General features: G+C 37.9%; 2 protein-coding genes across 2 annotated transcripts; one reads left to right on the top strand and one right to left on the bottom strand.

Moving 5' to 3' along the window:
* Window positions 1-2,303: 2,303 nt before the first annotated feature.
* On the bottom strand, window positions 2,304-8,098 carry LOC149011967 (zinc ion binding protein). The gene is made up of 6 exons (XM_089164015.1): window positions 7,809-8,098; window positions 7,637-7,711; window positions 6,754-6,884; window positions 5,983-6,463; window positions 3,244-3,357; window positions 2,304-3,160 (listed from the first exon to the last, which is right to left on the bottom strand). Exons 1-6 carry the CDS (start codon window positions 7,893-7,895, stop codon window positions 3,098-3,100), a joined length of 951 nt encoding a protein of 316 aa, XP_089020141.1. The 5' UTR covers window positions 7,896-8,098; the 3' UTR covers window positions 2,304-3,097.
* Window positions 8,099-8,229: 131 nt separating this feature from the next.
* On the top strand, window positions 8,230-51,185 carry RECQL3 (DEAD/DEAH box RNA helicase family protein). Its single transcript, XM_089164016.1, has 19 exons — window positions 8,230-8,650; window positions 9,148-9,255; window positions 9,398-9,405; window positions 9,526-9,609; window positions 20,458-20,598; window positions 20,703-20,737; window positions 21,223-21,306; window positions 21,983-22,071; window positions 23,346-23,498; window positions 23,593-23,689; window positions 25,030-25,033; window positions 25,154-25,303; window positions 25,384-25,476; window positions 25,561-25,626; window positions 25,743-25,873; window positions 26,970-27,064; window positions 39,628-39,755; window positions 49,851-49,954; window positions 50,371-51,185. The coding sequence occupies exons 1-19, from the start codon at window positions 8,500-8,502 to the stop codon at window positions 50,924-50,926; spliced, it is 2,277 nt and encodes a 758-aa protein (XP_089020142.1). The 5' UTR covers window positions 8,230-8,499; the 3' UTR covers window positions 50,927-51,185.
* The last annotated feature ends 10,506 nt before the right edge of the window (window positions 51,186-61,691 follow it).

Below are 61,691 nucleotides of genomic sequence, written 5' to 3'. Positions count from 1 at the left end.
ATCCCCTTGTTCACTGCCCTTCCTCTGCAACCAAACCCGGATCTCTCCCTTGGAAGTTGGTTGTTATCGGCCAATTCCTTGGTCCTTGTCCCCCCATCAATGTCATCAAAGCTTCCCTCTCCAAGCAATGGTTCACTCAAGGCTCTTTAGAAAATTTTGCCATCGACTCTAGTATTTTTTTGTTTAAGGTTCCCTCTTCCGCCTGCAAAGCCAAAGCTCTTGAAGGTTCTCATTTGTTTGTTAGTAAGGCCCCTGTCTTCACCAAGTCCTGGGAGCCTTCAATGCCTTTTCGTCGAGACTCTTTTAGCTCCCTTCCCTTGTGGATTATTCTCCCTAGGCTCCCTCTTGAATTCTGGAGCCCTAATTGCCTTAGCCATATTGGCTCAGCCCTCGGTCACCCCCTTCGTGCTGACCCTAAAACTCTCAATTTGCAATGTCTTTCTTATGCCTGAATTTGCGTGGATGTTCTTGCTGACAAACCCCTACCCCCTTGCATCTCCATTGAAGATGATTTTGGCCTCCACTACGACCAAATTATTGTCTATGCCTGGATCCCTAATAGGTGCTCTGCCTATGCTTCATTTGGACACGACGATGTGCTCTGTCTTACCGCCTCAAACTTTCAGGCAAACTCATGCTTGAAGATCTCGTGCCTTCTGTCCAATTGGGTTTTCACTTGCTCGTGTGCCATCGTCGATTGATGAAAAGATGTCAACCCCTGCAATTTCTTCTGCTCCCTTTTGTCTAATTATAGATAGACTAGAAAAATGCTCCATTGATGTTGTTGCTGGAGCCACTATCGGCGATGTTCAAGTAGACCTGTAAATGGATAGCCGAAATCCGCCTCCGAATTCGCATTCATATTATTTTCTAACCAGAAAATATCCGTATTCATCCGCTAAGCAACTGGATTCGAATTCGGATAATTGCTTATCGGATCGGATAATATCCGGATAAATTTTATCTAGATAGAGTAAAGTATTTAACATTGTTTCTTTAAAAATAGATGATAATCGGATTCGGATAGCAGTATTCGGTAATCGGAAATTAGAAATTTATAATAAAAAATGTAAAAAAGTGACAATTATCAATCAATAATCGGATATTTTATCGGATATCCGATAAAGTTTTGGATTCGGATGCCTTCTCTAAATTTTTGCAGGATTCGGATTCGGATAGCGGATTTGCTAATCGGATTCGGATTCGGATACTGGTGTATCCGAGCTGAATCCGGTCCGTTTACAGGCCTATGTTCAAGCCCTTGCAAGTTCTGCTACTGCCTTCACCCACGTTGATGCCACATCCGTCACTGCTGCAACTTGCCCTCTTCCCTCTTCGGGTTGTCTGGATTCTGCCTATGACTCATTCAGGAATCCCTCCTCTGATAAGCCCTCTGAATCTCCAACACACTCACCATTTCCTCTAGCTTCCCATCTCACCACCGGCATCATTCAAACCACTCCACTTTCTACCCTGCCTGAATCTTGTTCGGTGCCGGTAGGCACTTATCGGAGGCGTAGATCTAGGCAAAAGCCTACTCAAATTGCTGCTTCTGTGAACCCCTTCTATGAATCTCTGCCATCCCTCGACTACCGAGAGCTCTACTAGCCCTGCCGCTGCCTAGAATCCAGCCTCTTCCACTGTCATCGAAAGCGCTTCTCCCAACCTCCTTGAGTTGTCGATCCTCTCCCCTGATCCTTGTCCCGAAGCTTTCCTCTTCCATGAAAAATCTGCAGCCGAAACCCCTGACCCCTCTTCTCCGACCTTGCTTCTTTCCACTTCGGCTAAAATCATTTGGAAGACACGTTCACCAAAATCCCTATTTCCCCTCTCTCCTCTGCCTCCCACAATCAGACTAACTTGACCACTTTGCCCCTCTCTACGCCCCCCTCTTTGGGCCCCTTGACCCATGGGCCTCAACCTTCCCTCAATCCCAACTTTGTTCTAATTTCACCGTTGTGCCCCTTATTGGGCCCCTCAGCCCATGGGCCTTCTCCTCCCATTCCCTGCTCTAATCATAACTCTCCCTTCTAGAACCGCTCATCCCAATCTCCAGCTTTTGCTTGCTCTCCCAACCCTCAGGCTTGTGGCTCAATCCCTACCAAAAGCGATCCGGATCCTACTCTCTCTCCCCCTTTGCATGTCCTTGACCACGTTGAGCATCGTAGAAGCAATCGCCCTACTAAAGAGCACAACCCTTTTGGAGACGACTTCTTGGTGGATATCAAGTCCTCCGAGAAAAAGAAAAATAAGAAGAAATCCGCAATTTAGTCTCTTTGGCGCTGTTCGACCCTTTTTTCTTTGGGCTCCGCCCTTGTTGCATTGTATTTGTTTTTAGCCTTTGCTCTTTATTTATTCACCAAAAAAAAAAGTCTCACTTTTGAATTATATTATCATGTTTCAAGAGCACAGCCATCTAAAGAAACTGTGGTAATTGACACTGTAAAATAGCTCCTTCGAATGTAAAAAGACAGTTTGTACTCAAACCACACTTTCCCTCAAGGACTGCAGTCTGCAGAAAACTATTCAGGGTTGCCACATCAAACCAACATGTACATAAAGACAAGCAGAGGAAACATCAACAGCAGAAGGAACAACCATAGCTGAAATAAGAAATGGTAGCAGAAATCACCCCAATTCCTCTGGGTCACGTTAAAGGATGCAATTCCAAGTTTGACAGATAAAATAAAGAAAACCATTTCACTGCCAAATTCAAACGTAACTCAACTTCCTAATGCCAATTCCCCATGAATTTTACAAACCAAATACAAGACAGCTTTCAAAAACAAGGGTGAAAGGATGAACTGAATATGGATTCAACAACAGTATCTCCGAAAACTTTCCAATGCTTAGAAAGACTGGAGAAAACAAAAATAAGAGACACCATCTAAATCATAGTGCCTGCGTATAATCCATAATAAGTATGCTGCAAACTAGATCTCAATCAACCTGGTTCCTAGAGCATGGATATAAATTCACACGACAAGCTAACTGATTCGTGCAAAAATGAACAAGAAATCTCTGGAGCCCGTAAACAGCATCCTCCTACTTGCCGCAGTTGCCAGATTCTGTTTTGGCACTGCCAGAAGGATCAGCTTCAACTGTTTGACACCAAATGAACATGTTTGTCCTGGAGCATGAATCTTGAACTTGAATTTATCTGCAACAAAGAGGAAGCTACTAATGTATCCTCATAACTTGCAAAGGAAGTGGAAACAGTGTACCAGGGTCCTTGTTTTTTACCTTATGCACAAGCATGCTTTTTGTTTCATCTTCTTCTTCAGTGGCACCAGACTCTTTTAGGGCTTTGTATACTAGTTTTTGCAGCTTTTTCAGCTTCAGTTTTCCATCAGGATTCTAGTTTACAAACAGAGCAAATTAAATGAATATATTGATAAGAAAAGTCCACAGAGCTTAGTATTACTATTCAAAGGCTAGTTTAATATGGGAATCCTTATTCTCTCACTAATTCAAACAAGTACAAGTTTAACCATATATAAGCATGTTTTATTTCACTTTTTTTTTTTTTTTTTGGGGGGGGGGGGGGGTGGTGTTCTTCCTTAAAGATAGATGATAGGATTTATTGATGAAAAAAATGGTTGAGGTGTTCTTTTCATGTTGATTGAGTTAATTAGGAGCTAAGTTCTACAAGAAGTAAACTATTTTCTCTTACTCTACCATGTTGGATTAGGAAAAGGATTTATTGAAGAAAAAAATGGTTGAGGTGTGCTTTTCATGTTGATTGAGTTAATTAGAAGCTAAGTTCTTCAACAAGTAAACAATTACTTTACCATGTTGGATTAGGAGGATACACTGGTCCAGTAAAACTTTCAGAATTAATGTAATTTCACAGTATAATTTAGTTTATCGGATTGAAGATCGTTCGCTTCTAATAATGGCTTAACAGTCAGGCCCTAACATTGTCATGGTGGATCGTACCCTATCTCTTCCTTTTCCTTTGTAAGTTCCTTGCTATACACAAGTACAGATAATGGGAATTTTTCTTTCATTCCCCTGTACTACACTCTGTTACTAAACCCCCCCCACTCGAATTTCACACCAGAATCTCCTCCCCACCCTCCAAAAATAGCACCAAACTCTTACCCTGAAACTATTAAAACCTAAGTTACCCCTTTATTTTTCCTAACCCAGCTGGATTACCCCTTTATTTTTCCTAATCAAGTTGCTTTCTCTCTATCAAGTTTATTCAGCTCACATCATTTATTTCAAACTTATAACTTGAAGCAGGAAGTGGAATACATGGGACTATCCTATAGCTCCTTCAATCTACCTTTTCCAATCATCTCGAAGTGGGAAACTTTCCTGTATAATCAAATGAATTATCTCTTACTCAATTCATTTTTACCATTCTGTTATTTACTTATTTGGTTTTTGTTCTTTTTTCCCCAGATCCATCTTCACTGTTGTTTGATCTGATTCGCTGTCCCAAATCAAATACAGTTCTGTTTTTTTCTTTTTTCAACCGTGCTTGTTTAAACTGAATTTGTTCTTGATTCTATTTACCATTGTTTTTTATTTTCCCGCTGTTTCATTTTCCCCAAGTGTGCGTTTTGCCATTGTTTGCTATGCTTTTTTCTTCCTATATATTTGTTTTTACTGTTCCAGCCAGCCATTGATGCAAAGTACTGGATACATTTTTAGCACCCAAGGCTATTATTACCAGCAGCAACATGTCAATTCTTTGTTTTTGCTGCTGTAACCTGACTAGCAGTTAAAACTTGTATTTATATTTTTGAGAACAGTTAATGAAACTTGGATCAGCAGTCTGTTTCCATAATGTTAAACTCAGTAGTGACCATTTAGCCGCTGATGCACATTTCATGTTCTTGCAATATCCACATAGAAAATTGGACCAAATGACACAAGCTGGAAAAAAATGCAGAATGACAAATTGATCTGAGAGAGACTCTGGCAACATAAGAAAGAGGACACAATGAGGATAGAAAAGAAAGAATAGTAAAACGAATAGAATGAGAAATTCAGAACAAACAAAAGAAACAAAAGAGATACCGTTGGAAAAAAATGGTAAAACAGATTGAAAGTGTAAAGGCACTGCTGCAGATTTTGGGGGTGGGGGGTTGGTAAATTAGATCAAGAGAGAATCAGATCAAATGACAGCCAGAAAACAGCATTTGATTTGATTTGAGAGAGAGAATACACACCCCTCCCTCCCTTTCCCCAAAACAAACCACACATAAAATGAATTGTAAAACAAAGAGATAATATCTTTGACTGAACGGCAAGTTTCCCTCTTCACAAAGATCAGAAAAAGTAAGTCCTCAAGGAAGTATAGGATAGTTCCATTTATTTCATTTCCTGGTTCAGGGTTTAGGTTATAACCTATTCAATATGAAAGAGAGAAACTGGCTGGATTAGAAAAATAGAGGGGTAACTTAGGCATTTGACAGTACCCCCCCCTCTGGAGGGATAAAAGTTTGGTTTTTTGGGGGAATCAAATGCAAGAGTTTGAGTCAGGGTGTGTTACTAAATTAAGTATGTCAAAGCAGACTAACAAAAAATTTCCCATATATGATATATCAGGTACTTCTTCAACTTCTAGTTTTTGTGATTTGCTGATTCCCTGGGATTTATCACTGGGTGTTTGTTTGTGCTATCCTATGTCATAGTGGCTGCTAAAACAGTGAATAAGCAATAACAATCACATTATCACATTGGAGAGCTGATGACATCCCTAATACAGGTCTGCTCAAAACTCACTCTTTACAAAAATGTTGACAAATTCATATGATTAGAATGATGCATTCATCAATAACTTTGTTTAAATTACATGCCCAAAGATATTAAATATCCAGAGGTCTCCCAGTGATTTCCTTCTCTCATTGCTGATTAATAATTTCTTCTTTCCTTCCCCTTCCTCTCTATTATTATTCTTTTAAATGTAAGAATGCAGGACATTAGACAGTTCAATAACAAAAGAGGTTTAGATAACCATAAACTTACTGATTTTAATGCTGAAGTAATCAGCTTCTTCCACTTTATCTTCTTCTTAGCTTCCGCAGTACAGCCACCAGCATCCACCTTATCATCCTCAAGCAAAACTGAAGCTCTCTTTTTCTTTGATTTGCTCTCAGATTCTTCTCCAGATATTTTAGCTTGAATAACTTCCCCATTGTTCAAATCTCCTGGAATGTCAGAATCATCAAGTTTTCTTTTTCTCTTTGATGATGGATTTTCATCAGAGATGTCAACTAAAACACCATCTTTTGGTGGATCTTGCATTTTTTGTTGCTTGACATCTTTCATTGCAAGCACTTCTTCCTTCTGGGGATCATTGATCGGTTCCTTCAGAGTAGGAGCAGAATCTTCCGTCTGTGTTGTTTGTTGCTTGCTATTGTGGAAAGCGCGGGCTTTTGCCCTGTGTTTCTTTCCGTCTGCATGCAGTAGTAAAGTTTGCTTACTTGTAGCACTGGCGTTACACAGGCTGCAAAGGTTCATTTTAAGGAGAAAAAACTTAAGACACTATCAAATGTCAAAACAAAAAACTTACCCTGAGAATGAAATTTAACAAAACCATGAGTTAATTATGTGCGCATTTTATTGGATCTAATGATTACTCTTGGGGAAAAGAAACAGAAGCTTGACCAATGCATGCTATATCATGTTATCAGGCAGATAATGGACCACATGGTTCTTTAGTAATCAATATATTGATTTAAGTGTTTTGCCACTCATATCCACACACAAGTAAAATCAGCATTAGGTGGAACTCACCTACAAAACCAGGGAGGACGGGAAGATAACCCAACATTTACATCAAAATCAGGTTTTGGCTTTGAGTCACTGGTTGGCTTAGCCGGTGTATTAGATGAAGCTTTTATTTGCCCTTTTGGACCATATTTCTCCTGAAAAAAGAAAAGAACAACAATTTCAGTTAACTCCCTCTAGCAAATAAAAAAACTATGGTACGCAAAGCAAAAACCATTTCAAATTGGATTCTTGAAGTCTCTCTACCCCAAGATAGTAGGCAATTAACAATAAGCCAGCGCTACCACAAAGTGGCACCAATTAATCAAACAAGCTATTCAATAGAAGCTACCTTTACGTTGATGAAGAAATCAATCCACTAAATATGAATTGGCTTTGAGACTTTTGAAAAAGTTCTAATAAAACGAATAGCTACCAAGATGACCCATTTTTATTTTTTTCAAGTAAAAATAAACAAGATATTCACTCAGTTTGACTTTAACAATGGGAATAATTTATCACAACATATAAGAAATGCAGTCATGAGTACTTTCTGGTTGTTGTTACCCTATGATCAAACCCGGCGTCCTTTAGTTTTTGTGGCATTGATCAAGCATAAAACAGTTGGTAAGACACTAGAGTTTCCAGTCTACCATGTCAAACGGTCAAAATCATAGTGATGCTACTGCTGGGAGGACTTTTGCGCATTAATCAGGTAAAACACAATTGCAAGGGGCTATCATTAGGACGTCAAATAAATGGAAGCTAAATACTACAAGTTGGAACCAGAGAAACATCAAATAAAAATGAAGATATAAGAAGTTCCAATTTAATGACAAAGCATGTGACACGGTTAATGAAATACTGAATAGAAACAGTGAGATAAGATAAACCAATACGGTGCACGAACCGCTTCTGTAATGCACTGATTGTGACCTTGAACACTCTGTTGCCCAAATGTCTCTCCGCAATCTATGCAGGATAACTACAATATCATAACGATTCCCAAACAGAGAAGAACTCAATCAGTATGATAACACGGGACATGAGACGGCTGAGACAAGAGAAAACAAGTTAAGTACCTTGTAAGCAGAGCAGATCCTGAAATGGTTCGCTAACTTCGGCTTTTTCAGGTTCTCGCCGCAGTCCTCGCACTGGAACCAAACCATTCTTGCTTTGCTCTGCGAATCTAATGGACGCGGTAGTCTCTTACAACTCTGCAACTTCCAGTTTCGATACAGACAATAGCTCAGGCTACGAGTCGGGGTTTTGCCTTGCTAGGGCTTTGAGAGAAAGAAACAGGGTTTTGTTGATCTTATTCCGTTTCGGATCGGTCAGTATCCATCGTTCTGTGTTTCGGCTTTTGCGGTGAAAAGTTAAGACGAGTATCCGGTACAAAATCGGCTGATACAACCTCTTACAACAAGAAGGACACGGTTAAATGGTTCTAAAAAGCGCCTTTGTACCGAAAACAAGAATCAGAATTGGATAAATGTGCCGCACTGAGGTCGAGCCCAGTAGATGAGGGTCTATATGTAATTTACTTAGCGACGCATGTTTCATTGTTTTGCACCGGGCGTCGAATGAAGCACCAAATACTTAAACAAAAATTTAAGTATTCGTTCATGGACGGACTAGAGAACTTCATCTTTGCATAGGTTCTTTCTTTTTCCCCCTTCCCCTCTGCTGTTCTTTTTCATCAACAATTTATTTGCTAGCTTTTGATTTGGTTTCGTTTCAGATTGGTGGGTATTTGGGGTTCAAGCATTCGCGATGAAGAAATCATTGTTGCCATTGAAAAATATGTTTGGTTCCGAGAAACAAGTATGTGAAAAGGAGAGTCTTGTCAAGCTTTTAAGGTGGCATTTTGGCTATCCTGAATTCAGAGGGAATCAGCTGGTGGCCATTGAAGCTATCATGTCAGGTTTTTGTTATCATCCATGAAATCCCAATTAATTTGAGTCTCTGGCTAGTGTTGAAGCTATATCCCTTCTACCTTAACCAGTAAGCTAATTGAAGCTTAGAAATAGAAAAAAGGGAAGGGGGGGGGGGGGGGATGAAGAAACAGACAGTGGATTAATACACTTACAGAGCATGAATGAAACATTATTCGCCTGTGTAATTACATATGAGAGCATGCCGTGGGTTACTCATCTTGACACTCTTTACCACATAAGCTCTATTATCTCCCAAACAATTTTCGTTGGGGGAACCTGGAATGCTTCCTTTCAATCTTTCACTCTCTCCCCTCCGGCCATCTCCCAAACCACCCCCACAACCAAAAAAAATAAAATAAAAATGCAGCATATAAGTTTATGAGTTACTGAGATCATTACTTTTTGGCCTTCAGGAAGGCAGTTTAGTGGAATTTATTTCTAAACAATCATTGGCTTCTAGTGAGATTAATGCTTTATTTTGTAGGAAGAGATTGCTTTTGTCTAATGCCTACTGGAGGTGGAAAATCAATGTGCTACCAGATCCCTGCATTGGCAAAACCTGGAATTGTGCTAGTTGTCTCTCCTTTAATAGGTGCATGCTATTGTATTTATTTTGTCTAAATCATTTTTTGAGGAGGTCAAGGCATATAACGCATGATGCTTCTCTCTCTCTCTCTCTTTTTCATGGGAACGTGGTTCTAACTTTTGTCAAATGGCTCTCTGAGTTCTTTCAGCATTGATGGTAAGGCATAAAGAACTTTTCCTAATTTTAAATTTCAGTTGCCTTCCTATCATTTTTCATCTGGAACAAATTGTTGAAGCATTGATATACTGAGTTTTGGCAAATCTCCATTCTGAAAAGGAAAACCAAGTAATGGCATTAAAGGGGAAAGGGATTGCTGCAGAATATTTGTCATCTACTCAGAATACAGTTTCCAGAGAAAAGGTAAACTTTTTAGTTTTTATCTACATAAAAAGGTGAACAATATTAAAGTGCTGGCTATCTCGTGCTTGAGATGGTTGCTGATGTAAAGTTTAGGAGATACAAAGACCATGCATGAAGAAATTCAAATATATATACTTGTTTATAGATTGACTATGTATTCTAATCAGTAGTAAAAGGTTTGTTAGTTATGTTCTAAATTCCCAATCAGGTGGCTGTAGTCTTTATAATATTAGGCTACCTTGGCACAATGGGCGGTGAAACACAGTTGTAGCATGAGCCCAAGGCATTGAAATAGCCTCTCAGGAAAAACCACGTGCCTCTCACCCCTGAGGGACTTTCTTGTGCGGAAGCTTTCAACGCAGGGTTGGTCCTTTTATCGGATACTTGTTACCAAAGTGAAACAGAATACATGGGGTCTCAAAAGGGAAAGAAGCAGAGAAAGACAACTAAAAACAAAGTATGGTGAAAATGGTTTGAGATCTCGTTCTCAAGACTCTTGACACAAATCTCAGCCAGCTAAAAAATGGAGGTCTCTTGTGATCTTGGCTGATATCTGTAAAAAAATCTTGCTCAACACTAGTGAACTCGAGGGCCCATCGCAGTGGTTGGGTTGTGGTGAAATTTGTTTTTTAGCCTATTTTAAGCTTTCTAAACACTAGTAATGACGCACGTGCATATGCACGTGTGATGTGCCTCTTTTTATAGACTATGTGATGTGTGTAATTTTAAATTTTAAAATTTTCATTTGAATTAAGCTTCAGTGTACAACCTATATGTTTCTTCGTAAACATAACTTTGCATATAGGTCTACATCATTATAAGGAACTGTCTAGAATAGCTTCAAATTAATGATTAGAATTCAAGTTGCTTTTTTAATATGATCAAAATACCCTTATGTTTGTCAATGCAGGGTTGGTTGAGTGATAAAGATCCATACTTCTCAGTGAAGAGGTCTTGGGTTCGACCCTTGCGGACGGCATTACATTTCCAGTATTAAAAAAATGCCCCTTAACTTAAACTATATTTTTATAGTTGAGCCTCCAAACAAGGAAGATTAGAGACATCATGTATTATGACTTTCTAACCTTGAAAACCATGGAAAACAGAAAAACGACCATACATTCACTAACATTTTTTGAATCTCAAATTAGTCTACTACATGTATTTTCTACTTTTGCGTGTTGGTGTTTTTCTCCCTTTTCTTATTTTCTTTGCGATGGAGATTGGAGTGGGATGTGGGTGGCAGGGGTAGGGGAGGGGAAGGGGAGGAGGCACAATTGAACAAGAAAGGCAGGAAATATTTACAATGAGCAGATGTAGTATCATAAACAACGTCATCTTTTAGTAACTCTTTAGGGCTGAGGAAGCTGGTGTCAATCTCTTTAATATGCTGCTGCATTCCAAGGTAAGCCTGAATTGGATCAATGAAACCTTCCATGATTACTAAGGGTAGAGATGATAAATGGCAGGTTTTGAGGTACTGTAGGTGTAGAGGCATATTCATTAGCATTAGAATTGGAAATTTCAGGACCACCTGTGGAATAAGGAGCCACTGGATTTGCTTCATTTTTTCTGCCTGGTTTTCATTTCAAAGTATTTAGGGTAGATGAGAAAAATGAAAACAGAGCATTTGAGATTTAAGGGTAGATGTTAACTTTGCTTCTGTGTTCTCTGATATACTCGTTGGCCCTTTTGAAAATGAGCTTTCGATTTTCTTTAGTTCTCTGTTTCTTTTGTCCCAATTGTTCTGTCCTTCTTATTGCCCACTCTTCATTATTTTTCCTCTTCTTCAATATAGTCTCCTGTACATATAGGAGGGACTTCTGTTCTTCATCAGCCATGATCAGGGGCGGACTCAGGATTCAACATTTGGGGGGGGGGCGAAGAATAAAAGTCCAGATAACCTTTTCATTGGGGAAACACTAATGCTTTCTATTACATATATTGTGTGGGCCCTTATAAAACCCATTGGGGGTCCCACCTTTGAATTATTTAATTATATTAAAGAATAAGCCCACATATATTTTGTAGGGTCCGCATATTTGAAAAAATAGGTAAATTATTGATAATAATATTTTTTTGGGACAAAATATAGATAAATTAAAGCAAAAAAAGAAAGAAAAAGAATGCAACCCTAGAAAGTTATACGCAAACCAAAATTTTCCTTGCCAGCAGATGCAAACCAATTTTATTTTTAAAAAATTAAGAGATGCAAACCAATGGTAGTTTTACCTTACTAACTATAGACATTTTATTCACAATATAAAATCAAATAACAAAAATTGCAGAAGAAATAAAGAAACAGACAATATAAAATCAAATAAAAATATAAGAAAAAGATAAACGATAAATAATTGAGAAAGAGAAAGAGTACCTAATTGTGGAGAAGATTTTTTTTCTAATTTTTCCTTAACCCACACTTACAGAAAGGGAAGAGAATAAATAGGAAGAAAATAGGAGAGAGGAGAGAGACGAGAGAATAAATAGGGATTGAGGAGTTAGTTTCTAATTAGGAATGACATTTTAAAATACCTAATAAGATTTTTTTTTTCAAAAATTTCCTTTAACTCACATTTATAGAAAGAGAAGAGAATAAATAGGAAGAAAACATGAGAGAGAAGAGAGGGGAGAATAAATAGGGATTGAGGAGTTAGTTTTTAATTAGAAATGATATTTATACCCATTATATTACCTTCAAAACTTGTTCTCAAAATTTGGGGGGGGGGGCAAATAGTGACATTTCACATGTGGGAAGAGAAAAAATTGAAGAAAAGTAAAGAAATTAGTATAAAAACGAGAAAAATTAACACATTAATAAAAAAATTTTAAAAAAATTTAAAAGAAATTAAGGCATCATGGCAGGGGCCCCATTGCAAGTCCCGCCTCTGGCCATGATGCGCTAAGCTCTTGCCAAGGTCTCGTGAGAAAGTTTAACAAAGAAAAGCCAACAATTACCTGAACACAAACAAGATAGAAGTTAAACGACTACGCTAGGTCTTCAAAATCTTGAAAGCAAAACTAAAAAGGAAACATGCTACTATATCCCTTTACACCATCACCCAAAGGAGAAGTACAACAAAGAAAACCATAAAAAAAAATCACTAGTCTATGTACGCATCTCAGAATTATCAAAAGATGATCATCAATTTAAAGATAGGTTTATTTGGAGAGTTTTTGTTTAACTACTTCTTGGATATAATAGAGATTTGATTATAATTGAGTGAGCTTTTCACCTTCTAAGTAACCAGAGCAACCTTCCAGAGTTAGGCCCCGCTGAAGCTCGTCAGTTTATTCACTGAGATAGGGTTTGTTATAGATAACGAAGATGCAAAAAACTAAGACATGGGATAACATAGTGTAGTTGGCCCTAAAATCTTTTTGAGCCAAATCTTGAATGAACTGTATTGATAGCAGTCGCATGATTATATGTAATCTAGTCACCACAAAATCCAAAAAGAATGAAGCCTCTCATTCATCTAAATGACTTCTCTAAAAGCTACTAATCAATCTCATTGAATAAATTCAATATATTGACTCTAGTTTTAGTTCATACACTGTGATCTTACCAAACAGTAATGAAAAGCAAAGAAGTATGAAGATTTTCAAGATCTGTTTAGCAGGCAGAGGTGATTGAACCTCAAAGCCAAGTAAATGTAAAGACCAAGGTTGCAAATTAGAAACCTACCCACAGACGATGCTGAGGGAAACTCCTCCTTCTCCCCTCTCTTCTCTTCTACAAGGATAATCAGGTTAAGCAGCAGAAGATGCGAGTAAGGCTCTCTTTGGTATGGCTTTCATTTTTTATTCTTACTTCTTTCAAAAAGCAGTAGTAAACATAATTTTGGGTCAAAAAAAATGCAAAAATCATTTGTAACCAATATTAGAATAGATTTTGCACTAAAAGTATGTTTGGCATATCTTTCTGCAAAATGAATTTTTATAGGTTTAAAAACTTTTACCAAAAAGAAAAAGTATAAATAAACAAAAAAGGATCACTCAAATCTTATAAACATCAAGCTCCATCAAGTACGAGGTCAATCAAATCTTACGAACAGAAAAGGATAAAAAAACTAGTAAAAATAGCCTCACGCATAACCTTCAAAGCAGAGATAGAAAGCAGATGGAAGCTATATGTGAAATGCACTGGAAGAAAACAAAAGCCTAGGTAGAATATCTGAATCTGTCGGACCAGCAACCTCTCAGGGCATTAGGCATATTTGACTACAAACGGTAGTAGTCAACAGCAACTTGCAAGCAGAATTGCTTTGTAGAACTAAGATTGAATTGCTCTCGTGAAACTAACAGTCTAATTTAACTATTAACAGGTAAAGTAAGGACATACAGAGAAGTTGAGAACTCACCTTGGCAGCTGTTGGAAGTGTAATTACAATTAACAGGAGCTGAATAGCAGCAAAAGAAGTTCAAAATATGGTGACAATCCTAAAGGGGAAACTCTATCCATTGGACCATAGCTATGATAAGTGACAGTTACTTCTCACCATCAACATTGAAACAAACACCAAAATCTTATTAGCATCACTGTTCAAGATCAAGAAATGAAAAAACAAACAATTCTGTGTCTATTCTCCACCTCTCTAATTTATAGACAGAAACAATCAGCCCAAAGAGTAAATGGCACCATTTATCGTACACTTCTCCAGTGGTCGATAATTTGAAACTTTAACCGCACATCACAAATTGAAACGAACAATTAAGTTCCACAAATAACTTTAAGAAGTTGTAACAGCGTCTAATTGGTTATGGACTAATAGGAGACTTGACTAAGGAGCAGAGCTCAAAGCCTTATACAAGCAGAGGCTTTTGCTTGTTTCTTTGTTTCTATTGTACCCAAAAACAAGATTGAATGTTCTCAGGAATAAGGATTCAATTGATTAAAACAAACATAGATATATAGAAGAACTCTCTGTAAGAAGAAAAAACATATGACCAATTTCAGGGAAAGACGAACAAGAAGAATTACGTGAACATAGATGAATCCTAATGAAAAATTTGAATTATTTCACTGACCTTAATGGCTCAGCTTCTCACGATCCCACCACCACGAAATGCCAAGATGAATAAGACGGAGAAGAGATAAACTGCTGCAACAAGATGACTCAGATGGACTGGGTCACTGGAGATACAGATGCCTTCCGAATGGACGGCAGTTGGGTTCAAGCTTTGTTTGAGATGACTCAGATGGACTGAATCTTTTTTTTCTTTTTCTTTTTTTTTTGGGCAAATATAAAAAGTTGAATCTTATGAAACAATAGACTCAATGAACTCCATAAAAGAACCTAAGGATTGTTCCTGTATCAGGGTTGGAACAGATACTTGTATGGATTACAATTGCTCTAGCTCAGAGATGCTTAGCTCCCCTCGATCATACCCTATGCAGAATCAACGAACTCCATAAACAAACTTGAAAATTGTTCTTGTATCAGGGCTGGAACAGATACTTGTATGGATTCCAATTGCTCTAGCTCAGAGATGCTTACGTCCCCTCCATCATACTCTATGCCTCCTTCTACACCATTATATGGGAAATGGTTTTTCATTCAAGAGAAAGGCCAAGGATTGAGATAGAACAGAGATAGATAGCCTTAGGAGAGGAATGTTTGATGTTGAGGTTGCAGATGTGTGATCTTAAAGAGGGAGAGAAGATGACGGCAGTTGCAGTTTCATGTTTCCTTAATTTTCACTTTATTTCATCCATGGTTCCTCATTTAACCTTCTTCCCTTTTGTCTGTTCATCTTCTTTATTTCCCATTTCTTGATTTCCACCTTCTTCTCTTCATTCTAATTAGGGATTTGCGTTTATGGTAATTTCTACATAAGGGATCACATTTATGGTAGTTTGTATATATTCCCCAAGCGCACGTTCATTCCTCCCATTATTATCTTGTAGAGATAAATTGGGAAGTGAACAGTTACATTGAGAATAGGAGAGAAATTAGTCATTATGATTGCACTAATTAATAAAATTACAAATTTGGATATCATTTTATTAGTGATTTAATTGTATAATCAATTGAATAAATAAGGGTATTTAGGGAAATCGAAACTTATTAATAAAATTACAAATTTGGATATCATTTAATAGTGATTTAACTGTATAATCAATTGAATAAATAAGGGTATTTAGGGAAACCGAAATGTAGCCGTGTCCCTTGAGTTCATGCTTTTATAATAGTAGTATGATAGTGGTGGCCTTAGATTTGTGAGAAAACAAGTTTATGTATGATTTCCAACTTGATCCTGACTTTGAAACCAAAATGTTGAAGGAATGAACATGCATGAAATGTGAAATACACAACCATTATTTGCTATAAATGAAAACATAAAGGTCTAAGGTGAATTTTTTTTTTGGGTGCAGGTTTAAGGTGAAATGATACATCAAACATGTTCAGTTGTTCATAATTCAACATTATAACATTACATCATCTGTTTACTTAAATAAAGTCATATAAGTTACACCATGAGAGTACAAGAGTGAAATGAAATCAATGACTAAGTCATTATGGAGTCTAACATATTTTTTGGGTAAATATTCAATCATTTTTAAAACATAAGTATTATTTCATTATTTTTAAATTTTAATTTCTTACAAAACATAATTTTTTAATTTAAAAATAAATTAATAACAAAAAAATATTTTTTGGTCCATGAAATTGTAGATCGGGCAAAGATATTCAACATACATATAATCCATAGTCCACACTCAAAATCCTAATGTAGAACATATTGTTTGAAAAAATAATAATTTAAAATTAGGGAAGAAAACTAACCTTCCTTGAAGAATGGCTTCAAAATAACTTGATTCTTGTTGATTACTTCTTGTAGACATAGTTCAAATTTGACTAAAATGTGCAAAATTTCGGTTTTGGAAGAAACTGAAACGAAATGTAGGGGGACCAATATGACATCCCCAATTTCAACTGAAATGGTCGAAATTTCATTGAAACTGCAGACTTTTTCTTGCAAGTTTCGGAGGGTTTTAGTGGATATTTTGAAGTGAGACTTTGCATATAAGCTAACTAAAGCATAAATAACACATTGACACATGTTTTGTGCAAAAAAAAAAAAAAGAACAAAAGCCAATGTAGATATGTCATTCAAAGTTATAATATACATACAAAGATGTTTCTGATAAATACAATATAAACTATAAACATAAATTTTATTGTATAACTTAAAGAAATGCCTTAAAAACACCTAAAATCACCTAAGAAGTGTCAAAATCCAAGAGGAAATTTTGTTTAGAATGGTGGGTTTCCGCCTTCCTTTCAGTCAAAACTCTACGGAATGCATTTGAATTTTTGAACTTTGAAGTTATATAATGAAAGTTATGTTTACAATTTATATTGTATTTGTCAAAAACCTCTCTCTGTATGCTGTGACTTTGAATGACATATCATGTCTACATTGATTTTTTTTAGCAAAATGCATGTGTCAATGTGTTTTTTATGCTTTAATTAGACTTGTGAACGGATCGGATTTGGTTTGGATACACTAGTTTCCGAATCCGAATAGCAAAACCGCTATCTAAATTTGAATCCGAATCCGCCAGAAATTTAGAGAAGGCATCCGAATTTGAATCCGGAACTTTATCGGATATCCGATAATAATCCGATCCGATAAACTATCCGATTATTGATTGGTGATTGTCCTTTTTTTATTTTTTTATTTCTGATTTCTGATTTCGATTTCCAATTTCCGAATATCCGATTACCGATTACCGATTACCGGTTTCCGAATCCGATTATTAGCCCATTTTGTAGAGAAAAGTATTTAATATTTTACTCTAATCGGATAATTTCCAATTATTTGATTACTGATTACCGGTTTCCGAATCCGATTATCGTCCCTTTTCAAAGAAAAAAATGTTGAATACTTTATCCGAATAAATTTTTATCTGAATATTATCCGATTTGATAAGCAATTATCCGAATCCGAATTTGGTTGCTTAGCGGACGGATACAGAAAAATTTCCGATACGGACACCCTTAGATAAATACGAATGCGAATTCGGAGGCGGATTTCGGTTATCCATTTACAAGTCTAGCTTTAATTAGCTTATACGCATGGTCCTGCTTCAAAATACCCCCTAAAACCCTTAAAAACTTGCTGACAACATGTAGAAAAAAGTCCTTTATTTTCAATGAAATTTCAACCACAATTTCAGTTTTTCGAACATTTTTCTATGGTTGTAGATGAGCTAAGTAGAGTATTAATGCAGTGTAAGGGAAGATTCAGCTGTTTTCTGACAAAAAAATCCAATAAAAAATGGAAGATCTGCAAGCAGGGTCTAGAGGAGGTCGAGAGGAGCTAAGACAAGACTAGATATGCTGTCTCAACTCAACAAGAGGGGGGATAAAAGGGGCTAACTTGAGCCGAGATCTTGGTCAAGTCGAGATCTTAATTCAGGATCTTCGCCGAGATTTGGAATTCTCTAGGTTTCACAAGATATCTCGACTTGGTATTTGAAAATATTGAGAGTCGAGATCTCAGGAGACCTTCAACGATGGAGTGGAAGATCTCGATTTCAATGTTTCAAACTGCTGCAAATTGCATGTCCTTGTACCTCTTTATGTCATGAATATTCAGTACTTCGTTTTGCAACTTTACAAACTCTACTTAGGCTAAAACTTGATGCTCGGCATACAAATTTGTTTGCTGGCAAAGCTGTCAGCTGGTACATATAGGATGGGTTTTGTAGAGAAGGACGATGATACAGCCTTTCTCAAATAAGGGCTCAGTCTTCCAAGATCTCTAAGCCTGGACTAGTTTCCAGGCCCAAATAATGAATTTGGGTGTTGTCTATGGAATGTCTTTCTGATGGGTTTCCTAGTTGGGTTTGAACACGTGGCCTTTGACATCCCTGGATGGTGGAATGTGGAGATATTAGAATCTTGATTTTGGAGAGAGAAGGGTGATGAAAATAAGAATGGGCAGATCTGGAGAATGGCTGGCTTCTTTGGGCTGAAAATGAAATTAGGATTGAAGGTAAGAGGTGAGGTGCAGATTAAGGGCTGAAATATGAGATGAAAGTGATGGCTAGTTCTGTAGTTATGGCAGTTTTTGATTTTGGATGGAAGAGAAGGGCTCGAACAGGGAAACGGATGGGGAGATAAGCAACTGATGAAGGCTACTTACCTGAAATTTTATTCTTGAACATTAAACACTTGGTCGATTTGAAATTATACCAACCCTAACAACCACATTTGGACAAATCCAAATAGGAAATTGCTAGACCTAGAGAAAGACAAATCCTATAACAAAATCTTACACTTTGAAGGGTACATCGAACTTGGATTGATAAAATCTAAGTTTGATACTTTGCTTGAATGGCAAACAAACAACTATAAAGAGATTTTTTTTTTTTGGTAACAAAAAAGAGAAAAGCCAGAACCATTCATATTAAATCCTAAACATAATCTCTAAATAGCTAAAAGCCAAAAGCCAAAAGCCAAAAGCATTAGAGAAAGAGAAAAGGCCTTAGAAAAACTAAAGAGAAGTGTCTTTGTAAAGTGAGAGATTGGAAGGGTATTTATAAAAAGATGGTAGGGAGAGAGAAAATATAGAAAGAAAAAAATAGAATAAGAGAGTTAATGAGAGAAGAAGAAAGTAAAATAAATAAATAAAAAATGAAAAAGAGTACATGGAAGAGAAAAGAGGGGAGAGAAAGTGGAAAGAAAGAGAAGAATAAGGAAGGACAGTGAAGGAGAAATAAATAATAATAATAAAAGAAGATATGTAATTGAAATCTTGTGAGAGAAAGAGAGGGAAAGGTTGAGAGAGATCACAAAGAGAAAAAGGATGGAAAGAGAAAGAGTACGGTAAAAATGAAAAATAGATAATTGGAAATTGGATTTGTGAGAAAAAGACAGGGAAGAAGTGAAGGTGGTGGTGAGAAATTAAAAAAAAGATAAAAAGAAAAAGAAAAAAAAGGAAGAATAGAAAAAAATGGAAGGTGGAAAGAGAGAAGGAAGATAGAAATACCTAAGATAGTGTGATCAAATCAAATAGAATACAATAAAATAGATGGTTAACCAAATTGTGGGATAATGTGGAAGAAGTGGAAGGTCAACTCATATGAGGAGGGAGTATGAAACATAGCTTGTGGGTCCCATTTGTACACTTGGCACTTCCTCTCTTTTTCAAAAATAAAAATCACAGATGAATCTAAGCCCTTGATCATAAATAGCTCTCTTGATGTTGAGAATATGCTTAAAAAATTTATCTGGTCTAGGCTTGCGTTTTGGTCCACTTCCAGTCTATTACTGTTTTTCAGCCCAAAATAAATACTTACATTTCAGGTGCCAAAACAAATTCTACTTCAATGTACCACATCCACCTTGGTTAGAATTGAGCTCTCACCACAATTACAAGAAGAAACTGGACCTCTTTGCATGTAAATTTGTAGATATCGCATCCGATGGTCCAGAATATCCTTTGAGTTCCATAAAAGCCCAAAATCTGTAATTAACAACAAAAAACCCAAGGTAACTCTATTCGAAAAGTTTGTAACATGCGTGCTTTATGCCCAAAGATTTCACACATAAAAGTGCTCTTCACTTAGTGTTGTCTAAGAATCCATATAGTGATGGAAATCCTACTCATCTACTGTTTGATACTTTATATTTGCAAAGGTCTGTAGGCATTGCCCTATGAACTTCACATCTTCGTTTAATTGTATATTTGTGCAGATAAAGTGGTCTTGTCTTATATAAAGGACTAAACTTGCTTCTTCTCATTTCTCAATTGTGCTTTGGAAACTGTAAGCTTAGGTATTCTGGCAAGTTCTTTCTTCAAGCATGACCATCAAAATTTCTGTTTTTGTTGTAGATCAATAAGGATCTTGACTCTGGAAAGCCTTCTTTAAGGTTGCTCTATGTGACTCCAGAATTGATTGCAACAACTGGTTTTATGTCAAAGCTAAAGAAACTTCATGCTAGAGGCTTGTTGAATTTACTAGCCATAGATGAGGTGTGCATTTGTACCCTATATTAGCAAAAATGATGCTTTATAGTTTTCACTGTTAGATCCTGTTAAGGTGCAATACCACATTTCCTCTTTTGTTTGCTTTTCAGGCTCATTGCATTTCATCATGGGGCCATGACTTCAGGTTCGTGACATGACAGTCTTGAAAATTACTTGGCTATTCTCTTTTATTTTTGGTGGGCTGTTGCTGAGATTCAAGACAAGTTGGTGATTGGTTGTTGTATAATGCATATACTTTGATTTCCATCAGGACTGCTAAATGATCTATTGTACACTATCCACATGGCCATTATACCAATACCTTGGTTAATATGCCTACATCTATCTTCATATGTCTTTAATTGATAGACGTGTGTACTGATTCTTATGCTGTATTCCTGACATTAATATTTATCTGAACTTTACTGTCATTATATAATTATTTTGCTACGTTTGACTTCATTTGGTTGGTACTAACTGACACTGAGTTGTGTGTGATGGGTTGGTGATTAGCTGGTATCTGTGTTCAACAACTGATATTCTTATTCATGCTTAATCACATCAGTTTTGTAATACTGTGAAATGGTTTATTTGTTCTATTTCCCATTTCGTATTCTTGCTCGTGCACAGGCCTAGCTACCGAAAGCTTTCATCTCTAAGGAATCACCTTCCAGATGTGCCAATATTGGCCCTGACAGCAACAGCTGCTCTTAAGTGAGTCTCAGGCTTTACTCTATTTGTAATTTATTATTATATATACCAAGCAGGGATTAGTTTGTTTTATTAGTATTAGAAATTAGTTTCCTTAATGGACCCTCTTTGAGATCAATCTCCATATTGTATGACTTGTACGGTTGTACATATTCCCTATTAATGTGAATGGTAAGCAGTTGGGTGGTGACACATTGGCAACCCATAAAAAGAATGGATTGAGGAGGATAATATAAATGCTTTCATGTTTGCCCCATCTTACTTAGCCAGGAAACATGATTGGACATGCTGATAAATGCCAAAGAATGTTTCTTCAATTGGCAAGATGTGATAAAGCCAGTTAAGAACTAAAAGCATGGTGGATAAAGTATGTTTTTTTATTGTTAGACCCATTATGCTACTAATTGTTCCCACTTCATTGCCTAGACTTGATTAACTCAAAAAGTAAGTTTCATGTCACTGCAAGGCTGTCATTTAAGAAATGATACTTTATAGGATGACATCTAATATATTTTGTATCTATATACCGAGATTTGTGATATGATGTGTATTTTTGCCCCACCTTATTTTCTTTATGATTGATTAGTTTCTGATTTTAACTTAAAGTAGTTTCAGTTTCCCTGGTCAATTTAAAATGGTGAAGCATTTCAGCAAATACCTTACCATCTTTGTGATGCAGAGTTCAGAAGGATGTGATGGAGACATTGTGCTTGCGAGACCCTTTAGTCCTGAGATCATCATTCAATCGTCCTAATATATTTTATGAAGGTGAGTTGTTTTCAGTGCCTTGAATTTTCATATATTTTTTTTTATTTTCGAATTTTATTCTGTGATACAGCTTGCAGGTTTGCTGAATCCTTGGCTCAAAAGTTGCTTTATCATTTATCTCCCACTACTCTACTTCCAAGTTTCTACTATCTACTTATTTCTTTTATTAAAATTTTCTTGTAGTTGAGTAGTGATTATCTGGGTTGAGATATTCTTGGGTCAACTTCTTATGAATGATTGTATTCTAGTCTACCCTAAATTAGTCTCTAAATATAACTGGGATGAGAGCCTCCTACAAACTTTCTCTCGTATTTCATCTCTGTTTCCTTCCCTTGTCATCCTCTCTTCTCTAAGTTGTTGGTTTCTTCTTCCTTTTAACTTGGGTTGAGTTCACTGTGAGATCTTCCTTTTAACTGGAGGACAGAGCTGAAGCTGATGTCACCCTGCTGTACGGCTGACATTAGCAGCTGTATGAACATGATTCTTCAAATCTAAAGGTAGAATATCATTTGATATCCTCAGTTGGGTTTCAGAAACCCGAGTTCAACTTTTTATTGTTTGATTTAGTAGTGAATTTCTACTTTTGCGATAGTGGTTTCACTCCATTTGGTCTAGGTTGGAGTCAATGGTGGGTTCATACAATTTGTACTGCTCATTACTTTGAGCTTAGGGTGGTCTCAGTGGATGCTGAGTTGATGTGATGAGAGTTTTGAAAGTTATTTATATTTGTTCAAAGAGCTACTGTGATTTTGGTTCAAGTCTTGGATTTGAGTGTACTAATTACTTTTCAGCTTCTGTAGCTTATAATGTGCAGCAATATGGTAAATGATGTGTCTGCATGTTAGGTACTTGGATTTTTATAATTGCTGGAGCTTGTTCAAGTGTATTTTAGACTTTTAGTAGTTACTGTTGATTGATTTTGGTCAATGTATCTGTGGTAGATTTGTGATACTTATTGATTGGTAAATAGAAGATTGTAGGTCATTATTAATTTTTTGAAGTTCCTTTTTGTCAATTGATTTTGATTTGGTAACTTGATTCGCAGGCTTGCAGCACCATAGGGCTGCTGGTTGTGTTAATTTGCAAAGAATTTACTTGTTTATGGTGACTGAGACCTTTGTCATAGACTTCTTAGTTGTAATGTGTTTAACGAATGCATTGCTTATTTGGTTGTAATAATTATTTATTGGCTTATTTGGGGCTATAATTTCTGAGTTAATGGTACATGTCTTTTGGGGCATTTAGATATCTGACTTGATGGCAGTGAGGTGCAGTTCGATATAAAGATTTGCTCGATGATGTTTATGAGGATCTGTCCAATCTACTCAAATCGAGTGGAGATGTTTGCTCAATTGTGTACTGTCTTGAACGTGCAACTTGTGATTATTTATCTGCTCATCTTTCAAAGAATGGCTTTTCTTGTGCTGGTAAGCCAAGAAACATTTATTTTCTTATGTATACTATTGCATTACCATTCATAGCTTCAGTAAGCGTGTTCTTATCCTGGTCTTTTTCCCGCAGCTTATCATGCAGGTCTGAACAGTAAACAGCGAAGTTCTGTTTTGGATGACTGGGTTTCTTCGAAAATCCAAGTTGTCGTAGCAACAGTTGCTTTTGGGTATTCTCCTAGAAAACTTGCAAGAGACATTTCTTTTAGTGAGATAACTAATGGTTATTTATTCATGCAAAGGAAATGTTACTGGATAGAAGTATGTAGAGATGCGATGATAATAAGGGAGACCAAACTCTGGACCCCTTCAAAAACACCATTACTGTTTGTAAGGGAATTCCTAAACAGTGTAGGTCTCACAAGCCCTTGCTTTGCCCATTTTCCTACTGGTTCAATGGCATTTTTTGGCTTCCATTTGGAAGGAGTTGTTGGGTCATACTGCCAACTCGCTACTCCCTAATGACCCTAATCTGCAGGGCATTTTGCCATACATTTTCATAGAACTGATGCATAACTGAAGCACTTTCAGCAGCAGTATGATTCCCTCTGTTTGTAATCAGCAGTTTGTGCTTTGTTCACATACCTTCAGCTCAGCATGTATAGAATCTCCCTCACCAACCGGCCCAGAGAAAGACCCTACTACTCTTCCATCCTACAATCTGATTACACCCTTTGTTACTTGAATCCCTGGGTTTGTACCGTTAAGATATGCATGGGTTACCACTTGAATGGTACTGGTAACCACACCATGTGAGGTCCACCCCAGATTTGCTTGGATCTGGTTTTATTTATTTTTTGTTTCTTTGTCGTTTCTATTATTAGATTAGAAGATTTCTTTCTATTTTGTGCTGGATATGTATGAACATGGGGGTGAGGGTTGCAGTTCTAATGCAGCCTGGTTCTCTCCACTTATTCTCTTTCTTCTCCTTGTGTTTCTCGTGAGACTTTGAACCATGCTTGGAAGGGCCTCGGCAGGCACCTCGTCGTCTCACCAACTCAACTGGTCTAAACCGCCTTGCATTGCCTCATTGCCTTGAGACCTAGTCTACTGCATATGTCTTTGGTGGACCTGTATTTATCTATGTCGAAGATGCAATTCATAAGCAAAACTTGGTCAGCTTAACATTATTTCAATGCTCTGGAGTCAATGACTAAAATCCTGTTCTTCTATTCTGCTCCATCTACTTTTTTTTTAATTAAACTGTTATTGCAATAGTCAATACTATTTCACTACCTCAATCATGACATTGTTGGTTTTCCCTTGATTTTTGATCCCTCTGATTGCACCATGTTCCTACTTGTCAATGTCTGTGGAATGGTTTTTGTTGCATTAGTTATCCATGGTTCTTAAATCCTTGAAAGAATATATTGTTAAGTTCTATCCTAGCACTTAAAATTCATCATTGGCTTCTGATCTAATCATCTTAATCACTTTGCTTGCTGGTACTTTTACTGGAGCTCATCTGATGCATGCATAGCTAATTGAGAGATAACTGACGTTGCTTCAGGATGGTATGCTACTGAATACTTAGGTTTGAAAAAATTGTACTATTTATTCTTTCAAGATTCTTGTCAGATGATTTTTTTAAACTTGAAATATAGCTAAAATGAAAAAAATAAAATAAAATGCAGGGGATAGATAAAAAGGATGTCCGGATTGTTTTTCATTTTAATATTCCAAAGTCAATGGAAGCCTTCTATCAAGAATCTGGAAGGGCTGGGCGTGATCAGCTGCCCTCAAAAAGTTTTCTGTACTATGGAATGGATGATAGCAAACGAATGGTATTAGTTTCTGGTTTCTCTACTCTTGAATTTGTTAAGTTGTTACTATAAATCTTAAGCACTGAGAAGATTTGTGGCAGGAGTTTATTCTGAGCAATGCTGAAACCAGAAAGTCACAATCATCAGCTTCTGAGGATGGCTTGAGAAAGAAATCTATATCAGATTTTAAGCTGGTGCATTTCTCAGTACTGTTAATAAATTTTGTAGGAAGTTCACCATTGTAATACTATCAGATCCTGAGTATATGCTGCTTGCAGATGGTTGAGTATTGTGAAGGGTCTGGTTGCCGTAGGAGAAAAATTCTTGAGAGTTTTGGAGAAAAGGTACAGAGAGGCTAACCTTTGAATGTCTGACATCATTCTGCCTCTGCACGTTCAATTCCATCTACTGTACTGTTACTTTCTGCTGGGCGCACCTATTCATTTATTATTTTAAGCAGGTGCCTGCATCATTGTGTGGAAAATCATGTGATGCCTGTAAAAATCCGGATCTAGTTTCAAAATACGTGAACGAACTTTCATGTACAAGTGCCTTACGAAGGAATGCATTCACGAACGTCATTATCAGCAGGTACTTTATACCTTTATTTGGGTAGTCATTGTAGTTCAACCATTTGTTAGTTTGTGACTTTGCTTTTGTTGGATTCTTGGCTTGTTTGCTTATGTTGGTGTCCTACACCTGCATCAGATATATGAGTTTTGAGCACATGCATGCGAGTATGCTTCACACAGCTATCATAAATTTTAAACCGTTGGACAAGTGGTTAGAGTCTTGGTTGGACCTTTGTTCTGCAAGCATCACCTGTTTGCTCTTGGACTACAGTACAGTTTAGGAACTACGAGAAATTAGGAAAGGAAGTGCTTTTTTATGTATTTTCCTAAGAATTTATTTTTCTTAAAGTCAGCAATGAATACTATTGATATCAGGAGAATGTTAAAGAATCCCATTGATCATAACATGGTGACGTCTGAGACATTGAACAACTCACTCTGTACTCTGAAAATGGAATAGAGTAATCCTCACACTGCCTATTCCTAGGGGCCTGATGACTACCCTTTGTTTCCCTTATGGTTGTTTTGGCTATCCTCTTAAGTCCAAATACAAGTTATTCTCTTGTTCAGTTGTTCCAATCCATTGGAGTCTCCCTCAAAATCCTAATTCCCTTGCTTAACCACATTATCTTAAATACGCCAATGGCCTCTCCATTTAATCTCTACCACCTTAGTTTTGGGGCCAAATGCCCCCTCATCCTCAATGTTATATAATTTAGCTTTCATTACACCTGCTTAGCTTCATCATTTGGAATTCTTGTTCCACATGTCCTACCTGTGTGGGGCAGATGCCCTCTATTTCGTTTGTACTCATTATGGGTGATATTGAGTTCCTGGATGCATAATGGGAGGTAACTCTTCACCATATAGCATCATAAAATTACCTGAGGAGTTTCGAGTTGAACTCGTCAGTGGTGGGAATTCCTGATGGTTAGTAGCATACTCATGTCCCAAAACTTGTTGGGGTTGTTTTGCAAGGTTTTTTTTTTTGCAGCGTGTGTTCTTGATAACATGCATGGTTACATTATTTAGAAATGAAGTGTGGAGTATCTTTTGAATAATGCCAAATCTTACTTTGCTTTATATTATTCACTATCCAATTTGATATTTTTCAGCTCCTCAAATATGGCCGATGGCGACGATTACACTGAGTTCTGGAATCGTGATGATGAAGCTAGTGGCTCAGAGGAGGATATCTCCGATTGTGATGGTATTTCTTGGGTTTGTCTGAAAATTTCATGTAGTGTTGAAGCTTTATGAGTGCTTCTATGAACAACAATATTTCCATCCTTACCAGGTTTTAAAAGTGGACTGGAATGAGCTACAGCAAAATTTTCCTACTTTAACACGGGATCTACCTGGGCTGATTCTAATTAAACCCTATTCTACCCATACTGTCCAACTGATTCCTGGCCAATTCCTGGACGATTGGTGCCAGGATCAATAGGGACTGATCCTGTACCTGTTTCTGAGTTTTTAATCTTGTTCCTCCCCTCCCCTTCAAACCCCACCTCCCCCAAAAAAGAATTCCCTTGTGCTAACAAAAATCGCACTGGAAGTTTGGAAGTAGCCCATAATAATGTACCTTTGTACACTATATAGCCAAATGCCAAGTTTTTTAATAGGGATATATGTTCTATTTTTGGGTATGCGGTTTAATGCTTTTATGCATCTACTGTCTGCATTATAGTATTGAGCTTTTAATACATTTTTAGGAAATCTGGGTGAAAAAGTTTTGAAGGGAAAAGGAAAAAGAACTTTGTCCCGTTGTGTGGATCCTGCACAGAGACATAGGAACAAAATTTACTAGCCCACTCCCCCCAAGAAATAAAGAATCCCATCCAGGTAGATTCCATGCATTCACTCACATTGCCGGACACTAGTCTCCATGATCAGGCAGTGATTTATTGCCCTTAATAGAAAATAGAGGACTATGTTGCTGTTCATGATTATTTTACTCAGTATTCGATATAGTATCTACTTTATCCTTGAAACCTGCAACTTGGTTCTCTTAATCGTGGTCATTTTTGCCAACCTGTTGAAGTCGAGGACCATGTTTAACTGGCATTAATGACTGTGGGATTAATTTTTAAATGAAAGGGAAAGATTAGCTGTCGTGTTAATTAGTTTGACAAAATTAGCTGTAACAAATCAAAATCCAAGAAGAGAAGATGAAGACAATGACCAAGTGGTGTAGATTCAGTACCAAAGGCACCTTCTTTTATTAGGAAAGAACATATGGTTGGCATATGCATGGATTGGGCCTTCACTGGATGGGTTTCCATTGGGGTTGACCAACTTGATGGACCTAAAAACGGCCACATGAGTTGAGTATGAAATCCCCCATACTAGTATTTTAAATCTTCAAGTCAAGTTAATTAAACCAATGGTTCAGTTCTGGTTCAATTGCTTTATTTCTTAGTCCAATTTAAGTTAGGGTACCTAGGTCATTTTATGCCACTGCTAGCTTTTAAACTTAAGTAGATTGTATTAAGATCCACACTCCCAACCCAAGCAAGAGCTGAAGTTGAGTTTTGTCTGAAGTCCTTGTAGGTTCTTAGCTAGGTTTTAGGAGTTAGTTCCCTAGGTTTTAGCAATTAGTTTCCTGTTTTATTTACATTATTTTTAATTGGGTGATTAAGCCCTCTCTTTACACCCCTATGATGGGATGAGTAGGGAAGACGGATTATTTGAAATTTGATTAGTTTTTTAAGCTGCTGCTGGAGCTGGGAACACTAAGGTTCGGAACCTCTCTTCCTGTTTGGCTGTTGGGCAGCCATCCTCGTCGATCCACCACGCAGGTTGAAGACTTAGGAAGCCCTCAACCTAAGCAGGAGATCAAGCCCTTCCCCTCTTCTCTTCCCCTTAGATATGTTTTCTGGAGCTTCATCGAGCCCCTTTGACTCCCTCTTCTGCCCTTAAACCTGCAAGGCTGCAACTACATTCCAGGCTTCCAGCCATTGAAACTTCATTCCGGCAGGAATATCAGTTTAGTCACTGTTTCATCTACCCATCCCCCTCACAGCAGCCCTATTCGATCCCCACTTTGGCTCTTCTTCCACAGAACTGTAACCCATTAAAATCCATAACTGCCATTAAACCTCCAACTGGTGCTTCTTACCTGCTGTCCATCAGAATCCCTTCTCTTTCATAGGGAACTAATTCCCCTTTGAGACAACAATTCAATCCAAGTTGCAGCCCCATAACTGCCTCTCTAACCCCTTTGACCTAGGACTCCTAAGTTCTCTGAACTTCCCTAAATTTAGGAATTCACATCTAGCCATCAAAATTCATTCCAGATCTTCCCCTAGATCTGCATATCATTTGCTTGAAGCCGCTTCCCACCTGGTTACTGTAATCCCTAACATTGTGCTATTATATGGAAACCCAAAACCCTAATTGGTTGTGAATTTTGCTAAGAAGTTGCAAATTGGCCCTTGGTTGAATCCTTCAATCCAAGGCTACATCACCAAGAGAGAAATTTCAATTGGGGAGCTAAAAGGAGACTGACAAGTTTATGTGTGGTCAATCAAACCGTGAGCGTTCTAGTGATTACTAGGAGTCATGGCTAAATTACAACAAAATCCAAATGACTCCCAGTGGTAGAGCACTACTTTAAATTAGATATCACCAAAACTAACAAAGGCCACTGTGACTAGTACAATAACAAACTCTACAACAGATTATAATATGTCACCTTGAGTAACTTAAAACATCATCCCAACTTAAACACTTTCCCCCTCAGGTGGAGCATATATACTCCAGGTTCCAGCTTGTAAAAACAGGGACAGACACAACCAGTACTCAATTTGAAGAGAGAAACCAAAGAAGCCAGTGTCAGCAATAGCACTGCAGGAAAAACATCATCCAGTCATAGAACCATCACAAGCACACCAATTACCAACAACAACAGTAGTAAAAAAAAAAATTCTATTGGTGAAATCCAGGCAGCAATGAATAAAACAATAAGCAAAGAATGCTCACTGCAAGTCAGAATGCAATAGCAGCAACAAAAACATTGACGTTAAGGAAAGCATGTAGTAGTAATCTTAAAGAAGTCAAATAGAAGATTGGCATAGGTTGCTGCAAACTGCAAGTAACAACAGAATGTTGCTTTGAATCAGAAGTAACAACCTAAGGTAGCTATGAACCCCAAATGATAGCATGAGGTAGATCTGAACCACAGACAGAACCAGAAGGTAGCTACAGACCAAACAAAACACAAATACCAATCTAGTTATAAACCACAGCTAACCATCTTTGTAAGAAAACATGATGCTGACGAGAGCAAACCTATTTCCCCAAGTCATGTTTGCACTGGAGAACAACCAATAGATCTGTCTACAAAGACTTGGGGAACATTATGAGTTGCATATATTGGTAACAAGTTAGCATGATTTATGTATATGCTCCAACTTGAGGGGGAGTATTAAATATGGTAGTAGAAGAAAAATGGTCAAAAGAGGGAAGATGGTTACTTGTTAGTTGTTACTGCTTCTTTCTCCTCCACCTTTTCTCTGGTTTTTCCTTCTTAATTTGCATGCCTATTTAAGTTGCTTCTCATGAGCAAAATGATAATCAGCTTCATTGTGCTTTTTATAGTCATGAATCATAGGGTTTGGGGGGATCTCGTTAGCAGTCTGATTATCATACTAAAAGGTATTGTGATGCAGATCCAAGTATCCAACACTGAATGGACCTATTTCCTTTGAAGTCAATGTATGGTTGATATTTATGGGTGTTGGGCCTTTGTTTAAAATGTTTGTGTGGTCACGGGCATTCTATGGGCCCAAAAGCTTATTGCCTAGGCTAAGCATGAAAGTAGTTTAATTAATGTTAATTCTGCCTAACTTATGTTGTAAGGGTAGAATAGTCATTTATTATGTTTACTTCATTTTTAAGTGTATAAGTTAGTCTAGACGAGTTAATTTCTATTTTCTAGTTTAAATCAGTTTCTAGGTCCTAATTTTAGTAGGACTTCTTATGTAAGGATAAAATTACAGTTTCTAAGTCCTAATTTTTAGTAGGACTTCTTATGTCCCATTGATTGGATTAGGGAACATAGTCGAATATTGAATGAAAGCTTCGCTTTGGGTGCTTTGTGTGTTTTCATATTGGTTCTATCAATTGGTTTGAATATCAAAGCATTAGCAGTTCTAGTTCTATCAATTAGTTTGAAGGTTCAAACCTAGGGAGGTTTTGAAGTGAAATCAAGCTTAGACTGTTGACAGTCGCTGTATAGGAAACAGCGTTCGAAGTCCATCTTCAGGTGAATTCCATCCTCAAGGTTCCATCCATGTATCTGCCAATGTACACTTCATTCCCCTTCTCATACCACCCTCTTATTTATTTATTTTTTTCTTGGATTTTCTTAAATTTTCAGACTTTTCTAGGGACCCAAAATTCAAGGTCAAATCTACACCAACCTAGCCATTAGATCTATCCCAAAATTTAGGAACATCATCCCCCCAACTAATGACCTTTGATCCCAATTTCGGCCCTAGCAAACCAACCAAACCCTGGATCTATTCATTTATCACCCTATTTTCCCTCCAAAGCCAAGAAACCCGATATCTCCCAATCCACCTTGCCAAAATCATTGACACTTGAAGAGATTATTCTAACCAACAAAATATGAATTCCTTCTAGGTTTTATCCCATTCCCCTAAGTTTTCATCCCATCTTAACTCTTAAGGAACTTATCAACCTCCCATGGGATGGGCTAAGTATCCTTGATTCCCTAAATATCCTTCCATCTTTAACCACAAAGCCTTAAGTTAACCTTTTTCCCTAAAATCATTCCACCACAGCCCATATCACTAAGAACCTCCCATACTCCATTTAAAGAAACTCTTTCTTGGTCCCATATGAGTTGTTTCTATTAAAAGGATCTTGGAAGTTGGAAGAAGTAGTGCTCATTGAATATGGGCTGCCTCAAGTTCGTTGCCCTCCACAAATACAAGTTTGCCCAAAAATTGCCTCACCCATATTATTTCACAAGTCAAGGAACAAATTTTGGTCCAAATTTTGACCTTGCAAAAGGCCTAAATTCCCATGTTTCGGTCGAAACTAGACACTTTTTTTCAGACACTTGGAACCTCAATTTCGGGCCTCATATGGACTCAAATTGATTTGGATTCTTGCATACTACCTATTTCAAGCATAATAAACACTATAGAACTACTAGTTTTCTAAAAAAAACCATTGAAAATGTAACATCCAACTTTTCAAGTATATACTACATATGAGAAGAAGCGAAAATGTTACAAATTACAAGTCTACTCTATTCAATGTCCTCCTCTTTCATTTGCACCCCATACAAATGACAATACAAGTCCCATGATGTTTGCCCCATATAGTTGTCGACGTAGTCAGCAACTGCAGCTTTGTACATGGCCTCATCCACATGCCTAAGATTTCTTGACGGTGGGAAGTTGTGAATCTCCAAATAAGGAACTAGCTCGACTGCATATGGAAAGGCTGGTGTTGGGTTTGGTGGCTGTGGAATAAAGTGAAAGATCTGCTCAACAAATGAAGGAGCACCCTAGCTGTCATCAGAAGGATAAGGTCCATACTGACAATAAGGTCCCAGTGGCCAACTCCGATAGGTGACAGTGGGAGGGACACCATAAGCTCCATAGGTTGCTCCATCCATAAAGCTCCACTAGTGGCTGACCGGCCTGACCCTGGATTTGATAGCCAGGAGGGACACCATATGGTCCATAACCATAAGCTCCATAAGTCGACCCAGTAGAACCAATACTCTCCACAGTAGTATCATATGAGGACTCTGTAGGTCTATGCCATTTGGATCCTTTAGAGGTGGAGGAGTCTCTAGAATCATTAATGCTCATCGATCTCATAGATCCCACCAAGCTCTTAGCATTAGCTGGACGGTAAGACCCATATGATGGCGTGTCCTTTGTGCTATAGCCGTGCTATCTCCCCTTCCCCTTCCTCGAACATGTAGAGGAAACATTTCGGCCTCGAGATGCAGCTCCAGTATGGTTTGAATCCTGTGTCACGTGGGTGAATTGACTCTCGCCTGTGAATCTCGGTGGTCGTCCTCCCCCCTTGACTTTCACATACTGCTGATGTTGGTGGTCGTGGTCTCTCCCTAGGATCAGTTGAATCCTGATCACGAGGTCCAACACCCTCCTCATCCCCTCCATCATCATCGTCATCGTCATCGTCATCATCACCACCATTGTCGTCATCGTCGGAGGCCTGAGTCACATCATCTTTAGTGTTGGACTAGACAATCAAATCCCCACTCTGGGTGGATGCACTAGGGTGTGGCACGAACGGGCGGGCGTTGCATGTGCACTCCCCTCCTGGGCCATGAAGTCCTCCACATCAGCCCCCATCTCCTTTGCAATCTGTTTACTGGGACGACCTCCCTCCTCATCCAACAATGGCTCTCCATTGTCCCTGATCCAGTCAACTATTGGGTTATCATCATCATCCATCTCAAATATATCGGCCAACTCAATATTGTTACTCTCTCTATCCATCCCTTGTCTAATATGATCCTCCCTGTCTCATATTATAGTGTATGTAGACAAGGTCCTCTAGACGTTTCACACCCAATCGGTGGCGCCTCTTCGAGTGAATGAGGTTGAAGGTGTTCCAATTTCGCTCACAAACAGTGGCAGAACATGTTTGGGAGAGCACTTTGCTTGCAATCACACTCGAGTGGGGTGAGTCACGTCCAAATTGCAACCACCACTTAGCTGCAACAAACATAGACTCAAAGTCATATTAATACTTAAATAACTTAATTAAAGATAGAATATAATAATTAAATATATAATGAAATAAATGAATGAACTTACCCCCAGGGGCGGATTCCCGTCCCGATACGGTCACTGAACGACCGAAGCTCCCAGTGGCATCCCTAGATGCTTTTATCTTATCTATAAAGAGAAAAAACAATAACTAATTACTAGGTTAATGACTTAGTAAAATGATTCAAATCACTATCTCACCTTCATAAGGATGATTACTTGTTTAGATGGATCCAGTTCCAACTTCTCCACTACAGTTTGGACGGCATCCATCAAATCTTGCCTCATCCCAAGATTGTCCTTGTAACTAATGGTACTTGGGATTTAAATAGTATGCTATGTAAGAAAAGTATGTCATAAAAGGGAATACTTAATGCTTAATAGTGTGATAACATAATGAAAATTAAATTGAATACTAGACTTAACAACTCACCAGCCTTATGCAGTGGATGCTGCAACATATTCTGCCATCTAAGTTGGATGATTTCGAGGACTTTCTTGTTGCTGTGTGGGTGGACTTGAGCAACTTGTTGCTTCATTCTCTCTATTGCAACAAATGTGTGTGGTAAAGTAGGTTTTCTTTGCTGATCTACCATCCTTAACATATGCACCACAGGCTCAAGCATCTTCACCACTATCCTCACATTATGCCAGAAAGTCTTATTGAGTATGGTCAACTGTGTTCTCCTTCCTCCCACGGATAAAGAACCCTCCCGGCTAAACCATTGCCCTGATGCAAACATGCTCCTAAGGCCAGTCTTCCCACTCTCAAAGCTTTGCAGTGCTATCCAATTTGTAGCAAATTTGGTTATGCCTGGCCTCACTAACTCACCTTGACACTTGTCCCTCATCATCTTTAATGCATATTTGTGGTTATAAATTAAGGTGCTAACTTGTCGGGCTTGCTCCACTGTCTTCTTCATAAGCTTGACCTTTCCGATGTCCTTCAGCTTTAAGTCAATGTAGTGAGCAGCACATAGAGTCCAAAAGAGCTTATATCTGTCCATCATAAAGTGTACATGTAATGTAAATATATATATTTAAAAATGAAAATTAATACTATATGTTTAGATTACCTAGAGTTCTCCTGCATCTTCAACCCAGCTTTCTTGTAGTTGGAGCCATTATCAGTCACAATTTGGACCACATTTTCCACTCCAAATCTCCTTCACCACTTGCTTTAATAAATTATAAATATATTTTGCATCCTTATCACCAGATGCATCTACTGACTTAAGGAACACTGTCCTCCCATCACAATTCAACATGAAATTGATGATGGACTGTCTAGTGGGACTAGTCCAACCATTAGTCATCGCAGTCACTCCATAATGAGCCCACATGGGCTTTAATCCCTTAATATACTCATTTAAGTCCTCTTTATGCTTTGGCAAATAGACATTATGTATCTCATATGGAGTGGGTCCCTGTACACCACTCCTAGCCTTGCCTATTTCCTCAATCATATCTCTATAGTAGGGCTATTAGGCTGTATGTGCTAGAATAATATGGTAATAAGCCCATTTGGAGAAAGCCATCCCCACTTTTTCTTTCACACTCCCCCATAAGTGCTTCAACTTTCTCTACTTATGCTTAGGCCTTGCAAATAGGGCTGGATCATTGCAAAGAATCTTCAGATCCAGATCTGTAGGATGTGCTGACGAAGCTTGACCCCTTGTAGGGGCCCGTGGGATAGGAACCTCCTGCCTCACACTCTGACTCCTCCTCATAGGGACTTGGGAGCCACCTGTGCCTCCCATACCTATTGGCTCTCTAGAGGACCCACAACCTAGAGACCTCTATTGCTCCTCATGTCATCAACCCTCTGTTGCTCCCTACTCATCATCATCGCCCTCCTAATCTGTTCGGCCTCTGGTTCAAGGTCACATCCATACTCTCCTGGCTCATTTAGACCATAATCCTCGGGATCTGGAAGGTCATTTAAGCATGCATCCTCGAACTCCTCCCTCTGTGTTCTCTTCTCTTTCCTCTTTTGCTTTCCCTCACTAATATATGAGGCCATTGCCTTCTTGATCTCTACGGACACCTTTTGGCAACCTACTACATCCCTGTTTCCACCAGCTAGATGCACCTTCAGTCTAGTGGCCCCACATCCTCCTATTTGTTTCTTGCAGTAATTACACTCGCTCCTCCTTCTATCAGCTGTCAGTGGCCTTCCGTGTTGTCAAGCTATGTTTGACATCTTTAAAAGAGAGTGTGCCTGATACAAGAAATACACACTAAGTATCTTGAAAAGCTCCACAATATGCTCTAAAAATGACATACATGCTTCTAATAATAACCTCCTATTTATAAATATAAAATAAATAAATAAAAAAATATATATAATTTAAAAATATACAAAATACACACTATCTTAAAAAGCTCCACAACATGCTCCAAAAATTGCATACATGCTTCCACTAATACTCTCCTATTTTTAAATTTAAAACAGAAATTGATTACTTTTTTTAATATTTAAATATTTTTTTAATTATTTAAACATATATTAAATACAGTAAAATTGCATAATTAACAGAAAAAAAAATTGATTCAACACCGTCACAGCAATATGGTGTCTCATCTCTCACATACATTAATTTGAAGCTCATACGTCTACTATACATATACATTTTTAGCAATATACTTAATTTACTAAATAATTTTTAATAACAGAAAAATAAAAAAATAGTATGAAGAATCAAAAATTAATTTTGACACTACAAATTCATAGGTCAACACTCTAAAGTAAACATACTTGAATTTGGAAGCAATCTAAGATGATTTAAGGCACAAACAAAACAAAAATAAAAAAATGAGGAAGTTGGTTACTCACCTTGCAAGATTTGAGAAAATGCACAAATGGAGGAGAAAATCTAGTGTTTGAATGAATGTAGTTGTAGAAATTAGGTGAAAAGAGGGATGAAAGCAAGAGAAATAAATAAAAAAAAAATTAAAAAAGGGGTTGAAATGTCGCTGGCGATAGGGCTTGAAATGCCTGAAATCACCGAAATGTCGAAAAAGAGCTCGAAAATGGACACTTTATAAGCTGCGTTGGTGTCGTTTCGGCTCGATATGGTATCGGGCCGAAATATCGTGTACATGACACTTTTCGTGCCTGTCCTTGTATTTCGTTTCGATTTCAAAAAACACAGGCATTTCGACCGAAATGTCAACCATATCGGTCGAATTTTGTTCCATGTCACAAGTGACGTGTTCCATGGCCTAGTACTAAAACTCTATACTTGATTGAGCTGCCATTCTTTGTTCCTTACTGTTCCAATATATAAGGTTCCTGATAACATACAATAACTAGAGGGTGATTTTCTGTCAACCTATGATCCTATTTAATCTGCATCAGAAAAGCTTTCTAACTGTCCATGGCCATGATCAATATAAAGTAATTCACATTGAGGGGCCTTTTTGAGATGCCCTAAAGCTTATACATCAACATCCCCATGAGATGTCCGAGGAGCGAACAGAAGTTGACTCATGACATTCATTAAGTATGTGTTTGGTAACGGTCTTTCCTGAGAACAGCGTTAACAACACCACGTCCCACAGGCTTTCGATTTCTTAAGTATCTTTGTTGTCTTGCTTAACAACAGCCCCACATACTCCCCTTATCCCACATGAATGAATTAATAATGATCTAGTAATTTCTAAATTTGTTTTCGATCTTGAGTGCTTGACTACTTAATGTTTATTGTATTTTTTACTTTTTTACTGGTGGCCCACTTAAGTGAGGGGTGAAACTCTAGGCTCCCCACTTATGTTGAAAAAATTGTTGGTGACCCACTTTCAACAAAACCCAATATTACTGATTGCCGACTGTTAGTTTTTAACCCTGATTTTGTTAGTGAATTCAAATTTTGAAATTTAAATGACATTTTGCCCTTAAGGGGGTGTTATGACTATATTATCCTCCCATACCCAACCTTTAGGTGGGTGAAGGGATTCCCCTGTCACCCACTTCTTCCTATACCTCACCTTCTGGAAACTACCCCCCACTGTCGGAAACCACTACTGCCCCAAGCTTCCCCATGCCGGAAGTCACCCACCTTCCCTTAGTTTCTGCTGGAAATCGCCCAGGAGTTCCTCCACCACCACCAACACTCCTCTCTTTGTCGTGGACCCCTTCTAAACCCTAGACTTAGTTCTGAACCACCTAAAATTTCTCTCTCCATAGTCTCAGGAGACGAAGACAAGCAGTCGGAGAGGAAGAGGAAAAGCATGGAGATGAAGAACAAGAGAAGCAGAAGCAGCAGTGATGGCAATTTCTGAAATGGAACAATTTCAAAGTCACACAACTGAACTGAGCAGAGAATTGGAGACCTGCAAACGTTCTATAGTTGATTCTTATTGATACTCTTTATTTATAATAGCTCTATGTTAGGGTTTTTCAAGAAGATAACTGAAGGGAAGAAGACGGCTGATAGGGACACAAAAAAGCATTAGTAGGAGAGTAGAAGAGAAGTGAGTCATTCCAAACGGTAGAGGAAGACTAACACTAGGTCGAACTTAGGGTTTTTCTGTTCGTGGACATTTTCGTGTTTTTTAAAAACTTAACTTACTTACATCTGCATTTAACTGTGATTTCTAATGGCAAGGGGTTTGACTGATAAATTGGATAACTCAGCAGGTGGCATTATTTTTAGGGGGTACCTCAGGAGGTGGTGCTGAAAATTTCTGAAAAGAAAAAGGGAATCAACTTTTTCTGTATCACTTTTGTTGTTTCTGCTTTTAAGTAATTAATTAATTAGAATTCTCCAGCCTCTTGAACTCTTGTTTTGGACACCAAAACTTCTTTTTAATTTTTTCTGTGTGTTGCTGTTATGTGGGTTCTTGCTTACATCTGCATTTGACTGTGATTTCTAACGGCAAGGGGTCTGACTGATAAATTTAATAACCCAGCAGGGTGGCTTTATTTTTAGGGAGTACCTCAGGAGGTGGCAATGAAAATTTCCTTATATATATAATATAGAAAAAATTGATTCCCTTTTTCTTTTCAAAATTTTCCGGCACCACCCCCTGAGGTTCCCCCTAATATTAATGCCACCCCTTGAGTTACCGAATTTATCAATCGGACCCCCTCTTACTAATACCATTAGGATTTGGGGGTAATATTGAAAATCTATAAATAAAAACTAATTGAAGACTAATGGCGTTAGTAATAGAGGGTTTGATTGATAAATTGGATAACTCAGAGGGTTGCATTATTTTTAGGGGTACCCCAGGGGGTGGCGCACCTCAGGGGTGGCGCTGAAGATTTCCCAAAAATTTAAGTTACCAACTAGCGTCCAATACAATTCAAAATCATCAATAGTGGTCCCATTGTTTGGCATGAGCTTCAAATTTGGATCCACGGAGCATTTAGAGGCTTAGATCCCAAGATAACTGTTTCAGATAATAAATCAAGTTTATATAGTTGTCGAGACAAACAGATTCATTTCTTGGATTGAACTACTTCCGCACCCAAGAAATACTGAAGTCTCCTGATCTGTGATTCGGAATTGTTGTTACCAATGTTTATTTAGTTCTCAATGCGCAAACTATTAACCACAAATTACAAATTATATAAACATCTTGCACAACCATAGCCATGTCACCTCAACTCCATTAGTTGGTTCATGCAAAGTAAAGTTGGTAGCTCTTTGAAGAGGCATCCTATCTGTTGAATGCGCTGTTGATTGTTACTTTGAAGTGTGGGTTCTTTTTATCTGTGGATATTGATTTTATTAACTTTTGAGTTCTGCAATTGACCTCCAATGTTACAAAATTTCTATCGTTTATCTTGTTTGGTAATGTTTGTTTTCAAGTTCTACACTTACTATGTCTTTGCTTTCTTTCTGTTTCGGGTCATACAAATGTGGATTTTAGACCTTCAGACGTCAGAGTCCTGACAAAAATGACATTTATTTGTTATTGTTGTTCCTTTGCTTTCACTTGTTACAGTTGCTTATCAGTTGTATCTTTGATTTGGCAGAGGCTGTAGAGGCTGTGAAAGGGTTAGCTGGAACAAAATTAACACCCAGATCAGGACTAGATCAGCGAATTGAATTCTTGCAGCGTGCTGAAGAGGATTTCTATAGAAAAGGAACTTTAAAAAAGCAGGTCTGTTGTAAAATCTGTATGTCATTAAGGGCACTTTTTGGAGCAACTTTCCCTCTAGGAATAGACGTTAGCTGGGGCTAACTCTCGAGAAAGTGGTCTCCCCTCTCCTTTCTTCTTAATGTTTCCTAGTTTAAGTAGGACTGGGTCCTAGGATTCCTGTTAGGAGGTTTTTCTGGTTTTCTTTTCCTCCTCAGATTCCCTTTCCTTCTCAGAGTTGTCTTGCTTACTGATTGTAAACTACAAAATACCCCACTAGTGGCTGTAAATAAAGCATAATTTTCTGAGAATCAAATCCCTCGGCCTACAACATGGTATCAGAGCGTTAGGCTGAATATTCCGTCCCTTCTGAAGTTAGCTGTACTGAATAACAGTGGTAAGCTTCCTCATCAAACCCTAATCACAGCAAGGTTGTTTTCCTCTCCAAACCCACTGCAGGCTGGTCTTCAATCCCTAATCACAGGCTGGTCTCTTCAATTCTGCAGCTGGCTGATTTTTCTCAAAATTATGTGAAGGCTGGAGCTGTTCTTGATGTTAACCGGATCAAGGGCCACACAAAGAACGCCCAGGGAGATTACAGGTACCCCAGAGCCCTGCCAGCAACCCAGGGAAAATCAACCAACAGAGGGGCATTTGGTCATTTTGGGTGCCTTGGTCCTTTATAGATATTAATCCTACTTTATTTTGATATTGAAGTTATTCTTTGTTTATTTATGGAAGAGTCTCAGCCAAGCCAGGAAACCCAACTAGAGAGGGATTCACTTTGGTTGTATTCCAATTTCTACAAGGAGTCTAGTCCTTCTCTTGCTTGTAATTTGAATCTTCCTTGGATGAGATATCTGAGTCCGAATAGAGTGGGAGTCCCAAGTAGAAATCCTTCTCTGTTTGGATTTCTAAGTTGGAGTCCCATCTTAAAAGGATTCCTTCTTGAATTAGAAGCCCTTATGTGTTCTGCACTTTTATTTAGTTGAGAGTCCTATTTTGTTTGCTTTCCAATTTGAATCCAAGTAGAAGTCGTAGTTTGAGTCACCTTCTAATGTTGAGTCCTAATATGAGTCCATTCATGTATAAATATCCTAGCTTGTAAAGAGGACATATTTGATTATTGCATAAACTGAGTTGAAGGTGAATGTTGGAGTTGTGTGTTTCTCAAGGAAGGAAGCCTACGGCTGCTGTGGAGTTCTAATTGCTGCTCTATTTGAGTGCTTCTACCTCCATTTCTCTCCTACAATTAACTGCAATTAAAACCCCACCTCAGCCTCTATTTTCTACTCCTTCCCCATTTGCAGCCCCTCTTCTTCCCCTCTCCCCCAGCCTGCGGAAACCCCTCGCCATCGCCAAAACTTAGTTCCTAAACTTCAATCCCCACCCCCATTGCAGCCTTCATCCTCCCCCTCCCCCAGTCTTGCAGCAGCCCTAGTTCTTCACCAAATTCTAAACCCTAGATCACCTCTCCCCTCTCCCATATCCTAATCCCCTTAGGAAGCCTTTTCCCCCTCGCCTTCCCTAACTTTTGATATCTCGATTTTTTCATAAATTGAGATGAGATCGAGATCTATAAAATGGGATATCTCACTCGAGATCTTGCGAGATCTCGCCATATCTCGCTCTATCTTGCTATATCTTGCCATATCTCGCCCCAAATCTCGCCATATCTCGCCCCAAATCTCGCCATATCTCGCTGGAACTCTCAGTTTTTGCCCCTTTGTTGCAAATTTCAGCCAAATTTTCACTTGCAACTACTTTTAGCACATCTACAACATCAAAGGAAGCTCAATCATTCTCTACTTGTCTTGTGAACTTATGTGTTAATGACTTACATAGAAGTTCTAACGGTTGTATAATTTTATCATTCTATTTCGAAGGTCAAGATTGTAATACTTATATGGATGGAATCTTGATGACATTAAGTTATTTGATGTATTTGATACACTTGCCTATTTATTTATATGCCTTAATGGTTTTATATTATATGTTATCCAACCTTGCATTCTCTAATCCTACAGCATTTCGGTTTCACACTATGGGTAGACTTAGAAATCATACTTATAGCTGTTTTTTCACAAATCCAAGGCCACTAGTTTTAGCCCAACTGGGACCCTAAAACCCACCGAGATGGGCTACCGAGTTGACGCCCAAAAAATGGCATATCTTGACCGAGATCTCGCCGAGATGGTTGAGATCTCGGTATTTCATGGTATTGAGATCTCGCTCGAGTGAGATCTTCTACCATGAACCTTAGTCCTAACCACCCCCTTAAACCCTAGGAAAGCTGAATGCTTTCTTCTTCCTTTAAACCCTTAACTCCTATCATTTTTAAACCCTTAACTCCTTTCATTTTCTTTTGGGATAATTACTATTGCCCCCTTATACTTTGGTGTTATTACTAATCAAACCTCCTTCTTTATGAAATTACTATTGCCTCCCTCACTTCTAACGGTGTTAAGTGGCTATTAACGTCAAATATGAAATGTATATTTTGCCCTTCATTAAAATTAAGAAGTCCAAAATATGGCAATACCCTCATATATAGAAACTATGTTAAATGTCAATTATATTCTTAAAATCTTATATTTTATAATTAGTTTTAGATTTGGTGGGATCACATACTTATGGTTGTTGAAACTCTCACATTCCGTTTAAATTTTTCATAATTACAATGATGGAAGTTTTACAAACAAATTAGCATATAAAATGCTAATTGATAGAAAATTTGGTAACATGCATAATGGTCAGCATATATTAGGTCATTTTCAATTTCCAACTTTGAATTAAATTTGATATTTCTTAATATTTTAGTTTCTATTTTAAGTTTTATTTAATTACATCTTTCCTATATTTGGTGATTTCTTTTTAGAGAAGAAAAATCACATCTTTCCTTTTTCGGTGGTTTCCTTTTAAAAAAGAAAAGTGAATTTAAAGTTAATTTTTTCCCATAGTTAATTAAGGGTAGTATTATAACTTGACAAAAGAGTAAATAAGTAAAAAGATAATTGCAGGGTTATTTTTGGGATTTTGAAAAAATATATAGATGCCACATCATCAGTAAACTAACGGAGCTTAACGGTAGGGGCTATTAGTAATTGTAGACAAAGTTAAAGGTTGGATTAGCAATTTTAAAAAGTACAGGGAATAAAGTAGTAATAATACCAAAGTACAAGGGGGCAACAATAATTATCTCATTTCTTTTTTATTTTTTGGAAATTTCGTACTTCAATAAAGACCTAAAATTCCAAGGTCAGATCTACGGCAATCTAACAATTAGATCTATCCTAAACTATAGGAACCTCATCCCCCCAAACCTAGTGACCTTCCCTCTCAATTTCAGTCCTACAGGACCAACCAAACCCTAGTCTAAGGTCTAAAGCCTAATTCCTTTGCTGCTCTAAGGTCCCAAAAACTCTACAAACCTAGCTTTCTTTTAGTTATGTCTTTCAAATCCTTCACTCAAACCCTATTTTCTTTTAGAATCATCATCCCCAACACCTCCTTTACCTTCGGCCTTCACTGTAACCCTGGCTACTTGCTAGAAATGCTAAATTTTAAAAGACCCTAATCTTTCTAAACCCTAAAGCTGAAATTTCAGTTCTAGATTTAAAATAAAGCAAGGTTCAGATTTGATATTCATCAAACCCTGGCTTCTAAACCATACCCAACTCTTGTTTACCCTATCCTCAACCCTCGAATCAATCAAAGGCTGCCTACTCCCTAACTCGGGTTAGCATAACTCTAGAATTAGCATAGAAAAATTACTGCCGGTTCACTCTAACTCGGGTTAGCATAACTCTAGAATTACTGCCGGTTCACTTGACTAGATCCTGAAGACAAACCCTAGATTTTTGCGGTTAAAATCAGTTCTAGAACCCCAATCACATAGAAAAATTAGGTAAGGTGCAGCTCCTCTTTTTTTTTTGTTGAGACTTGCGCAAGCTTGGTGCCCAAGTCTTGGGGCTGTAGTCTTGGTGCATATGTCTTGGAGAGTCTAGAGTTTCCTTTCTTGCTTACTTTCTATTTTTAGTTTTTTTCTATTTTTCATATTTTCAATTTTTGTTTCTTTATTTTTGGATAGAATCTTTTGTCAGCTTGTTTTATCCTTTGCTTGTAGTTTTGTTTCTTTTTTCAGAGGACAGGGTTACTTGTCTCCCAAGGTTTTAATTGAGGTTTTGAGAGTATAAATAAACAAGCCTGCAATTCTGGGAAACTAATCCAGAATTGCAGGCTGCTGCTGGTTCTTTTTCTTCTTCTTTCTCTTATTCCTTGCTTTCTCCTTCAATCCAGTGTTTGATTTGATTCTTAGAGCTTGATTTCTGGTATGGTATCAAAGTTCTTTTAATCAAATTAGTGCTCTTCCTGTTGTTCTCCTCTGAAACAGTTTTTTCATTCTCGTTTCCCTAGTTGTGCTCTTCCTGTTGCAATTCTAGGAAACTGTTGTTCCTATTGCTGCAAATAACATGTTTTTAGATTTAGTTCTTCATGTAAACTGTGGAAATAATTGAATCCTTAGGTAATCAATGTGACCCCTAAGCATCCTATTTATAATAATGTGAAATATAGAAAGTTACATAATTATCCTCACTAACCAACTGAATAATAATAACTTGAACCACAAATTATAATTAAACCAACCCACAAATAAACCGAACCAACCAACACTCCCCCTCAAGTTGAGGCATAGATGTTAATCATGCCCAACTTGCTCAAAATAGGGTAGAAATCTCCTTCCTTCATCCTTTAGTAAAGATGTCAGCTACTTGATCTCCAGATATCACAAAAGGCATGCATATCAGCCCTGGTTTCAACTTTCCTTTGACAAAAAATCTCTCTCTCAATATGTTTTGTACGATCATGTTGCACTAGATTATTGGCTATACTGATGGCAGCCTTGTTGTCACAATATAACATCATGGGACTTGTAATAGGAAACCCAATATCTTTTAAAAGACCCTTCAGTCATAAAAGTTCACATACTCCTCGAACCATGGATCTATACTCGGCCTTTATACTAGACAATGACACCATATTTTGCTTCTTGCTTCTCCAGGTTACTAGATTCCCCCCAACAAATGTACAATATCCTGATATTGATTTTCTGTCAAGTGAACTAGCCCAATCAGCATTTGTATAAGCTTCCACTTTCAAATTATCTGAGGGTGACAAAAGTATTCATTTTCCTGGTGTGGATTTCAAGTATTGAAGTATTTTAATAATAGCATTCGTATGAGTAGAGTATAGGTCATGCATATACTGGCTCACTAGACTTACTGAGAAAGCAATGTCAGGTCTGATGTGAGACAAATAAATCAATTTTCCAACCAACCTCTGATATCTCCCTTTATCTACTGGTACTCCCTCTTTCTCTTTAAGCTTTATGCCTACTTCAATTGGGGTATCCATGGCTTTACATCCCAACATTCCCACTTCCGAAAGTAAGTCTAGGATATACTTGCGTTGGGACAAATAGATGCATTTTTCTGATCTAGTGACCTCAATTCCCAAGAAATACTTGAGTTTTCCTAGATCTATAACCTCAAATTCCTTGCCGAGGAAGCTCTTCAGCTTTTGTATTTCTGCCCCGTCATTCCCAGTGATGACAATGTCATCTACATAGACTATAAGAAGCGTGATGTGAGTTCCTAACCTTTTCTCAAAGAGAGTATGATCAACATTACTTAGCTTGTAACCTATCGATGTCATAGCTTTTTGGAGGCGTCCAAACCAACACCGGGGAGATTGCTTCTACCCATAAATTGACTGCTTCAACCGATAAACCTTCCCTTTTGTTTTGCTGTTAGAGAATCCATGTGGGATTTCCATGTAGACCTCTTCTTTCAATTCTCTATGCAAAAATGCATTCTTTACATTTAATTGATGTAAATCCCAATCTTGATTCACAGCTACTGATAACAAGACCTTGACTGTATTCAATTTTGCAACAAGAGCAAAGGTCTCTTGATAATCAATTCCATAAGTCTGAGTGAACCCTTTTGTTACCAATCTAGCCTTCAATCGGTTGATTGAACCATCCATGTTCTGTTTTACCACAAACACCCACTTACAACCTACCGGTTGTTGAAGAGTAACCAACTCCCAAGTACCATTCTTCTTCATAGCTTGCATTTCCTCTACCATTGCTGCCTTCCAATTTTTATTAGCTTAAGCTTCTTGCCAAGTCTTTGGAATAGATGCAGTAGATAAAGAAGATATGAAAGCTTGGTAGGAGTCAGACAAAGAATCATAGGAAACATATTTAGCTATAGGATGCTGAGTACACGATCTGATTCATTTTCTAACAACAATAGGGAGGTTCGAAGAAGATACCTCAGGGATACTTACAGTACCTGAATCTGGATTAGGAGATTGAAGTGATAACATGTCAACCTTCTCTACCTGCTATTGCCGACTGGTTTTCTTCCTCTGATAGGTTTGCACGTCCTTGCTTTGGTCAATTTGCCTTTGAAATACCTCAATAGTGTGTCTTACAGGAGTGGTCTCCCCCTGGATAGGATCCTCACAATGTTTAGATGGGGAAAGAGAAGACTGGGTGTCTACATTGTATGCTAGCTGAATGCTCCCCTTGTTCAAGAATCTCTTCCTGAACCTCTGATTGAGGCAGAATTAGGTTTGGTAGGTCTCTATATCTGACAGGAACATTCAAAGTGGTAAAAACACCTCTGCTCTTGGAGGCTCCCCCTGGAGAGGTGTATAATAAGGAGTAAACTCATTAAAGATGACATCCATGGATACAATTGTCTTCCTCGAAGGAGGATGGTAACATTTGTAACCCTTTTAAGTAGCAGAATACCTCAGAAAAATGCAGCGGAGGCCACGAGGTTCCAACTTACTCTTGTGGGTCGAAGTTCTAGCATAACACACACAACCAAATATCATTGGAGAAACAATAAAGGAAGATGTCCCTTGAAAGACCTCACTAGGGCATTTGAAGTCAAGGATTCTACTAGGCATCATATTCATGAGGTATGATGCAGTGAGAACTGCGTCACTCCAATATTGGCCGGGGACATTCATGGCAATGAGAAGAGAACGAGGAATCTCTAAAAGATGCCTATTCTTCTGTTCGGCCACTCCATTTTGGGCCGTAGTAGCAACACAACTAGTCTGATGTATTCTGTTAGAATCATAGAGGTATCTCTGAAATTCTTGTTCACTATACTCGGTTCCATTGTCACTGCGAAGGACCTCCACAGTGGCATTGAATTGAGTTTTAACCATATTATGAAAATCTTGAAAACATCGAAAAACTTCATTTTTTTTTGTTTTAAAAGATAAATCCATGTGGAGCGAGAATGACAGTCAATAAAAGTAACAAAAAAATGATGGCCAGTAATAGATATACGGCGACAAGGCCCCCACACATCATTATGAATTAACATAAAAGTAATAGAACTTATATTATTGTGAGAAGGCAAATAACTTGAACGAATTTGTTTTGCAAAAACACAAGCTTCACGAAAAAATTCACTATGACAAGATGAGACTAAATCAGGGAAAAGTTTTCTTAGAGTTCCTATAGGGGGATGGCCTAGCCTACGATGCCACTGGTGGAGAGTTGACAAAGACCGGATGAGGAGTAGCAAGCATAGCAAAAGAAGAGGCTCCATTCGATTCCAACAAGTAGAGGCCGTTGTCTAGTTTACCACGTCCAATCTCCTTCCTGTTACCAGATCCTGAAAGATAGTAGGAGGGAAAAAATGTTACCGTACAATTCAAGTCATTAGTAAGACTACTAATGGAAAGAAGGTTAGTAGAAAAAGATGGAACATGTAAAACGGAAGACAAAGAAAGGGATGGTGAATGTTGTATGGTTCTCTTTCCAGCAATGGAATTGTAAGAACCATCATCTATACGGACCTTATCTTTCGCTGAGGCAGGTAAATAATTCAAGAAAAGAGAAACAGAACCTGTCAATATGGTCTGTCGCTCCAGTATCAATAATCCATGGAGCAGAAACTAAAGAAGCATGGAAGCCGTTTAATACGATACTTGAAGTAGCAAGGTAGGAATTCGAATGTGCAGTTGACAAGGTATTGGAAGAGGCAATGGCAGTGGCAGCAGTAGACGACTGTAGAATGCACCTTAGAGCATGCTACTCTTCCTGGGAAAAATCGATATCTGAAGTAGGTGCGGTTGAAACAGTTTTTGAATAATGAGCCTTGGGTTTACCCTTCTTTTGAGCCCTTTTTTGTTCAAAATCTGCAGGTTTCCCATATAATTTCTAGCATGTGGCTTTGGTATGATAAGGCTTATGGTAATGCTTACACTTAACCATATCTTTGACTGATTCTGTTCAGGACACCATACTCACACTTTGAAGAGCAAATTCTTCCACTATCGGGTGATGTAACAATCTCAGACAACAACTCTCCTCACATTGAACAAATGCATAGGATTGTTCCAATGTAGGAAAGGGAGAGGCCTTGGGCCCAAGACCGAGGTTTAAAGTATCCCACGATACCATACAATACTAGCCGATACGTATCCGTATTTGACCCAACCGATATGATACATCTCGATACGTCTCTTCATTGAGTTACACTAAAATATATTAGAGCGATAATAATCTTGAAGTAGAATTTTGGGTTATAGCTCCGCCTAAACCACGACCATGGCCCCTATCTTGAGTATAATATTGTTGCAACATCTTGAAGTAGAATTTTGGGTTATGGCTCAAGGGATTTATGAACTATTATGGCCATGTGGTCTCCTTAAGGATCTTGGTGTGCCAGTGTCTCTTTCTATGATGCTCTATTATGACAACAAGGCAATTATAAACATTACCCGTAGTCCAATAGAACATGACAGAACAAAACATGTGGAGATCGACAGACATGTTATTAGAAAAAAGTTGAAAACCGGCATAATCTGTGTGTCATTTATGAAGTCTGAAGATCAAATTGCATGTGTCTTCACCAAAGGGTTACCTGGACATATATTCCTTCCTATTTTGACCAAGTTGGGCATGCGTGATATCTATGCCCCAACTTGATGGGGAGTGTTGTTATGAGCATTTTTGGGGAGAAACTTCCCCTCTTTGGATTGGTGCTAACTGGAACTAGGCTGGCTCTCGGGAGGGGGATTTCCCCTTCCTTTCTTCTCAAGGTTTCCTAGTTTAAGGTTTTATTTTCCTTACTCAAGACTTGTCATTCCGTTTCATTCTGAGAGTTGTCTTACCTACTGATTGTAAACTATAAATACCCTATTAGGGGCTGCGACTAAAGCATGAATTTCTGAGAGTCAAATCCCTCAGCTTACAACAGTATAGTTTCTATTAAGGAGGGCTTATGGACAAGAAAGCACAGGGGGTTGAAATAAAGAGTACTGGAGCTTTCCTTAAGTAGTATTTTAATTCTGTGATCTTTCCATCTTCTAGGTTGAACCAATTGAATTGCCCCTCTTGTCTTCTCTCTCCTCTTTAACATGACAATTCAACACTAACACATTGATATTCAAGATTTTATGCAACCTAGTGATCAACGTTCTTTTCCCTTTTGGGGTGAAAAAAATAATCTTCTACCAAAACCTTTTAGTTCTAGGTGCTCATGGCCAAGAAACTACTGGCCATCCTATTATACTCTATTTATCGAAGTTCTGTTGTGCCGGACATCCATGTCTGCGTCCATGTTAGCTACCAACCGTTCTGTTCTCTGTATATCTGAAACCATTCTTGTGGCTATACTGAGTCAAACACCCAATATTCATTTAGCATACTGAAACTTGCTTGAGTTTCACCTTTACCTTAGTCCAAAGCCTCTGCAAAATTAGGCTTTCGCCTATATTACTCTCTTTTTCATGTCTGTCACAGGCACACGGAGTACTATCTGCCTGATTATTATGCAGTCCTCGGTCCTTATCAAATTTCAGATTCAGAACAATCAAATCAGTTGGCTTCATTATACACAGCCAGGATAGTTGTGTTAGATTTGGTAACAGTGCAACATCTGACTGCCTTTAGAAACCAAGGAACCCCTTTTTGGACTACAACCATATATTCCGGATTGCATCAACTTGTTTAAATAGTAGATAGCGTGTTATGATAATATGTTTCTGATGTTAATGACCATGATTGTGTGATGTGAACAGAATGGTAGCCTTACTAACAATAAGGTCATATCTGAAGCTCAGAGGAAAGCAAGTAGAGAAAGATTGTTGAATGGGCTAAGACAAGCTCAGCATCGAGACTTGAAGTAAGCAGTTAGTTTGCCTTATAATCTTTCTGAAGCGTGCCTTTCCAGTAAGATGTTCCTTTATTTGATTAATGGCTTGATATTACAAGGAGGTTATAGGAACTGGTCAATTCTTGAAAAATGGGTAGTTCCATTTTCTCTGCTTATAACCTCCATTTGCATTGGAGAGTTGGGACAATCCTTTGATGGCACCACTTGTGAGATAAACACTTGTGAAACCTTTTATAACAATCAGAATCATGAATTTATTGTTGGGTGACAACTTAACAACCTATTTTTGACCGAGAAGATTTTGTAGCTGGGTGCTTGTCCAACCCCGCGTCTGAACACACTTTTGCCGTATGCACAATTAACCTGTAAGGAAGGTGGAAACTATCATCTTCTATTGAAGTCCTTTCTTGCTCTCCATTGTGCAGGATCAATTTGGAAGCATCAGCCACTTACCTTGAAAATGAGTGTTTCAAGAAGTACGGGAAATTGGGGAAGTCATTCTATAATTCACAAATGGCAAGTACGTTCAGGTGGGTGTCAACATCAAGCTATGAGCAGTTATTGGATCGGCTTGGCACCTTTGTTACACAGGAGAGTGACACCTCTACATTGGATTCACACCCAACAGTGTCTTCTTTTTCTGTGGGAGATCCCAACGATCAAGGCCAAGTACCTCAAGAAGCGGGTAATGTTGAATCTGAAGCTTCTGTCTGTACCGTGGGAGAAGCCCCAACAGAGCAGGGTCAAGGATTGCAGAATTATATTGGAGCCAGTGTTGATGTTGAATCCAAAGCTACTTTCAACACCTCACAGATGGCTAGTCCTTTACAGGTATCAAACTTACCTCCAATACCATCATTCTCAGAGTTTGTCAACAGAAAAGCAAAAGAAAGCCGATCAGATCATTCATCAGCAGTGAAGAAGGAATCATCACCTTCCAAGGCACAAAAGAATGCAGGGAAAAGGATGAGAATGCAGTAGAATGACACTAGTTAGTTTTATCATTTTGGTTCATATCTTTATGTTGGTCAATATCCCACCTTGCCCACTGTATTAGCCTGTATTGTTTACTGGTATACTCTCTTGAATATTTTCATACTAGGGGAAAAAAAGAAGAGATTTTTTGAAAACCTAATATTTTCTTAAATATTTTTTTGGTGGTGAACTGGTAAAGACGTTCTTCTGTTGACCTCTAGAAACGTCATTAATTCGTGTGACACTAGTAAATGTATGAAAGAAAAGAGAGTAAATTACGGATTGTACACGTTAAGTGCCCTTAAACTTTGGATTGTACGCTTTAGTGCCATAAATTACAGATTACAAACTCTCAAAATTACAAGGTGCACACTGCACACTCTTAACTTTTCATCTAAGATTATGTTAAGTCATGAGTAAAATGACCATATTACCATCATTAAAGTCAAATGACATAATTATTCTCATTTAAACCCTTTCATACCCAATCCTTGGGTGGGTGAAGGTATTCTTCTTTCACCCATCTTCTACCTCTGATCAATCTCTCTCTTCCTTTAGCTTGGGTGCTAATTCCACCTCTTGATCTGAAGCTCAAGAAGAAGAAAGGGGTAAAATGACCGTAATACCAATCTGTTCAGTGGGCAATGGATTGATAAATCTCTTCCTCTTCTGCTTGCTTTTATGCGTCAATGTCAGCGTCGTCGTCTATATCTGTATTTTTCGGCTCTAATCGCCGAACTTGGAACATGGACCAGTGTTGGCAGAGACTTCTCCGTCAATGTTTTTCAGTCTTACTAGTGTTAGACAAAATGCCTAAAAGTATTAAGACGAACCTCATTAAGAAAAATGATTGAATAATTTCATATAAGAGAACCTCAAATATATTGGTAGCATACATCCCATGCTGTTAGGTAACTATGAACAATAAAAGAAAGATAAGAAAACATGGAAATACAACATATGGAAATGTTTGCATGAAAATATAATGTATGGAAATGTTTCAATAGAGAAACCAATTAAACCAAATTAGGATATTGATGAAATGGAAGGATGAGACGGATTGGGATGAAGGATGAATGGAAATAATTCAAATGAGAGGAGAAAAATAATATGGAAATAATTCAAATTAGAAACAATTAGGAAATGATTAAAAAAATCATCCTTGATATTCCCCCTCAAGTTGTAGAGTGAATGTCAAGAACTCCCAACTTGCCTCTATGACTGAGAAACAAATATTTTCCAAGAGCCTTAGTGAAAATGTCAGCAATTTGAATAGCACTAGTGGTGGAGGTGGGTTTAATGAGACCATGTCGAACTTAATCGCAAACCACATTACAACCAATCTCGATGTACTTGGTGCGCTCGTGGAAGATTGTGTTTGCAACAATATGTAAAGTAGCTTGATTGTCACAAATAAAGGTATTGGTCGAGGGACCATGACACCAAGATATTTGAGCAATGTAACTAACCACATGAGTTCACAAGTGGTGTGCCCATAACACAATATTCAACCTCAGTAGATAAATGGGACGCAATGGCTTGTTTTTTAGATTTCAAGATAAAGATCTGAAACCAAGGAATACACAATATAGAGTGGTAGATCGCCGAGTCATAGAGCAACTTGCCCAATTTGAGTCACAATAAACATGAAGAGATAACTCACTGCCAACAGATAGAGGAATCCCTTGCCCTGGAGTGCCATGGAGGTAGCGTAATAAACGATTAGCAGCATCCATATGAGGTTTATGAGGCTCATGTATGAATTGACTAAGAACACAGCATCTAGGCGAGTAATTGTGAGATAAATAAGTCAGGCTAATAATTGATGGTATAGTGTTGGATCAGGTAAGGGTTCATCATCAAGAATAGTCAACTTGAGGTGTTGTTCCATTGAAAACTGAGTCGAATTAGCACCTGTGAAACCAACATCAATTAAAATGTCTAATGTGTATTTTCGTTGGTTGATGAAAATACCTTCTTGGAATGTGCCACCTCAAGACCAATGAAGTATTTAAGCCAACCAAGATCTTTAATCCATAAATGTTGCTGAAGAAGTAATTTTAAGTTGAAAATCACAGTTGTGTCAAACCCAACAATTAAAATGTCATCAACATAAATAAGCACAAAGGTAAATGAAGATTCTGTAAGTAGAGAAAATAGAGAGTAATCTGTCTTAGATTGTGTATATCCAAGATCAATAAGGGCACCAGAAAGCTTGGAAAACCAATTACGGGGTGCCTGCTTAAAGCCATACAATGATTTGTGCAAGCGACAAACCATTTTCTCCCCCTTTCGATTATAACCAGACGGAAGAGTCATATATACCTCTTCATCAAGATTAGATCGCCATAGAGAAAGGCTTTATTGACGTCCAATTGATGCATAGACCATCCTTTGAAGGTAACAATGGCAAGAAGTATTCTGATAGTAACCAACTTAGCAACTGGGGTAAATGTCTCATGGAAATCAACCCTCTCAATTGAGTAATAACCCTTTACCACCAAATGCACTTTATAACACTCAATTGACCAATCTGAATGCCATTTGATTTTGTAAATCCATTTACAACCTATGGGTTTCTTGTTTGGGGGGAAAAGGTATAAGAGACCAAGTCTTATTAAGTTCAAGAGCTACAATTTCACTGTCCATTGCCTCCTTCTAATTAGGTGAAACAATAACCTTAGCAAAGCTTGTAGGTTCAGTCATAACATTTAGGGCATTGAGATACCTAAAATGGGGTGAAGATAATCTATGATAGGATAAAAACAATTAGTAGGAGTGAGAGCAGGGGCGGAACCAGGATTCAATAGTTGGGGGGGGGGCAAATAATGGAAGTCCAAATTAGGGAAGCACCAATGCTTTTTGGCCATACATATTGTGTGGGTCCCATTAGGGTCCCACCTATGAATTATTTTATTATATTAAGGAATACACCTACATATATTTTGTGGGGCCGACATATATTTGACAAAAATAGGTAAATTATTGGTAATGGTATTTTTTGTAACAAGATATAGGTAAATTAAAGCACATTAAAAAATACACATGACTTCAATCCTAAAAAGTGAATTGCAAACCAAATTTTTTTTTAAGAAAGAGATGCAAACCAATTGTAGTTACCTACCTTACTAACTATAGATATTTTATTTATAATATAAAATCAAATAACAAAAATTGCACAAGAAATAAAGAATAAAAAATAAAATAAAAAATAACAAAAAAAAATGAGTAAAAGAGAAAAAATAAATAAATTGAAAAAAGAGAAAGAGAACATAATTGTAGAAAAGATTTTTTTCCTAAATTTTCCTTAATCCAAGCTTATAAAATAAATAGAAAGAAAGAAAAGAAAGAGAATAATTAGAAAGAATAGATGATAGAAGAAATATATGAAAGAATAAATAGGGATTGAGGAGTTAGTTTCCATTAGAAATGACATTTTGAATATTTAATAATATATATTTTTTGAAAATTTTCCCTTAACCCACGTTTATAGAAGGAGAATAAATAAGAAGAAAAGATGTGAGAAAGAAGAAAGAGGAGAATAAATAGGGATTGGGGAGTTAGTTTGCATTAGAAATGACATTTTGAATATTTAATAATATAATTTTTCAAAAATTTCTTCTAACCCAAGTTTATAGAAGGAGAATAAATAGGAAGAAAAGATGTGAGAGAGAAGAGAGGAGAGCATAAATAGGGATTGAGGAGTTATTTTTTAACTAGGGATGACATTTATACCTATTATTTTACCTTTAAAACTCATTCTCAATTTGGGGGGTGACTAAATACTGATATTTCACATGTGAGAAGAGAAAAAGCTAGAAAAATAAAGAAAATTAATATAAAAAATAAAAAAACTAAGGAAATCATAAAAAAATTTAAAAATCCGGAGGGCATGGCCCCCCTTGGCCCCTTATTGGGTCACCCCTGTTCATATGGGTCTCTGTTGTTTCTCCGAAGAATCCGTTTTTATTTATATATAGAGTTAGTGTCGTCTACTGATATTCTTTGCCAAGTGAACAACAACGTTAGTTGGTCATAGCAATTTAAGCCTGTATAAGACACTAATAGTGGATACAGGTCAAGTTCCCTGTTGGGAAACCTCATGTTTAGGTCAGGTTAAAGGAATAGGTCATTTGCTTATTGTATTTTGTGAGCTCTTGGTTTAAAAACCAATTATTGTAAGTGATAAAGCCCTTGAAAAACCAATTATTCCTTGTACTTTATTGCAAGTAATTTAATTTTCACTAATGATAATTTGTTCATTAAGTGATTATAGGTGAATGTGTATCAGGGAGGACCAATATGAATTGAAGCACAATTTTATTGAGTTGAGTGTGGGTAAATCCTACCTATTTTTGAAGTTGTGTTGCCCATTTAAAGCGGTGGTTTTCATAGAACAAATTAAAATAGGGTCAAAGTATCTAGATATAGAATCAGGTTCTAAAATCTGATACGTGGCTGAATCACATCAACTCATGCTATTTGCTTGAGCTATCCTTATCGGTAGGATGGAGCCAGGATTGAATATTGGGGGTCCAAATACATGTGGGTCAATGGGAGACCCACTGTGGGTCCCATCTCATAATATTTTATTATATTTTGATGCGTAGATTACATTAAAAATTTAGGTAAATTAATAAGAAAACTAAAATATAGATAACACAATTATAAGAAAATTATAAAAAATATATTAAAATAAAGTAGGAGCTAAAATTGTGGGAGAAATTATATATATAAAAAGATAGATTTGAAGTTTATTAACTAAATATGGGATAAACACTCAATTTATTATAAATTAATTTAAAAAAATCAATGATTATAATCAGATATAATAATGTTAATGGAAAAAATTTAAACATCCAACTAATAAAACTTAAAATTTAAATTGCTATTAGTAAGAATCGAAACTTTATGAAAATTCAAAAATAAAATTAAATGATTACGATTAGATATGAAAAAATTAAATGATTACGATTCCAATGTTTGCTAATTACTTCAATATTTTGTGAGACAGTGAGAGAAAAAATAGGAGTAAAAGAGGAGATTTATGAGAGAATAAATAGAAATGAAAATATGAGAGAGAATCTAGGGAGAAATTCATGGATCGTGAAAAAAATAGGAATAAAAGAAGAGGTTCATGAGAAAATAAATAGGAATGAAAATATGAGAGAATATAGGGAGAAATTCATGGATCGTGAGTTAGTTTTTAATTAGAATTTAACATTTTATTCTTTAAAACTAGGGGTTTAATGATAACTATTAGATAATGATTAAGAATGACACTTGTACCCATCGTCTTTATCTTAAATTTTTATTTTTAATTTTTAAAGGGGGCCAAATGGTAGTATTTCACCCTAAAGTGAGAAAAATAAAGAAAAAATATAGGTATTTTTAAAATTTCAAAAATCACCCTAAAGTGAAAAAAATAAGAAAAAAATATAGGTATTTTTAAAATTTCAAAAATCCGGGCCCCTTCCTGCCCCAACGTGGCTCCGCAACTGCTTACCGGTGAAAGTTGGTAAAATTGCATATTCATAACTAACATGCTTAATTCACAACGCTCATGTTTTTTTTGGTAAGTAGCTCATGTTCTTATTTAAACCCCCTTGTTGCACCTTGTTTGCTCAGCTCATCTTCCCCCTTTTCTTCGTCCCTTCTCAACTCTGTTCTTTGTTTACGTTGTTTAACTAAACAATCAAAGGTTGAGTTCAAATATTAATGGTTTTAATTTCAAATAGTAAAAAAAAAATGTTAATGTTGATAGTAAAAAAGCTAGTCCGAGTGACTCTCCCATCTGGAAAGCAATTTGTAATGTAGCTCCCAAAGTGCTGAGCAACAGCAAAGTTGATGTTGGCAATGGAACTTCAGCTTTTTTCTGGGAAGATAATTGGCTGGAGATGGGGCAAAACCTTAAGTCAAAAGCTATATATGATATACCCAGCGGAATGAGTAAGGAAAAAATATCATCATATGTGGATGGAAATGGAGGTTGGAAAAAGGAAAAATTCGAAAATATATTACCTTCTGACTGTTGCATTAAAATTGAAGCATGCCCACCGCCAAGTACAGGCGGAGGAAAGGATGTATGGCTATGGAATCCATCACAGAATGGATGTTTTACAATAAAATCTGCATATGAAGTGTTAGAAGATTCCAATAGTCTTGGTGTGGACATTTCTTTTGATAACAGGTACTGGGAGGCCATTTGGAAGTTAAAGGTGCCGCAAAGAATCTCTTGTTTCATGTGGGTTCTAAGTTTGAGCACAGTTGCTAACTAATGATAGGAAGTGGAAAATGGGACTCATGAACCACTCATTCGTCAGAATTCTGTCTTCATGAAGCTGAAACTAGTCTACATGTATTTAGAGATTGCCAATATGCGAGTGGAATATGGAAACGATTAATCCCAATGAATCAACAAGGACAGTTCTTCAATTGTGATCATCGTGATTGGCTTTACCTAAACATTTGTGGAAATCTATCACAACAACAAAAATGATGGTCAGCCAATTTTGCCATCACACTATATCTACTGTGGGGTTGGAGAAATCGTGATACTCATGAAGAAGACTTCACTCGACCAGGGGGAGGGGTTGAAATGATAAAAGAATACTACTCACATGTGGAGGTAGCTTGGACCCAGGAAAATAATCCACAATCATTATCACGAAGTGTTAGAAGAAAGGCAAAGTGAAAAAGACCAACGGAAGGATGGCTAAAATGCAATGTAGATGCTGCAGTTGGTAAAGAAGATTTCAATCAAATTGGAGGGGTTTTTCGTAACCCAGAAGGGGTGTACTTGGGAGGTTTTGTCCATAGAACCCCCAAGACAAGTGTTCTTGAAACTGAGCTCCATGCTATTTGTGTAGGCATATGCTATGCAGTAGAAAGAAATATGCTACCTGTTTACGTGGAGTCTGACTCTTCACAAGCAATCGATTGTTTGAAACTGAGTGCTCAAAATCAAGGAAGGATGACAAGGATTATTGTGGCAATTCGAGAGTTGGTAGATTTGCATGGAAATATCATCATTACTCATACTAATAGAGAAGCAAATATGGTTGCCGATTGGATGGCGAAGAGAACAATAACATTGGAGTCTCCTACGCGTTTCTTTCAGAAACCCCCTCAAGGTATAGAGGAGTTCCTTCAGGTGGATCGTTTGACCAGCTCTCTTTAAATTGATTTGGGTTTTTTAACCCCGTTTATGTATCAAAAAAAAAAAAAAAAAAAATTTTTTTTTTTTTTAAAAAAAATATTTTTTTTTTAATATTATTTTTTTTTTTTTTAAAAAAAAAAAAAAAAAAAAAAGTTTTTTTTTTATTGACACAACACCAAAACATCACCAAAAAAAGATAGTTAAAAGCCATATTGTAAACAATCAAGTTCTTTCTTGCAATGGCGAAGAAGATCCAAGAAAGTATCTGGTGAGCCAAAAAAATAGCGGAGGAATCCTGGACAGCGAAACGTCCTCATTCAAACTACAACGCGCAGAAGATCTATCAAGTGGATCTTCCGAAAATCCGATCAACATCTTCAAAGATGATTGATGGAATTTCTAAGAAAAAGGCCATCATCATTGATGATGATGATCTTGCGATCTTTCTCAAATCCCCAAAAAATGAGAAAATGTAGCAATCAGGAGTAATTTGATGCATCTAAATGGCACTAGAATATTTAATTGGATTAGAGGATGATGGGCGGAATGGCTAATCCTATTCCTTATATATCCCTTTTTTTTCTTTTGTATTTTTCAATACATAACAGAAAAAAGAGTTTTAGTTATCTAATTTGTTTTCTTTATTGTGTCGATCTTGGTTGTGATTATTCTCTTAGGTTGCGTTTGATCCCGCAATTTCTTGAAATCGGTTTCCAGGGAATCGTGATTCCAGAAAAGAAAAAAAAAACCATTTAGTTGATCCTGCAATTTCTTGAAATCGGTTTCCAGGGAATCGTGATTCCAGAAAAGAAAAAAAAAACCATTTAGTTGAAAAGTGATTCCGAATCCACGTTCGTGAGAATCGGGTGATTATACTTTTTAATGTAAAATTGTGATTTTGTGAAAACCACCTAGTGAAGGGATTTTTATTTGCAGCAGCATGTCACGGCCTTAGTTATTGACTAAGCCAACCGTGCCGGCACTTAGCACTTTCTTGCACTAAGTCAGCCTAAAACCCAGCTAGAGAGAGTAGAAGAAAGCTTAGAGCTCAAAGAGAACCTTGAGAGAACTTGTATTGCTCACTTGTTTGATGCTTTGTACAAATGAATCCCTCTCCTATTTATAGGTGAGGTAGGATACAATGAATGGTTGTGATTTGTACAAGTGTCTAGAATCTAATGGTTAGGAATATTCTAGTGGGTCTAGATATTTCTAGGGATATTTCTAGAGACAAGATACTTTATAGATGTAGATTCCTCTAGAATCTCCCTCCCTTCTAGAATGTGGGCTAAGTGTAGCCCATTAGTGTTATTTCTAAGTTGGGCTAGCCCATGTGTGGCCCATGAATATTATACCATTGGGCCTATGATAAATTGGGCTGTGTCATTCTCCCCCACCTATTCCGTCGACGTCCTCGTCGTGTTTTCATCGTGGAACCTCATTATATGTTATTGGAACTGCCACAATGCGTTTTCTGGTTCCCAACTTGCTTCACTCTCGGGCAATCCCTTCCACTTCACCAAATACTCTCGACTCGGAGGCACCCCGCGTTTGCGTATTACTCGGTCCGCCATTATATACTCTGCCTCCTTGTCATAGGATGTCGTTACACTCGTAGATGCCCTTGTAGAAGTCCCACGACTAGGATCCTCCGCATCTTCTTGGTAAGGCTTCAACATACTTGCATGGAAGACAGGATGGATCTTGAGCTTTGGTGGGAGGTCTAGTTGGTAAGAAACCTTACCCGCCTTCTTCATGATCTTGAATGGGCCTTCATACCGACGAACCAGTCCTTTGTGCACCTTTCGCAAGGACTTGAATTGTTGGGGTAGTAACTTCACCTTGACCATATCCCCAGTTTCGAAGTTTGTGGGTCGTCTATCCTTGTCGGCCCACTTCTTCATCTTCTTTGTGGCTTTGTCTAAGTATGACTTAGCCACGTCCAACCTTTTTCGCCTTGGTTGTAGGCTTTTGGGCAACTCAGGGGGCATCACGTCCTTGAACTCCTCTAGAGTTCTCTTGACCTCCTTCGGTCTGGCTGCCTTGGGGACACCCTCCTTGTCTTCCAAGAGTGCTGCCAAATGTGTGACTTGCCCCTCTTCGGCTCCCTTCTTCAGTTGCATGGCCGAAAGAAGCTTCGGCCTCTCCTTAGTCCCTTGTATCATTGGGACCATACAAGGTGCTCCTTCCTCCATAATGCACACCTTGTTTAAGAATGGCATGGGTACGACCTTGACCCGTGTCAAGAATTCCATGCCAAGCACCAAGTCGAAGTCGTCCATTGTCACGACCGACAAGTCCACGGTGCCTTTCCAAGCCCCAATTGTCATCTCGACTCCCTTGGCAACTCCCTCGATAGGGCGTGCCTTCGAGTTGACTGCTTTAAGGCTCCCTCTTTCCTTGCTCGTTTTGAGCCCCAAACGCTTTGCCTCCTCCGTTGAGACAAAGTTGTGTGTTGCCCCCGTATCAACCATGGCCCTTGCCATTTTGCCGTTGATACGCACCTCTAAGTACATCAACCCCTTTGTTGATGTAGGGGCTTTGTCTTCCTTGGCCTTGATAGCACCAAGCCGCTGCAATGATCCCATGTGCACCTCCTCTTCATCTGTGTCTTCGAGGAGTGCACTTAGGGCCTTCCGTTTTGGGCAATCCCTAGCCCAATGTGGTCCATCACAAAGGAAGCACTTGTCTTTGGGCTGGAATTTCTTCTTCTTTTCTTGCTTGCCACCCTCCTTGTTCGAAGAGAACTTGTTTGTGCCTTCCCTTGTGTGGTCGGTCTTTGACCCCTTCTCTCCCCCACCTTTGCCATTATTGCTCTTCTTGGCCTTAGACTCGTCCCTTCGAAACTCTATTAAGGACTCCGCCGCCGCTATAGCCGTAGCAAGATCTTGTACACCTCGACGTTGTAGCTCTTGCGAGGCCCAATTTTGGAGCCCATCCATGAAGTCGAAGAGAAGTTCCTCTTCGGTCATACTCGGGACCTCCAACATGAGTGTTGAGAACTCATTCACGTAGTCTCGAATCGACCCCGTGTGCTTTAGCCTCTTGATGTTCTTTCGGGCCAAGAAAGCAACATTCTCCGGATAAAATTGTTTCTTAAGCTCTTTCTTAAAGTCTTCCCATGTGTCTATGGTGCACGTACCTCTTTGCATGTCGTTGTACCTTCGTCTCCACCATAGAGCTGCGGTTTCGGTGAGGTAGAGTTGCACGGTCTTGATCTTGGTAGACTCGTCCTCCATCAACGTAGCCTCGAAATACCGCTCCATGTGCCATAGGAAGTTGTCAACCTCCCGAGCATCTCTTGTTCCCTCGAATGCCTTAGGCTTTGGCACTTCCACCCTTGGTACCTCACGCCACACATTCCCTCCAATCGTGGTTCTCCTGCACGTTGCTACCTCTCTACTCAACTCATGCACACGAGCTTCCACCGCGGCGATCCTTTCCACCACTTGGGTTTGAAGAGCATCAAGCTATTGTTGTTGTTTGTGCTCCATGGTGTTGATAGCACCCAATAGGAACTCCTTGAGCTCGTCCATCCGGCCATCGAGCTCATCGGTCCTTTGCTCCCCAACGTCAAGGCGTTCCCTTGCCTCGGCCATCGCCAACTCCACC

The sequence above is a fragment of the Hakea prostrata genome, chromosome 7, assembly GCF_041222555.1.
Source record: "Hakea prostrata isolate BN-2017 chromosome 7, UWA_Hpros_2, whole genome shotgun sequence".
Classification (NCBI taxonomy): Eukaryota; Viridiplantae; Streptophyta; class Magnoliopsida; order Proteales; family Proteaceae; genus Hakea; species Hakea prostrata.
The sequence above is the reverse complement of the archived record's forward strand: the minus strand, read 5'-3'. Positions and strand labels throughout refer to the sequence as shown.

Excerpts from the sequence above, each read along its gene's own strand:
- LOC149011967 (XM_089164015.1), bottom strand. The coding sequence starts at position 7,895 with ATGGTTTGGTTCCAGTGCGAGGACTGCGGCGAGAACCTGAAAAAGCCG. Across the intron at positions 6,464-6,753 it reads CGTCCTCCCTGGTTTTGTAG|CCTGTGTAACGCCAGTGCTA; the intron begins GTGAGTTCCACC and ends GAACCTTTGCAG. Across the intron at positions 3,358-5,982 it reads TTACTTCAGCATTAAAATCA|AATCCTGATGGAAAACTGAA; the intron begins GTAAGTTTATGG and ends TTTGTAAACTAG.
- RECQL3 (XM_089164016.1), top strand. The coding sequence starts at position 8,500 with ATGAAGAAATCATTGTTGCCATTGAAAAATATGTTTGGTTCCGAGAAA. Across the intron at positions 20,738-21,222 it reads TCATGGGGCCATGACTTCAG|GCCTAGCTACCGAAAGCTTT; the intron begins GTTCGTGACATG and ends GCTCGTGCACAG. Across the intron at positions 22,072-23,345 it reads TCCTAATATATTTTATGAAG|TTCGATATAAAGATTTGCTC; the intron begins GTGAGTTGTTTT and ends AGTGAGGTGCAG.